Consider the following 72,089-nt stretch of genomic DNA (forward strand, 5'->3'; position numbering starts at 1 on the left):
TAAATTCTAATCTCCAAGATTCCTGTTCATCTTTTTATTGTTTCAGGGCAGACCATTGATAGGACAAATATAAAAGCAACAACTTTACACTATCAATCCCTGTGAATTTGCCCTACAGGTGCGCTGGTGGAACAATAATAATAACTAGATGTGGCAATTCTGAATGCTGAAGTTGAACTGAAATGCCGACAGAATGTAGTATGAATGGAAGAATAGATTGAATGTTGAAGAGTTTGAATTTCCAGGAAAACCGGAATTTGGTTTGGAACTTGGGAAAGTGTTAGTTTGAATGTCCAGGATGAGTGGAATGTGTTGAAGGTGGAATGGTTTGAATAGGTTGAAAAATGTGGGAATGGTGGAAGTTTGAAATATATAATTTTAATTGGGAAAAATGTCCCGGAAAACCTGGAATTCTGGAAATTTTTGGAATTTGTCAAAGGAAAGCCTGCGATTCCCAAATAGGCTGAACAGTTTGAAGTTGGAACGGTTTGAATCGGGTGAAAAATGTGGGAATGGTGGAAGTTTGAAAAAATGGCCAATTCATTTTGAATGGAGAAAATGTCCCTAAATACTGGGAGTTCTAGGAAATCCGGGAATTTTTTTAGAATTGTAAAAGGAGAGCACACGATTCCTAAACAGATAAAACAAACATATTTTGAAGTTGAAACGGTTTAAATTAGATGAAAAATGTGGGAGTTGTGGAATTTAGAAAAATGTCCCATTCATTTCAATGGGAGATTTCATTAAAAAATTGGGAATTCCGGGAAAAGAGGGGATTATTTTGTAGATGGTATGAAAAACTTGAATGTTCTGAATGAGTTGAAATGGTTGGTGTTGGAATTTTTCAAAATGGTCAAGAAATGTTGAAGTAGTAACATGTTGAATTGAGTATTATGAAATTCCTGGAATTTCGAGAAAACCGAGAATTTTTCCAGTTCAAAAAACAACTTTGTTTTTTGTCCTGATTAAGAGGAATGTTTGGACGGTGGAACGGTTGAAGTGTGGGAGGTGTAGTCGACAGAAAAAAGGGTGAAAATAGGGTTTGGAAAACTGGGAATTCTGCGAATTCCTGCAATTTTTTTGAAATTGGAAAATAAGAGTTTGAATGTCCAGGATATGTGGAATATGTTGAAGGTGGAATGGTATGAAATGGTTGAAAATAGCCAATTCATTTTGAGTGGGAAAAATGTCCTGGAAAACCGGGAAATCTGGGAAATCTGTGAATTTTTGGAATTTTTAGAATTTGTCAAGGGAAATCCCGCGATTCCCGAATAGGCTGAGCAGTTTTCGGCATCCTTCCGTCTCGGGAGACGATGGAGTAGATTCAAAAAGGGATTGTGTCGCACTGTGAGGTGGCTCCTGGCACCCGTTTCTTCCGCCAATCGGATGGGCTTAGAACCGGTATCTGCTGGAGTGACCTCTCCAGTGGACCTCTCCAGTGGATCTACACGGCCTGGGCATGGAACTATGGAGGGCAAGCTGTTGTCCAGGCAGCAAGCCCCGCCTCTCCGCATGGCTGGTGGATCCAAGGGAGCGACGAGTGTCGATACAACTTGGCACCAGCGACGCCGCAGGAGTTGCCAGAATGACGCTACAACGTCAAACCGCCTTCAGGACTGCGGCTCCTGATTTTCTGTCGGGGTTTACTCCCTTAGCCTTACCCTCGAGTGGGTTGACTGCAAGGCAGCGGTGGTTTTGAGATTGGAGATTTCCTTCTCCTAGATAGGCTGCCTTACCAGGTTTATGAGCCCCATCTACCCGAATGCAGCAGGTAGCACGGTGGTACATCTTACCCGTGGCGGTATAAGCCCGACCTGACTATAAAGCTCTAAGGTGTATGGCTGTGGAATTAGAGAACTAAAAGTACAATTAGTGTAGAAAACTATATATGTGAATGCCCAACTAGCAAGGGTGTGTCACCCGCTTCTAAATCTATCTGAAATGGGAGTTGACACATAAAGCTCTTTGCAGTGCACCAGATGCAAATAAAATAGGCGGGCGCCAGTTTATCAATCGGGTCCAAGTTGGAAACATCTGCATGGCTTGTTAAGTCTTCCCTAATCTCAAAGACATCTGCTTCTCCAACAGCCATAATTGTCTTCCTAAGGATAATGTCTTCCTATACTTTAAGTAAGCTTTCCTGCAGATGGCTTTCTGTTATTTGATGTGCTCTCTCTCAACGACTGTTGCATCTCACGCACTCGACACGGTTGATCTTTTGTTTGTTGCCATCGTGAAGTGTGCGCCGGAACATTATTTTCCAAGGAAGTAACCACCCGCAGAAATAATCGTCGGGTAATTTGCGATTCATTGGAACAACGATAGATAAGCCATTGACAGTGACAGTCAGGGTGGCAGACACACTGTACTGGAGTGAGCGCACTGAGGCCAACAGATGGTCATCATACCAATCCGGTCATGACAAACGGTCCCATGCTAGTCATGATAACCAGTCACCGGTTGAGCGTCTTCAGTTTTCAGTGATGCGGACACTGTGTGGATCCGTTATGGTGAAGAAGGAGCTGAGCCAGAAGGCAAAGCTCTCAATCTACCGGTCGATCTACGTTCCTATCCTCACATATGGTCATGAGCTTTGGGTTATGACTGAAAGGACAAGATCATGGCCCAAATGAGTTTCCTCCACCAGGTGGTGGGGCTCTTCCTTATATAGGAGCCAGATGAGGTGGTTCGGGCATCTGGTCGTGATCCCCTAGGAGGAGCTGGACCAAGTGGCTGGGGAGAGGGAAGTCTGGAATTCCCTTCTTAGGCTGCTGCCCTGGCGACCCGACCTCAGATAAACGGAAGAAGATGAATGGATGGATGGATGGATGGATGGATGGATGGATGGATGGATGGATGGATGGATGGACGGTTGAACGCGGCGGGAGATATGACAACTCAACATTTCGCTGGTTTGGGCTTTTTTAGAATGCACACTTCTGAATCAATCGTAACTTTAGTGCCATCAGAAAAGGAACATCTAGAAAGGCGGGGGTCAGACGTCACACCCAGTGGACGCAAGCTAAACCCGAAGTAGGTAATGATTTATGACCTCTGCGCCACATCCGGTAGCCATTTAATTTAAGGGATCCGCCATATTGTTTTGTAGTCCGGACTTACATCATAAATAACCAGTCACCGGTTGAGCGTCTTCAGTCTTCAGTAATGCGGACGCTGTATCGATCCGTTGTGGTGAAGAAGGAGCTGAGTCGGAAGGCAAAGCTCTCAATTTACCGGTCGATCTACGTTCCCATCCTCACATATGGTCATGAGCTTTGGGTTATGACTGAAAGGACAAAATCATGGCCCAAATGAGTTTCCTCCACCAGGTGGTGGGGCTCTTCCTTATATAGGAGCCAGATGAGGTGGTTCGGGCATCTGGTCAGGGTGCCACCCGGACGCCTCCCTATGGAGGTGTTTAGGGCACGTCCGACCGGTAGGAGGCCACGGGGAAGACCCAGGACACATTGGGAAGACTATGTCTCCCGGCTGGCCTGGGAACGCCTCTTGATCCCCTGGGAGGAGCTGGACCAAGTGGCTGGGGAGAGGGAAGTCTGGGCTTCCCTGCTTAGGCTGCTGCCCTGGCGACCCGACCTCAGATAAGCGGAAGAAGATGAATGGATGGATGGATGGATGGATGGATGGATGGATGGATGGATGGATGGATGGATGGATGGATGGACGGTTGAACGCGGCGGGAGATATGACAACTCAACATTTCGCTGGTTTGGGCTTTTTTAGAATGCACACTTCTGAATCAATCGGAACTTTAGTGCCATCAGAAAAGGAACATCTAGAAAGGCGGGGGTCAGACGTCACACCCAGTGGACGCAAGCTAAACCGGAAGTAGGTAATGATTTATGACCTCTGCGCCACATCCGGTAGCCATTTCATTTAAGGGATCCGCCATATTGTTTTGTAGTCCGGACTTACATCATAAATAACCAGTCACCGGTTGAGCGTCTTCAGTCTTCAGTAATGCGGACGCTGTATGGATCCGTTGTGGTGAAGAAGGAGCTGAGCTGGAAGGCAAAGCTCTCAATCTACCGGTCGATCTACGTTCCCATCCTCACCTATGGTCATGAGCTTTGGGTTATGACTGAAAGGACAAGATCACGGCCCAAATGAGTTTCCTCCGCCAGGTGGTGGGGCTCTTCCTTATATAGGAGCCAGATGCGGTGGTTCGGGCATCTGGTCAGCCTCCCCGCCGAACAATATGGCGGATTTCTTACCCCCTTTCTAGTTGGTTTCTTTATTACTACTGACACATCCTTGGTTGCAATAGTATATGACTGATTGCATCATACTGTGAGAGATGATGTAATGCAGATGGAAACATGTTTCCTGGTGGTAGGTGAATTTCCTTCATACATAGACGCTATTTATTTTATGATTCATCTAAATATTATACGCATTTAGCGTCTTTATAAGTCCTCCACAAAGCTTTCACGCACACTTATAAATACTTCCTATGCTCTAAGTTCAAACACTTCATGCACTCTATAACCAACATAATATTAACGTGACACTTCAATGGCTACTCCAATCTTAATGTAGTCAATTGTACTTTAAAATCAGCGAGTGAACTGGATCTGGATCTGTGTACTAGGGTTGTCTCGATACCGGACAACCGGTACCAAATTGTGTTTTGATACTTTTCTAAGTAAAGGGGACCACAAAAATGGGATTATTGGCTTTATTTTAACAACAAATGTTAGTGTACATGAAACATATGTTTATTATTGTCATTTAGTCCTTAAATAAAATAGTGAACATACTAGACAACTTGTCTTTTAGTAGTAAGTAAACAAACAAAGACTCCTAATTAGTCTGCTGGCGTATGCAGTAACATATTGTGTCATTTATACACCTATTATTTTGTACACATTATAAAGGACAAACTGTAAAAAATAATTATTAATCTACTTGTTCATTTACTGTTAATATCTGCTTATTTTCTCTTTTAACATGTTCTATCTACACTACTGTTAAAATGTAATAATCACTTATTCTTCTCTTCTTTGATACTTGACATTAGTTTTGGATGATACCACACATTTGGGTATGGATCCGATACCAAGTAGTTACAGGATCATACATTGGTCATATTCAAAGTCCTCATGTGTCCAGGGACGTATTTTGTGTGTTTAAAAACAAAATATGAATTTTTAAAGAAAAAAGATGTGCTGATAAAAAATATTTATGTAATCATAGTAGTATTGACTAGATACGCTCCTGTACTTGGTATCATTACAGTGGATGTCAGGTGTAGATCCACCCATGGCATTTGTTTACATTGTGACGGCGGTGAGCTATTGTATCCTCCTACGGTGTGTAGTGAAGCATGTTTAGCTATTCCTTGTCCCCCAGTGATAATGGTACGTGTACGAAACGTACTTTATTTGTCGCAGTGGAGACCAGGATTAGTGATTTACAAGTAGCTAAAACACTGTGGATGGATGTTAGCTGCTAACTAGCTAGCCATGTCTTAAAGCAGCTCTTCCTGAGGGTGTTTCAGTGTTATAACGTCACCTTTATCTTTACTTTTTTACACCAAAATGCGTCCATTCTCCCTTTTCTGTCTACACACTGTGTCTGCTTGTAAGTACTCTGTGTGTGTGCGCTGCCGAACATGCTCCTCTGCTCGTAAAACCAGCAATTTCACGACGTGACGACGCGCCGTCATGCCCGTAAAAACAAAATGATAACACTATATTGCGAACCGGTATTCTTCAGACAGAGTATAGTACCGTTTTTGATCCGTTAGTACCGCGATACTGTACTATCAATCAATCAATCAATGTTTATTTATATAGCCCTAAATCACAAGTGTCTCAAAGGGCTGTACAAGCCACAACGACATACTAGTACCGGTATACTGTATACAGAATGGTAGGGCATTTGAACCCAAATATACCTCTTCATGTTAAAAATGGTGGAGTTAATCCTCTCTAAGTTTAATAAATTGATGTCTAGTTGAAATCCTATTTATGTATTTCAGGAACTTAAAAGAAGAGTTCAAGTCAGTCTAAAAGCGCTTAGTCCTCATTAATTTGTGGCGTGCGTTTTCAAAGGTGGGATCTCCTGATTTCACTACGTGGCGAATGAAAGATGGCAGCAGTTGGAAAGTCTCTAAAGTCTAGCAGAGATGAACAATCAAGAACGTTTTGTTTGCTGCTGTCATTTCGGCGTCTTTGTTGTCTCCTCTTTGCACTTCTGGAGAGCAGGAAATGCTTTTTTTCTCACTGAGCTGGACCACTGAGGAAAGCAGACATAAACTGCTGTATTTCAACACGGCCCAGATGTTGATAAATGTGCTCTTCTTCTTTAATTAAAACTTCTGAATGTTGGTTTGTTTTTTCCCCTCTCTGTGGGCGGCACACTCGGTGTGATGAAAAGGTGTTTTTTTTGTTGTTGTTGTTTTTTGAGTCATGTGACGGCTTAAATGATCCATTTTTTTTTTTACTTGTGCAATAATATGTGTGCGGGAGCAGCATGTGATGAATAAGTCTTTTAAAATCAATATTAATACACTTTGGCCTGACCTACTAAAGGTGTATTAAAACTAGGGCTGTCAACCCATTCAAATATTCATCGTGATTAATTGCATTTTGTTCATAGTTAACTAAAAAATATCATCGCAATTAATCGCAGATAGATCATTTCTCATCTTTAAAAGTGTACCCTAGACGGATTATTTTTAAGTTTTAACCTCATGAATGGGTAATAACTTGCTTTAATGAAATGTGTTTTAAACATGATCCTCTTTTAAACAGGTCAACACGATTTAATGACAATAAAACAAATAATTGCCTGCTGGATTTTGGTGTCTTGCCAGTTTTCTTTATTTTGTAGGAGTACCGAATTTGCATTCCTGCTTTAGGAGCACTTGCATTCAGAGAAGGAGCTACACCACGTTTAGATACCAGTTTCACGCATTAATAACACAAAATCATGCTGCGATTGCCAAAGATGATTGGTAATGTAATCTGTGGTATTTCTACCTGAATAAATGCTCCTGATTTTCTGTACATTACATGTTGTACAAGTTAATGGTATTCATATATCTGCATGGTAATGTTTTAACCTTCTCTATTTGTTAATAAAATGTAATATTCAGCCTGCTAATTATGTTGTAATTGAGGACTCGACCAGAACATGTTATAAAAAATGGTATACCTAATTTCAACCGGCCAGATATCACGGAGTAACTAGGGATGATGTTCGAAACCGGTTCTCCCGGTTGTTCGATATGAAAAGAACCGTTCGATAAGAAAAGAACCGATTCCATGGACTCAAATCCCTTTTTGAGAACCGGTTCCCGTTATTAAGGCCACTATATTAAAGACAAAGAGTTGGTTCTTTATTCGAATCCCTGGGAACGAATCCCGTCCCACAAGAAATGCCCCGTGGGACATCACAAGAAATGAGGTAGCTCAGTCATTAGACTGAGCTACCTCATTTCCTGTGATGTCACACAAGCAGCAAAAATAATGGACTGGAAAAAACGCCTCAAGGCATGGCTATTCACCTATAGTGATCACAGAGACAGGTTGTTTTTGTGTTACTGTATATACAGTATTTGTTTTTCTGAAAAATCCCACTTAATATACTTTGGGTAACAACAGTCAATATTTATTTATTTTGTTTTTGTAGGGGGTAACAGTCAATATTTATTTATTTTATTTTTGTAGGGGGGTAACAGTCAATATTTATTTATTTATTTTATTTTATTTTTTTCTTATAAAATAAAAGTGAGCTTTTGTTAAACCAAATATTGTGTTTTTTTCCATATACAACAACCTATCTGGATTCGATAAGAGAATCGATAAGGAATCGGTTCGATAAGAGGATTCGATAATGGGCTCGAACTCGATAATTTCTTATCAAACATCATCCCTAGGAGTAACATTACAAAACATTGTTAAAGAAATCTTTGATTTTGTTAATGGAGTTAAACCGGATGCATAGCTTAGCGCTTTTATTTTGAAGCAGAAACATTTTGTGATTGGTTTGAGAAAGTATCTTGACAAGTTTTGATGTGGGATCGACCGTTTGCAATTTAAAAAAAAATTCTGTTGAGCTTTTATGCCATTTTACTAAGTCAGTCACAGTAATAATCTACATTTGATGTTATCGCTGCTCCTTAAATGTAATCGTTTCTGGTTGGCTAAAATATTGTATAAAGTCTTTTAGAACATGTTCTGGTCGAGTCCTCAATTACAAAATGTCTAGCAGGCGGAATATTACATTTTATTAATCAATAGAGAAGTTTAAAACATTGCCATGCCGCAATATGAAGACCATTAACTTGTACAACATGTAAGTATCAGAAGCATTTACTCGGGTAGAAATATGACAGATTACATTAACAAACATCTTTGAGAATCAAAGCATGATTGTAGCAATCCACATTTTGTGTTAATAATGCGTGAAACTGGTATCTAGACATAGAAATACATGTAGCTCCTCCTCTGAATGCAAGTGCTCCTAGAGCAGGAATACAAATTCTGTAATGCAACAAAATACACAATCTGGCAATATATATATATATATATATATATATATATATATATATATATATATATATATATATATATATATATATATATATATATATATATATATATATATATATATATATATATATATATATATATATATATATATATATATTTATATATTATTATTATTATTTAAAAAATGTTATATATATTTTTTTAATGTTTAAAAAAGCATAATATTTTTAAAAAAAAGTCATTCAAGAAAATTATAAAAAAAGAATTAATAAAAAAAAAAGAATAATTATATATATATATATATATATATATATATATATATATATATATATATATATATATATATATATATATATATATATACATATACATACATACATACATATATATATATATATATATATATATATATATATATATATATATATATATATATATATATACATACATACATACATATATATATATATATATATATATATATATATATATATATATATATACATACATACATACATATATATATATATATATATATATATATATATATATATATATATATATATATATATATATATATATATATATATATATATATATTATAATCGGGATTATTCGCATTTTGTTCATAGTTAACTCAAAATGAATCGCGATAAATGCAGGAAGATATAATTTTTCATCATTAATAAGTCTACCTGAGACAGATCATTTTCAAGTTTTAACACCATGACTGGACAAATAATTTTCTTGAATGACATTTTTTTAAAAATATTATGCTTTTTTAAACATAAAAAAAAAGAAGAATTAATAAAAAAATAATAATAATAATTATATATATATATATATATATATATATATATATATATATATATATATATATATATATATATATATATATATATATATATATATATATATATATTATTTTATTTTTTTTATTAATTCTTCTTTTTTTTAATGTTTAAAAAAGCATAATATATTTTTTTTTTAAATTATATATATACGGCCCTGCATACTGTACAGCACATGTTTATAGCTAAATGTGTATATATCATTTGTACACATTGGCCCCCCCCAGACACATTTTTTCTCTCAATGTGGCCCCCGAGTCAAAATATGTGCCCAGCTCTGTTATAGCGCAAAGATAGTTTAATATGTGTCACGACGTGGTTTTCGCAGCTTACTGCGAGGTTTGTTCTCCCAGTATGCAAACGGACTATTCCGGACAAGGCTTGCAGGTAGGAACATATTTAATTATCTTCTCTAAAAAAGGTACAAAAAAAACGGAAAACAAGGCTGATCGCACTTGGAGTTAAAGTAAAATACTAGCACAAGCTATGGCATAGCAAGAAACAAACATGAAACTGTGGCATGAAACAACTAACCAAACTATGGCATGGAGCAACTAGCATAACTATGGAATCAGACCTGAAACGAGCAATGACGCCAGGCCGACTGACTGGCAAAGGCGGTTTAAATAGTCTCTTGATTAGGGCTGCAACTAACAACTAATTTGATAATCGATTAATCTGTCGATTATTACTTCGATTAATCGATTAATAATCGGATAAAAGAGACAAACTACATTTCTATCCTTTCCAGTATTTTATTGAAAAAAACCAGCATACTGGCACCATACTTATTTTGATTATTGTTTCTCAGCTGTTTGTAAATGTTGAAGTTTATAAATAAAGGTTTATAAAAAAAAATAAAATTAAAATTAATAAATAAATAAATAAAAAAGGAGCCTCTGCGCATGCGCATAGCATAGATCCAACGAATCGATGACTAAATTAATCGCCAACTAGTTTTATAATCGATTTTAATCAATTGAATCGATTAGTTGTTGCAGCCCTACTCTTGATTAGATCAAGTTGCCACCATGGCAACCAAAACAAACAAGAGTGCACAAAAAACAGGAACTATGGAGTTAAACTAACAGAACATAACGAAAACACGGATCATGACAAAATGACTATTTTTGAACTCGATAACCTCAGCGTGAGTGCCATCATTTTTCTATTTACTATCTTATAATTCCTATATACGTGATGTATGAGTTGAACTACCTAAAACTGAACAATGACGCCTAATGAGGTGGCGTTATCTGCACAGCAAATAGACGCACGTATCCAGTTACAAGTCGTCACACGTCATCTCGGCGCCACACAGATAGGTGTGGCCATGAATTATTAATATGATGCTGGCGATAGCATTCACGCGCTAATTGCACGCCATCAGTGCCACGTTGAAGCTCGTCTCCATGTCCTCTTAATGTAATTACACATCCCTAATTGTCCTGTTATTAGCCCGCTTAATTATTCACAACAGCGAGGCTCTAATTGGCTCGGGGCCGCGGCATTGTTGTCATTGAATCTCTTTCTTCAAGGTATACTCGGGCTTTACACGGTTCATCGTGTAGTTTTGATACGTGTTCCAGATCACAGCATGTGTTGATAAAAGATGTGTAAATTAAAGAAATACATAAAAGGCCGTGTGAGGTTACTAGAATGACAGTAAAAACACTGTATTATTACCTGCTAAATATAATTAGCTGAAGTATAAGAGTCCCTTCCAAAGATAATAAGGCTGAGTTGAGACTGACACGGTCATGGAGGTAATCATCCACCAATAAGTTTAGTACGTGTAGTTTGCAGCCGTGTGGAAGTGCTCCACGTCATGCATACCAGATTTGGAGTGTCAGTGGGGGCATATTCTAGTTTTCTATGTCAAGTCCAATCCTTCACGTAAGTAGACGGAAAGTGTCCCTAAGAGGGAACACACAGGCGGGTCAACATGCTAGCAGCAAATGATACTCCTGAATAACACTTTAGCATTTCTGTCATATTAACACAGGGTTCTGTCTGCAGCTTTTCAGGCAAATGTGATACCTGATTGACTAAGGTTTGCATGTTTTAAAACAAGTGCAAACTTGATAATGCACGCACTATATATATATATATATATATATATATATATATATATATATATATATATATATATATATATATATATATATATATATATATATATATATATATATATATATATATATATATATATATACTACCATTCAAAAGTTTGGGGTCACATTAAAATGTCCTTATTTTTCAATAAAGATAACTTTAAACTAGTCTTAACTTGAAAGAAATACACTCTATACATTGCTAATGTGGTAAATGACTATTCTAGCTGCAAAGGTCTGGTTTTTGGTGCAATATCTACATAGGTGTATAGAGGCCCATTTCCAGCAACTATCACTCCAGTGTTCTAATGGTACAATGTGTTTGCTCATTGGCTCAGAAGGCTAATTGATGATTAGAAAACCCTTGTGCAATCATGTTCACACATCTGAAAACAGTTTAGCTTGTTACAGAAGCTACAAAACTGACCTTCCTTTGAGCAGATTGAGTTTCTGGAGCATCACATTTGTAGGGTCAATTAAACGCTCAAAATGTCCAGAAAAAGAGAACGTTCATCTGAAACGCGACAGTCTATTCTTGTTCTTAGAAATGAAGGCTATTCCACAAAATTGTTTGGGTGACCCAAACTTTTGAACGGTAGTGTATATAAAATTATATATATATATATATATATATATATATATATATATATATATATATATATATATATATATATATATATATATATATATATATATATATATATATATATATATATATATATATATATATATATATATATATATATATATATATATATATATTTTAAAATATACAAATGTTTTAAAATGTCAGCTCTGTCTAATACTACACCCAGTTCTAGTGCACACACTTGGGGATTTCCTTAAGCCACTTTTTCAGTTTTGTGCAGTCAGTTTCTTACTTCCTTCTGCAAAAAGAGGGTGTACTCTCACACCATTCTTATTATTTCCCCCAAAAATCTAAATCTCGTAAACAGTCTGGCCTTAGTCCAGTAACATTTTAGTTCCATACATATATATATATATATATATATATATATATATATATATATATATATATATATATATATATATATATATATATATATATATATATATATATATATATATATATATATATATATATATATATATATATATATATATATATATATATATATATATATATATGTGTGTGTGTGTGTATATAGCATAAGATTGGCAATAAAAGATAAAAAAAGAGTGTCAGACATGTTGTATCTTCTGCTAGACGCTACATTGCATTATATTACTTTACTTTGTTTTTACATGAAAAAAAAAACCTAATTTCTAAGGTCTGACTTTAGTCCAGTGACATTACTGTAACTGTGGAACGCTCTCCCTGACCACCTGAGGGCACTACAGACTGTGGATGCTTTTAAAAAAGGTTTAAAAACCCTTCTTTTTAAAAAAGCCTTTGTTTTAGATATATGCATACTAGTTTTAGCTATTTGGCTGTTCTAGTTTTTATTTTTATTTATTTTTTTATTATCTTTTTATTTAATTGTTTTTATTTTTTTAATACACTGTAGCACTTTGAGGTTGTTTACTCAATGTAAAGTGCTTTTTACAAATAAAATCTATTATTATTATTATTATTATTAGTACACCCAGTTCTAGTGCTCACACTTGGGATTTTCCTTAAGCCACTTTTTTAAGTTTTGTGCAGTCAGTTTCTTTCCTTCTGCAAAAGGAGGATGTACTCTCACACCCTTCTTATTATTTCCCCCAAAATCTAAATCTTGTTAACAGTCTGGCCTTAGTCCAGTGACATTTTAGTTCCATACATATATATATATATGTGTATGTGTGGGAAAAAATCACAAGACTATTTCATCTCTACAGGCCTGTTTCATGAGGGTTTCCTCAATCATCAGAGATCATCTCCTGATGATTGAGGAAACCCTCATGAAACAGTCCTGTAGAGATGAAATAGTCTTGTGATTTTTTTCCCACACATACATATTACGCTCTACCACGGTATCGAGCACTATTTTTATTTTTTTATTTTTAAAATTTTTATTTTTTATTTTTTTTGGTTTTTTTTTGATAATCCAATTAAGACATATATATATATATATATATATATATATATATATATATATATATATATATATATATATATATATATATATATATATATATATATATATATATATATATATATATATATATATATATATATATATATATATATATAGCATAAGATTGGCAATAAAAGAGTGTCAGACATGTTGTGTCTTCTGCTAGTTGTACATTACATTATATTACTTTACTTTGTTTTTACGTGAAAAAAAACCCCTAATTTCTAAGGTCTGACTTTAGTCCAGTTACATTACTGTAACAGTCTGTGGAACGCTCTCCCTGACCACCTGAGGGCACCACAGACTGTGGATGCTTTTTAAAAAGCCTTATTTTTAGATACATGCCTACTAGTTTTAGCTATTTGGCTGTTCTAGTTTTTTTTTTTTTTAATTTTTTTATTATCTTTTTATTTTGTTTGTTTATTTTTTTAATACACTGTAGCACTTTGAGGTTGTTCAGTCAATGTAAAGTGCTTTTTACAAATAAAATCTATTATTATTATTATTACTACACCCAGTTCTAGTGCTCGCACTTTGGATTTTCCTTCAGCCACTTGTTTCAGTTTTGCGCAGTCAGTTTCTTACTTCCTTCTGCAAAAGGAGGATGTACTCTCACACACCATTCGTATTATTTCTAGGTACCATTTTGGCTACTTTGATTTCTGCACAGCTGCTACTCCATCATCTCCCGGGAGCTCCTTTTGCCATTATTGTCATACATTATAGTCATCCCAGCTCTTCCACAGTCTTTCATTTCTTCTTCTTTCCGTCAGAAGTCAATGGTTTTTTTTTGTCTTCAAACGTCCTCATCTTCCTCTCTCTCGTTGCAACCCCCCAGTTAGTGTACCTTTTTATCCGCGGGCCGGCTAGCCATCTGCCTGTCCACCGTATCTCCCTACCTTTCCCCTGCACCGCACACCTGCTACAGCACATTAACGGCTTCTTATCTTTCACTCTCTCTCTCTTCCCGGCATTTGCATCATTCTCACTTTCTCTCAAACTCCTGGCCAACACCAAATCACCTCGCGTCCCTGGGAGGCATGTTTAATTAAGCGTAGGGCTATGTGTCAGAGAGGGAGAAGCGCTGCTATCTAGAGCAAGCAGACCAGGCCAGGCGGTGTATAGTCTCTACCCTTCCTGGTGCCGGCCCCCCTCCCCTTGGCCGTAATTACCCTGCTCATTAGCGGAGGGGAGACGTGGGGAGAAGGGGAGGAGAGCAAACGGGGGAGAACAGGTGAGAAGGTTGAGGATCATCTAAGGCTGGATGTGCATATAGAAGGTGTGTGGATGACTGGGGAGCTGTCAGCCCAGTCAGAGGCGTTCAGGTTCTGCGTAATGAGTCGACCAGGGAGCCAGGACATTTTCCCATTTGCAGACTGGAATGCGGCAAGGAAACACAAAACAAGTGAGATATTAATGAGTGTTCGCCAAACATTCGTAGCAGTCTGTATTATTTACATCGCTGACTGTTTGGAGGGAATAATATTTTGTGGTGGTTCTGGGGCAAGGGGTCGGCGACCCTCCTTATTGCCATTCCGTTCGCAGATTTGCTTTAGTGCAATTTTTTGGAAAAAGAGACTGTCTCTGTGTCCGTGAATGCGTCCAGGCTGGGTTCTGACGGGCGATTGGACGAGCCGCTGTGTGCCGGCATTGAAAGAAATGTCGATTTCTTAGGGAATACATCCCCCCAAAAAAGCTCAATCTTGTTAACAGTCTGGCCTTAGTGACATTTTAGTTCTGTACATATATATATATATATGTGTGCTTTGTGGACTTGGAGAAGGCATTTGACCGTGTCCCTGGGGAAGTCCTGTGGGGAGTGCTCAGAGAGTATGGGGTATCGGACTGTCTGATTATGGCGGTCCACTCCCTGTATGATCAGTGTCAGAGCTCGGTCCGCATTGCCGGCAGTAAGTCGGACACGTTTCCAGTGAGGGTTGGACTCCGCCAAGGCTGCCCTCTGTTCATAACTTTTATGGACAGAATTTCTAGGCGCAGTCAGGGCGTTGAGGGGATCCGGTTTGGTGGCTGCAGGATTAGGTCTCTGCTTTTTGCAGATGATGTGGTCCTGATGACTTCATCTGGCCAGGATCTTCAGCTCTCACTGGATCGGTTCGCAGCCGAGTGTGAAGCGACTGGGATGAGAATCAGCACCTCCAAGTCCGAGTCCATGGTTCTCGCCCGGAAAAGGGTGGAGTGCCATCTCCGGGTTGGGGAGGAGATCTTGCTCTGTCCATAACTTTTATGGACAGAATTTCTAGGCGCAGTCAGGGCGTTGAGGGGATCCGGTTTGGTGGCTGCAGGATTAGGTCTCTGCTTTTTGCAGATGATGTGGTCCTGATGACTTCATCTGGCCAGGATCTTCAGCTCTCACTGGATCGTTTCGCAGCCGAGTGTGAAGCGACTGGGATGAGAATCAGCACCTCCAAGTCCGAGTCCATGGTTCTCGCCCGGAAAAGGGTGGAATGCCATCTCCAGGTTGGGGAGGAGATCTTGCCCCAAGTGGTGGAGTTCAAGTACCCCGGAGTCTTGTTCACGAGTGAGGGAAGAGTGGATGGTGAGATCGACAGGCGGATCGGTGTGGCGTCTTCAGTAATGCGGACGCTGTATCGATCCGTTGTGGTGAAGAAGGAGCTGAGCCGGAAGGCAAAGTTCTCAATTTACCCGTCGATCTACGTTCCCATCCTCACCTATGGTCATGAGCTTTGGGTTATGACCGAAAGGACAAGATCACGGGTACAAGCGGCCGAAATGATTTTCCTCTGCCGGGTGGCGGGGCTCTCCCTTAGAGATAGGGTGAGAAGCTCTGTCATCCTGGAGGAGCTCAAAGTAAAGCCACTGCTCCTCCACATGGAGAGGAGCCAGATGAGGTGGTTCGGGCATCTGGTCAGTATGCTACCCGAACGCCTCCCTAGGGAGGTGTTTAGGGCACGTCCGACCGGTAGGAGGCCACGGGGAAGACCCAGGACACGTTGGGAAGACTATGTCTCCCGGCTGGCCTGGGAACGCCTCAGGATCCCCTGGGAAGAGCTGGACGAAGTGGCTGGGGAGAGGAAAGTCTGGGCTTCCCTGCTTAGGCTGCTGCCCCCGTGACCCGACCTCGGATAAGCGGAAGAAGATGGATGGATGGATTTGTATGTATATATATATACATATATACAGTATATGTATATGTGTGTATGTATGTATGTATGTATGTATATATATATGTATGTATATGTGTATGTATGTATATGTATATGTGTATGTATGTATGTATGTATGTATATGTGTATGTATGTGTGTATGTGTGTATGTATGTATATATGTATGTATATATTTACATACATATATTTACATATATATATATATATATATATATATATATATATACATATATATATATATATATATATATATATATATATATATATATATATATATATATATATATATATATATATATATACAGTATATATATACATACATACATACATACATATATATATATATATATATATATATATATATATATATATATATATATATATATATATATATATATATATATATATATATATATATATATATATATATGTATATATGTATGTTTATATATACAGTATATATACATGTATATATATATATATATATATGACAGTTTGGTTATGTTTGGGTTTTCCTCTGTGTTTGTGTTTAATTCCCTGTCAGCACTCTTATTTTGGTCCTATTTCCTGCATGTATCCCTGAGCGCTCGATTCCCTCACCTGTTCCTGATTGGCAGCCTGGCACACCTGGTTGCAGTTGCCCATCAGGCTACTATTTATGCCTGCCTCGCCCTCCAGTCAGGGCTCGATCATTGTATCCTGTTGGCGGTTTCCTGTCTCCTGGTTCCTGGTTCCTGTTTTCCCTGCATTTTGACATTAAAGTCATGTTGTCCTCTCTGCATCGTGGGGTTCAAAATCGACAGCAGTCTTTGACAATATCATCCCTGCGCTAACTCCACAAACCATACAAACGGAGGTAGAAACTGTTCAAGAGTGTTGAGTTACTTGTTATGAGGAAAATGAGAATGCCAAAGTGGAAGACATATAACTAGGGATGATGTTTGATAAGAAATTATCGAGTTTGAGCCCATTATCGAATCCTCTTATCGAACCGATTCCTTATCGATTCTCTTATCGAATCCAGATAGGTTGTTGTATATGGGAAAAAAACACAATATTTGGTTTAACAAAAGCTCACTTTTATTTTATAAGAAAAAAATTAAATAAATAAATAAATATTGACTGTTACCCCATTAAAAAAAAAATTAAAAAATATTGACTGTTGTTACCCAAAGTATATTAAGTGGGATTTTTCAGAAAAACAAATATATACAGTAACACAAAAACAACCTGTCTCTGTGATCACTATAGGTGTATAAATAATAATATAGTGTTAAATAAAATCAGTCCCTTGGGCACAAAACTGAAAATAATACAGCTCTCCAAAAAGTGCACTTCTGCTGCTATTCTAACATACTAACTACACACATAGGCAGACAGCTAACCAATCAATCAATCAATCAATTTATTTATATAGCCCTAAATCACAAGTGTCTCAAAGGGCTGTACAAGCCACAACGACATCCTCGGTACAGAGCCCACAAACAAACAATCCAAGACGTCTAATAAAGTTCCAAAGCAGATTAATCCATTTAGGCTCTTTATTGTTGTTGATCTTGCTTTGTCTTTTCCTATCTTTACTTTTGTCTTGCACTGGACTGTTTTTTTTATTGTTTTTTTTAACTGAAATACACACAATGACAAATGTATAAGCGATGTGATTCAATTAACATACTGAAATGTAATACACAATATGTAAATATTAGCTTCACACAAATATATTGTACTATCATCAAAAAAATACTTCTGAGTGTTGAAACTATTTCGATGGTGGAAATACACGACTGGCAGCCATTTTAAGTCCTTAAAACATCCATTGAAACAGTGCACAAAAATCATTTTTCAATAAACATCTTACTATTAAATTTAACCACTTTCCACCTTAATATTGAGTTACATAAACAAGTTAAACAGTTTACTTACAGACTTATCTTTTCCACGGCTTGTAAGAGCTACCACAACTTGTCTACTTCTCAATTGTCTCATGAACCGACGTCGCCAACCCGGAAGTGCCCAAACTAATGACGCGTAGTATTTTCATATCGCCACAAGGTGTCAGTAAGAGTCTACAATCAAATGGGCATACCATTGCCCATTTGGGATTCGTTCCCGGGGATTCGAATAAAGAACCAACTCTTTTTCTTTACTATAGTGGCCTCGATAACGGGAACCGGTTCTCAAAAAGGGATTCGAGTCCATGGAATCGGTTCTTTTCTTATCGAACAACCGGGAGAATCGGTTTCGAACATCATCCCTACATATAACGGCAGGTTTTACATTCCGTTTGGGTCGTGGGGGAGGAGCCACGGCCCAGCTTTACTGTGCGCCTCTTGCTGGGCCCGGTTTGCTTGCCTAACAGAATAGCTGTTGCGACATCCAGTGGACACATTTGGAACAGCAGTTTATTTCATTCAAAATTTGCAGCCCCTTCTTTTAGTTGGCGGACTTATCTGACGTACGTTTGACAGCCCTGGCTCATAAGTTGAGGTTCCACAGTATTAATTCTGCAAAGCTTATCATCAGCATGCTACCCTACTGATGTATAGTTTTCAGTCACGCCGGCAAACCTCCTGCTTCTGTAACTCCGCAATCTCTTATTAAGCATTTCTTGCATTGATCGTCCTCGAAAAAAAAATCTTTAGATGTTGCTGAGATTTACAATCCATATTCCAAGACAAATTGCTATTCAATACAGCACTTGCCATTATAAATTGAAACCTTTATGGAGTTTTTTAACAAAAATGACTTACTACAGCTAAAAAAAAGAAGATCAACTCATCATTATCATTTGTGGTTGATACGGCATCGCATCATGGGGCAGGAGGTGTGAGCCGCCCAGGGAAATGGTGTTCATTAAAGACAGAAATAGTAAGTAAAAGTAGTTTTACATCCTGTTGCCGTGACAATAACCTCACACCGGTTGAAACTGAAATTATACGAGACCGGCGAAATAATGTGGGGAGAGTTGTATTTGTAGGCAAATAAATTCGGCATGTATACGATGGCAATACAAATGTTTAGGGAGGAAAAAAAGTCAGCATAAAAATAGAAAATAATTATTGTGGATCATCGTTATTCACAAGAATGTAGAAAGAAAGAAAAAAAGTTTTTCAATAATAGGACAAAAACATTTTTAATTCAACAAGAATTGAGTTAAAATTGAAATGTACGACAGAAATTGTGTAATATTAGAATATGAAATCATTTAATGGCAATTGGGTTTTCGCTGGTAGTAAAATTTGGACCAAATGTTGTCATATTATGATTAAAACATACAGTAATTATAGGAGATGAAGTGTTGCTGTTATGAGAATATAAGAATTATAAGGAAAAAATCATAATGAATAGATACAATTTTAATATTACTGTGTAAATTTTGTATTAAGTAAATAAAATTTAAAAAAAAATAGAATGGTGATATTACAAAAACAGTGTACATATATTAACCGGACTAATATGATGATCAATGAGAGGTTGAAAAAAATGAATATTATTATTACAAGAAACGTATAATAACACATTATAAAAAAAAAAAGATAACAGAAATATTAAAGTTGTAGTATTACATCAAATAAACTTTTTTACATCAGTTGTATATCAATATTCCTTGGAAAAAGTCCAAATGAAATTTTAATATTGCAATCAAAATGTTATAATTTTAGGAAAATACAAAACTTAACATCAATAGTATAGTATGAAAAAATAACAAAAATGGTCATTTTTACAAGACAAAATGTCTAATATTGTTATGAGAGCAAAAAGTTTAACATAATGAGGAAAAAGTCAATGTTAAAAGTAATAACATTTTCCGAGAATAAAATAGTATTCCATAGTTAAAATTATCCATTTAATTAAATGAAAGAAATGTGATGTTTTAATTCATGAAAAAGGTTTTAAGTTTAGAGGAGTTAGGTGCCGTATTTTTCGGACTGTAAGGCGCACGTAAAATCCTTTCATTTTCTCAAAACTCGACAGTGCGCCTTATAACCCGGTGCGCCTAATGTACGGAATAATTCTGGTTGTGCTTACTGACCTCAAAGCTATTTTATTTGGTGCATGGTGAAAGTTTGACCAGTATATGGCAGTCACACATAAGAGATGCGTGTGGACTGCAATATGATGGCAGTCACACATAAGAGATACGTGTAGACTGCAATATGATGGCAGTAAACAAAACCAACATTTTAAATGTTCCATTGAAAATATAGAACATTACACACGACACTCAAAAATCCATCAAAATGTTTCAATAGGACTTTGGTAAGCTATGAAGCCACACCGCTTGATGGATTGTACTGTGCTTCAACATAGGAGTATTATTATGGTGTGTGTATAAGGTAAGACATATTATCTGCTGTTTTGTTTCGCAATATTATGCAAAAGCAACTTTTCTTACCTTCTGGTACCTGCTGATCTCTATTTGGGATCTGCATAAGTCTTAAAAATGTGCCCGCGTCCGCCTTTGTAGTCCGTGCCGACACCGTAGTGGATAAGCTTCTTCTTTGTCTTTATCTTCTTGTTATGTGACATTCATCCTCCACTGTTGCCATTTCTAATATAAAGTAGTGTAAAGTTCTTACTTATATCTGTCAGTAAACTCACCATGAAAGCACTAAAACATACCGGTGTAGTGACTTTACATTATTCACCCAAGGAACATTAGTTATTAGAGCGTTCCGGTCACGGGACACATTTCGGGCGTTGTTGTTGCACTAGTGAGCCACGGACGAGGAGATGCTGCTCCGTCATTGATTGAAGTAAAGTGTGAATGTCATTAAAAGAGTTAGCGCCATCTTTTGACACTTCTTCCACTCCCGTCCTTGCACGCTACACCGCTACAACAAAGATGACGGGGGGAGAAGACGCTGTCCAAGTGGAGGCACGTAAATAAGAGCGCCCACAGAACGGTGCATCCTGAAGAGACTGTCAGAAAGTGAGTTGAAGATGATGAGTAAAACATCATCTATGCAACATTTGGAGCAAATAACCAGCATTTATTGTTATGTAGACCAGTGGTCCCCAACCTTTTTGTAGCTGCGGACCGGTCAACGCTTGAAAATTTGTCCCACGGACCGGGGGGTATTTATTTATTTATTTATTTATTTATTTATTTATTTATTTATTTATTTATTTTTTATTTTTATTTTTTTTACATAAATAAATACAATCATGTGTGCTTACGGACTGTATCCCTGCAGGCTATATTGATCTATATTGATATAGAATGTATATATTATAAAAAAATAAAATAAAATAAAATAAAAAAATTTAAAAAAAAGGAAGAAAAAAAAGAAGAAAAAAAAAAGAATGTATATATTGTTTTTTATGTTGATTTCATAAAAAAAAAAAAAAAAAAAATTTTTTTTTTTTTTTTTTTTTTTTTTTTTAAATTCTTGTGCGGCCCGGTACCAATCGGACCACTGATGTAGACCACAAGGAAGTCTTTTACATTTAGAAAATAATCATAATATAACTCCTTTAATGCGCCTTTTGTACGAAAATAAACCTGAATAGACTTGCTCATTGGCAGTGCGCCCTATTGTCCAGAAATTACGGTAATATTTCGGTGATGTTGCCTGGCTAAGGATGTCTAAAAGGTGACATTTTGAGCGGCAGTAACACGGCATGACATCACCAGGCGGGATGTGTGAGCCATGCAGGGAAAATGGTGTTCATTAAAGACAGAAATAGTAAGTAAAAAAGCAGTTGTACACGCTGACGTGCTGCGAGCGACACAACACAAGGTGATCTTCAGAGACTGCATTTGTAGTTTTTCTGCGTAATGAGTTTGTCTTACTTGCAGAGCACACCACTGCGGTGGCAGCCGGGGATGATTCAGTGCTCATCCGCTCCCCCGTGAATAGACTGTTTAATCCTTCAGGTACTTGCTGTTTGTTGACACTTAAGCGTTGTTAATGAGTGCTTGCAGAGGAAGAGGCGGCTGCTGCTGCTGCACAGGAAAGTAGGAAGGCCTCCGTATGATGCCGTGTTATACGCTTGCTTGCCAAATGCACATGTAGTCCTGGTCGGTGTCAAGTGTGCTGATGCACACACCTCACAAGCCAGCTCAGGCAAGGGTCCAAGAGAGCAGTTTCACGTGGCGAGGGCTCGTTGGCCGCTTGGCCCCCCTGCAGGCAGTGTGGCTCGCCTTGTATCGCATCATTGGGTTTTTTCATTGGTCCAATTGGTCAACAGCTACACAAAACAGTGCATATCTTTAAAGGCCTACTGGAATGACATTTTTTTTTATTTAAACGGGGATAGCAGATCCATTCTATGTGTCATACTCGATCATTTCGCGATATTGCCGTATTTTTGCTGAAAGGATTTAGTAGAGAACGTCGACGATAAAGTTCCCAACTTTTGGTCGCTGATAAAAAAAAAAGCCTTGCCTGTACCGGAAGTAGCGTGACGTCGCAGGTTGAAAGGCTCCTCACATTTCCCCATTGTTTACACCAGCAGCGAGAGCGATTCGGACCGAGAAAGCGACGATTACCCCATTAATTTGAGCCAGGATGAAAGATTCGTGGATGAGGAACGTGAGAGTGAAGGACTAGAGTGCAGTGCAGGACGCATCTTTTTTCGCTCTGACCTTAACTTAGGTACAAGCTGGCTCATTGGATTTCACACTTTCTCATTTTTCTATTGTGGATCACGGATTTGTATTTTAAACCACCTCGGGTACTATATCCTCTTTAACCTATTTAAAACACGTCATCAAAATTCTAAAATTAATCATAATCAGGAAAAATTACTAATGATGTTCCATAAATTATTTTTTAAATTTTTTCAAAAAGATTCGAATTAGCTAGTTTTTCTCTCCTTTTTGCCAGTTGAATTTTAATTTTTAAAGAGTCGAAATTGAAGATAAACTGTTTCAAAATTTAATTGTCATTTTTTTTCGTGTTTTCTCCTCTTTTAAACCGTTCAATTAAGTGTAAATATCATTAATTATTAATAATAACATAGAGTTAAAGGTAAATTGAGCAAATTGGCTATTTCTGGCAATGTATTTAAGTGTGTATCAAACTGGTAGCCCTTCGCATTAATCAGTACCCAAAAAGTAGCTCTTGGTTTCAAAAAGGTTGGTGACCCCTGCTGTAGAGAACGCAAAATGGACATTCACAGTGACTTCCATCTCCACGACAATACATCGGTGAAGCACTTTAGCTACGGAGCTAACGTGATAGCATCGTGCTTAACTGCAGATAGAAACAAAAGAAATAAACCCCTGACTGGAAGGATAGACAGAAGATCAACAATACTATTAAACCATGGACATGTAACTACACGGTTAATGCTTTCCAGCCTGGCGAAGCCTAACAATGCTGTTGCTAACAACGCCATTGAAGCTACGGGACCTCACGGAGCTATGCTAAAAACAATAGCTATCCACCTACGCCAGCCAGCCCTCATCTGCTCATCAACACCCGTGCTCCCCTGCGTTCCAGAGATCGACGGAGCGACAAAGGACTTCACCCGATCATCGATGCGGTCGGCGGCTAGCGTCGGATAGCACGTCTGCTATCCAAGTCAAAGTCCTACTGGTTGTGTTGCTGCAGCGAACCGCTAATACACCGATCCCACCTACAGCTTTCTTCTCTGCAGTCTTCATTGTTCATTAAACAAATTGCAAAAGATTCACCAACACAGATGTCCAGAATACTGTGGAATTTTGCGATGAAAACAGAGCTTTTTTGTATTGGATTCAATGGTGTCCGAATACTTCCGGTTCAACCATTGACGTCACGCGCATACGTCATCATACATAGATGTTTTCAACCGGAAGTTTAGCGGGAAATTTAAAATTGCACTTTATAAGTTAACCCGTGTGTTGCAATTAGGGATGTCCGATAATGGCTTTTTGCCGATATCCGATATTCCGATATGGTCCAACTCTTTAATTACTGATACCGATATCAACCGATACCGATATCAACCGATATATACAGTCGTGGAATTAACACATTATTATGTCTAATTCGGACAACCAGGTATGGTGAAGATAAAGTACTTTTTAAAAAAAAATTATAAAATAAAATAAGATAAATAAATTAAAAACATTTTCTTGAATAAAAAAGAAAGTAAAACAATATAAAAACAGTTACATATAAACTAGTAATTAATGAAAATGAGTAACATTAACTGTTAAAGGTTAGTACTATTAGTGGACCAGCAGCACGCACAATCATGTGTGCTTACGGACTGTATCCCTTGCAGACTGTATTGATATATATTGATATATAATGTAGGAGCCAGAATATTGATAACAGAAAGAAACAACCCTTTTGTGTGAATGAGGAGGGAGGTTTTTTGGGTTGGTGCACTAATTGTAAGTGTATCTTGTGTTTTTTATGTTGATTTAATTAAAAAAAAAAAAAAAAAAAAAATTATACCGATAATTAAAAAAAACGATACCGATAATTTCCGATATTACATTTTAACGCATTTATTGGCATCCCTAGTTGCAATGTTAAGATTTCATCATTGATATATAAACTATCAGACTGCGTGGTCGGAAGTAGTGGCTTTCAGTAGTTTGTTAGCTCTATTGAATTAAATTGTCTGGAAAAAAATAGGCATTATAAAGGAAATATGGAGAAAACTACCGTATTTTACGGACCATAGGGCGCACCGGATTACAAGGCGCACTGCCGGTGAGCGGGTCTTGTCAGGTCTATTTTCATACAAAAGGGCGTACAGGATTATAAGGCGCATTAAAGGAGTCATATTATGATTTTTTTCTAAATGTAAAAGACTTGCTTGTGGTCTACATCAGTGGTCCCCAATCTTTTTTGCACCACGGACCAGTTTAATGTAGACATTATTTTCAGGGACCAGCTTTCCACTTGTGCCAGATAAATATAGCAAAAAAAAAAGTGCATGAAAAATACAACTCACTATATCGCTGAATTAATGGGAGCCCTGGGCTTGTTTCTTTGCAATCTGTCACATTTATATTGTATATGTTTATTGATGTGCATTGTATCATGTCACAAAGTTGTACCAAATATAACAAATGGCAACTTCCTGTCAGGAGTTTGTTTGTACATCTACAGCAGGGGTCACCAACCTTTTTGAAACCAAGAGCTACTTCTTGGGTACTGATTAATGCGAAGGGCTACCAGTTTGATACACACTTAAATAAATTGCCAGAAATAGCCAATTTGCTCAATTTACCTTTAACTCTATGTTATTATTAATAATTAATGATATTTACACTTAATTGAACGGTTTAAAAGAGGAGAAAACACGAAAAAAAAATGACAATTAAATTTTGAAACAGTTTATCTTCAATTTCGACTCTTTAAAATTTAAAATTCAACTGGCAAAAAGAAGAGAAAAACTAGCTAATTCGAATCTTTTTGAAATTATGGAACATCATTAGTAAGTTTTCCTGATTAAGATTAATTTTAGAATTTTGATGACATGTTTTAAATAGGTTAAAATCCAATCTACACTTTTTTAGAATATATAACAAATTGGACCAAGCTATATTTCTAACAAAGACAAATCATTATTTCTTCTAGATTTTCCAGAACAAAAATTTTAGAAGAAATTCAAAAGACTTTGAAATAAGATTTACATTTGATTCTACAGATTTTCTAGATTTGCCAGAATAATTGTTTTGAATTTTAATCATAATAAGTTTGAAGAAATATTTCACAAATATTCTTCGTCGAAAAAACAGAAGCTAAAATGAAGAATAAGTTAAAATGTATTTATTATTCTTTACAATAAAACATTTTTTTTACTTGAACATTGATTTAAATTGCCAGGAAAGAAGAGGAAGGAATTCAAAAGGTAAAAAGGTATATGTGTTTAAAAATCCTAAAATCATTTTTAAGGTTGTATTTTTTTCTCTAAAATTGTCTTTCTGAAAGTTATAAGAAGCAAAGTAAAAAAAATAATGAATTTATTTAAACAAGTGAAGACCAAGTCTTTAAAATATTTTCTTGGATTTTCAAATTATTTTTGAGTTTTGTCTCTCTTAGAATTAAAAATGTCGGGCAAAGCGAGACCAGCTTGCTAGTAAATAAATACAATGTATAAAATAGAGGCAGCTCACTGGTAAGTGCTGCTATTTGAGCTATTTTTAGAAAAGGCCAGCGGGCTACTCATCTGGTCCTTACGGGCTACCTGGTGCCCGCGGGCACCGCGTTGGTGACCCCTGGTCCAGTGGGACAGGCGAAAGTTAAGTCGGAGAAAAAGCAGTCGTTTATAAATTATTTTAGGTTTTCCTGCAGCCCGGTAGGAAATGCGTCACGGACCGGTACCGGTCCCTGGACCGGTGGTTGGGGACCACTGGTCTACATAACATAATGGTGGTTCTTTGCTCAAAATGTTGCATAGATGATGTTTAACACATCATCTTCAAGTCGCTTTCTGACAGTCTCTTCAGGATGGTCTTATTTACGTGCCTCCACTTGGACAGCGTCTTCTCCCCCGTCATCTTTGTTGTAGCGGTGTAGCGTGCAAGGACGGGAGTGGAAGAAGTGTCAAAAGATGGCGCTAACTGTTTTAATGACAGTCAGACTTTACTTCAATCAATAACGGAGCAGCATCTCCTCATCCGTGGCTCACTAGTGCAACAACAACGCCCGAAATGTGTCCCGTGACCGGAACTCTCTAATAACTCAAGTTCCTTGGGTGAATAATGTAAAGTCACTACACCGGTATGTTTTAGTGCTTTCATGGTGAGTTTACTGACAGATATAAGTAAGAACTTTACACTACTTTATATTAGAAATGGCAACAGTGGAGGATGAATGTAACATAACAAGAAGATAGAGACAAAGAAGAAGCTTATCCACTACGGCAGGGGTCACCAACGCGGTGCCCGCGGGCACCAGGTAGCCCGTAAGGACCAGATGAGTAGCCCGCTGGCCTGTTCTAAAAATAGCTCAAATAGCAGCACTTACCAGTGAGCTGCCTCTATTTTTTAAATTGTATTTATTTACTAGCAAGCTGGTCTCGCTTTGCCCGACATTTTTAATTCTAAGAGAGACAAAAATCAAATAGAATTTGAAAATCCAAGAAAATATTTTAAAGACTTGGTCTTCACTTGTTTAAATAAATTCATTATTTTTTTTACTTTGCTTCTTATACCTTTCAGAAAGACAATTTTAGAGAAAAAATACAACCTTAAAAATGATTTTAGGATTTTTAAACACATATACCTTTTTACCTTTTAAATTCCTTCCTCTTCTTTCCTGACAATTTAAATCAATGTTCAAGTAAATTTATTGTTTTTATTGTAAAGAATAATACATACATTTTAATTCAATTCTTCATTTTAGCTTCTGTTATTTCAACGAAGAATATTTGTGAAATATTCTTCAAACTTATGATTAAAATTCAAAAAAATTATTCAGGCAAATCTAGAAAATCTGTAGAATCAAATTTGAATCTTATTTCAAAGTCTTTTGAATTTCTTTTAAAATTTTTGTTCTGGAAAATCTAGAAGAAATAAATGATTTGTCTTTGTTAGAAATATAGCTTGGTCCAATTTGTTATATATTCTAACAAAGTGTAAATTGGATTTTAACCTATTTAAAATATGTCATCAAAATTCTAAAATTAAAATTACTAATGATGTTCCATAAATTCTTCTTTTAATTTTTTCAAAAAGATTCAAATTAGCTAGTTTTTCTATTCTTTTTTTCGGTTGATTTTTGAATTTTAAAGAGTCGAAATTGAAGATAAACTATGTTTCAAAATGTAATTGTAATTTTTTTCGTGTTTTCTCCTCTTTTAAACCGTTCAATTAAGTGTGAATATCATTAATTATTAATAATAACATAGAGTTAAAGGTAAATTGAGCAAATTGGCTATTTCTGGCAATTTATTTAAGTGTGTATCAAACTGGTAGCCCTTCGCATTAATCAGTACCCAAGAAGTAGCTCTTGGTTTCAAAAAGGTTGGTGACCCCTGCACTACGGTGTCTGCACGGACTACAAAGGCGGATGCGCGCACATTTTCAGGACTTATGCAGATCCCAAATACACATCAGCAGGTACCAGAAGGTAAGAAAAATTGATTTTGCATAATATTGCGTAAACAAAACGCCAGACAATATGTCTGCTAATAAGTGCCATTTTGAGGTCCTTATACACGCATCATCATAATATTCGTATGTTTAATGCGCCGACAATCCATCAAGCGGTGTGGCTTCATAGCTTACCAAAGTCGTACTAAAAATATTTTGACCGATTTTTGAGTGCCGTGTGTAATGTTCTATATTCTCAATGGAACATTTAAAGTTTTGGTGTCGTTTACTGCCATCGTATTGCAGTCTACACATATCTCTTATGTGTGACTGCCATCTACTGGTCACACTTATCATTACACCATGCAACAAATACAATAGCTTCGAGGTCAGTAAGCACAACCAGAATTATTCCGTACATTAGGCGCACCGGGTTATAAGGCGCACTGTCGATTTTTGAGGAAATGAAAGGATTTTAAGTGCGCCTTATAGTCCGAAAAATACGGTACATGCATTTTTTTTTTTTTTAGACGGTCCCGTAAAAAAACGTCCGACCAGAACCTTCTAATAACTAAAGTTCTGTCATCTGTGGTCTGGATTATGTTTTTGTTAGTTTTTTTTTGTTAGTTTTGGACTCTTTTAGTTCCTGTTTGCGCTCCCTTGTTTGTTTAGTTACCATGGCGACTTATTAGTTTCACCTGCCTCTGGTGTTCGGGACATGCACCTGCTCTAATCAAGAAGACCATTATTTAAGCCTGTCTTTGCCAGTCAGTCGTCCTGGCGTCATTGCTTAGTTCAGGGGTCACCAACCTTTTTGAAACCAAGAGCTACTTCTTGGGTACTGATTAATACGAAGGGCTACCAGTTTGATACACACTTAAATAAATTGCCAGAAATAGCCAATTTGCTCAATTTACCTTTAACTCTATGTTATTATTAATAATTAATGATATTCACACTTAATTGAACGGTTTAAAAGAGGAGAAAACACGAAAAAAATTACAATTACATTTTGAAACATAGTTTATCTTCAATTTCGACTCTTTAAAATTCAAAAATCAACCGAAAAAAAGAATAGAAAAACTAGCTAATTTGAATCTTTTTGAAAAAATTAAAAAAAATAATTTATCATCATCATATATCATCATTAGTAATTTTTCCTGATTAAGATTAATTTTAGAATTTTGATGACATGTTTTAAATAGGTTAAAATCCAATCTGCACTTTGTTAGAATATATAACAAATTGGACCAAGCTATATTTCTAACAAAGACAAATCATTATTTCGTCTAGATTTCCCAGAACAAAATTTTTAAAAGAAATTAAAAAGACTTTGAAATAAGATTTAAATTTGATTCTACAGATTTTCTAGATTTGCCAGAATATTTTTTTTTTATTTTAATCATAATAAGTTTGAAGAAATATTTCACAAATATTCTTCGTCGAAAAAACAGAAGCTAAAATGAAGAATTAAATCAAAATGTATTTATTATTCTTTACAATAAAAAAATAAATTTACTTGAACATTGATTTAAATTGTCAGGAAAGAAGAGGAAGGAATTCAAAAGGTAAAAAGGTATATGTGTTTAAAAATCCTAAAATCATTTTTAAGGTTGTATTTTTTCTCTAAAATTGTCTTTCTGAAAGTTATAAGAAGCAAAGTAAAAAAATGTATGCATTTATTTAAACAAGTGAAGACCAAGTCTTTAAAATATTTTCTTGGATTTTCAAATTCTATTTGAGTTTTGTCTCTCTTAGAATTAAAAATGTCGAGCAAAACGAGACCAGCTTTCTAGTAAATAAATAAAATTTAAAAAATAGAGGCAGCTCACTGGTAAGTGCTGCTATTTGAGCTATTTTTAGAACAGGCCAGCGGGCTACTCATCTGGTCCTTACGGGCTACCTGGTGCCCGCGGGCACCGCGTTGGTGACCCCTGGCTTAGTTCATGCTGCTCGTTCCATGTCTGATTCCACAGTTATGCTAGTTGCTCCATGCCATAGTTTGGTTTGTTGTTTTCATGTCTATAGTTTCATGTTTCATGTCCTAAGTTTTTTGCCTTAGCTTCCGCGTGCGATAGGCACGCTTGCCTTCGGGTTGTTTTCTGTTTTTTTGTACCTCGTTGAGTGTTAGTTGAATAATTAAATATGTTCCTACCTTCACGCCTTGTCCGGAATAGTCCGATTGCTTCCCGGGAGAACAAACCTCGCAGTAAGCTGCGACCCCCCCGTCATGACAAGTTCCTTGGGTGAATAATGTAAACTCACTACACCAGTTTGTTTTAGTGCTTTCATGGTGAGTTTACTGACAGATATAAGTAAGAACTTGACAGTACTTTATATTAGAAATGGCAACAGCGGAGGATGAATGTCCCATAACAGAAAAGATAGAAAAAATAGAAGAAACTTACCAACTACGGCTTTGGCACAGACTACAGTGGCGGACGAGCGCAAATGTTCAGGACTTACGCAGATCTCTGACAAAAACTGACATTAAGTAACATAGTCAAACCTGCTAGAAGCTAACCAGATCAGTCAAGGCGGTCATGAAAGAAACGGCTTTCAGAACCTTCTCTACTACTTCCAATAATGGCACCGTCAATGGTAATGACATTCTTCTTTTATCAACTGAATATGCTGATGACTCAACTCTTAGCATGTGTTGAGTCTCCTGTAGACGTTCGCTGCCAATAAACATACGTAGGTGGAATGAAATAGTCTGAAAGACACAGTATGTGTTGATGGGTGGGAGAAAAATTGGACATTTTGAGTTCATGTAATGCCTGACGTCGTTTAAATGTCTACATCAGTAGACTACAATACAACTAAATTGTTCCAGGGTCACTTTTTCAAAAATCTAAGGGCTTATTTTGTATTATTCGGAGAACCGGCGTCATCCCCAGTAGACATTTGATTTTGCTCGATTTATTTGCCCTACTGTTTTCAAGGACTTTCTGCAAAAAATGTGAGTCTCTCTAAAGTTTTTTGACCCGAACTAGAAAATGGATGGATGGTACTTTTTCGTCACTTATTGTTTGTCTTTGGTACTGTAGTGGATTGTCCGAAGCTTAAACAGGCAACAAAAGTAGTTTAGTACAACAAATGTATTTACCCATTATCAGAAGTGCAGGTTGAATTGAGTTGGCCGTGCAGACAGACCACATGTCACTCCGGAGCCAACAAGACACACACAAGCCAAAATCACTCTCGAGTTCCGGTCTTCTGCCATTTTTTATATGTCTTTTGTGCGTCATCGTTCCTTATCGAGTGCGTCAATGTCTTTCATCTTTTCCCTATCTGTTCCATAACAACTCGAATCCTTTAGACAGTCAACACATTCTGTAGACAGGTTGGCACGACTTAACATTCACTTTTGTCCCACTGGCACAGAATAGGAAAGAAATCAAATGAGCGTACATTCCCATTAGACATGCAATGTAGGTCAAAGGTCAGAAATTCTACTACAGTACACTAATGTGTATATTTTAGGCCATTGGTTCTTTGTTTTATTTTTGCCAAAATATATATGTATCTATTTTTATATTGCTGTTTTATCTTTGGTATGAACATTATTACGTAAACTTAAAGTTATTGGGGGGTTTTTTTGGTTCTTTGTTGTTGCTATTTTTGTATTACAACATGTTATTATTTGATCATGTTGTACTTTGTAATCTTTTGTTTTGTGATTGTGTGATGTTTTTTGCCCGGACCCCAGGAAGAATAGTCTCCACTGCGCTGTAGACTAATGGGGATTCTTAATAAACTAAACTAAACTAAACTAAACTAAACTAAACTCACCAGTTGAATAGTCCACATGATGAAAAAGAGAGGACCTAAAATAGAACCATGAGGAACACCACTAGTATAACTAAAGAAGTTGAACAAATCACTACGGACGGCATCAGAAGTAAACAAACTACACTGTAAAAAAAAAAAAAAATCACAGTAAAAATTGTGAAATAGCAACAATAAAACGTAGTTAAATCAAAAATAGTTGATCACGGTGGTAAATACAGTGGATTCCTGCAAATCAAAAAACAGTAGATGGTTATAATACGTAGAAAACACATCTATGTAACTTTACTGGGAAATAAATAAATAAAAAGTACAATACTCTAATGTCACAAGCATGCAAATCCTCTAAATTTTACAGTATTATTCAGTCTAAATTAAATATTTTGGAGATTGTTCATTTAAATGTACAGCATATGTTAATTGTTTCAGGGGTTTGTGCTACAGGATTAGACTGGTTAACTTTTGGCTAACAACATGTTTTCTTGCATTTTTGTGGCAAGTGGTTTCAGACATTGACTTTAGACTACACTAGACTTCCTTTTTATTGTCATTCAAATTTGAACTTTACAGTACAGATAAGAACAAAATTTTGTTACATCAGCTCATGCTAGTGCAGAATAAAAAAAAGCAATAAGGTGCATATTGTTGCGATGACCAGCTCTTCCTCCCAGGGATTTTAAGTTGCTGGTCACTCCCAAGTTCTTTTTATGGCACATAAGCTGGAGTTTAAATTGATCACCAGGCAGTAGTTGGTATTTTGTGGTTTATTCTCAAAGCTTTGACAATAATGAGACCAGCTTTGCATAACCCACCCAGATGCGTGGCTCTACCCGGTCTGCCTCTGCTCCCCCCCCTCCCCCGTCCCCCCGTTCTCTCCTACCTCGTTGTTTTGTCTACCCTTTGCATTCCAAAGCTTCAAGGCCTACACACAGTCAAACTTTTACTTTGCAGACTGAATTGGAAAAACACTAGCTGTTTTGTAGTATGACTATGGAAGTAAAGAAGTAACACTTAAATATTGTTATATGTAAAAAATCTGCTTCCGTCAATTTATATATAAATAAATAGGTTACTGTACAGATAAATATACTGCACTTTTTCATATGCATCCACGTTTATGGATATATGTTATATTGTCTTTTTTATTCCAGCGAGTTAATCCATTTTGGGGGCAGTTGAGGGGTTATGTCTATGTGTTTAATTGCAAACTGCATCTAAATGTGTGTTTAAGTGTGTTGGAACTGGTGGCAGGCAGCTTTTTAACATGTACGGAGCATTTAAGGATCATTTTTAATAACTCACTTGAAGGAACATGTTGCGGAAGGCCATGTTGTGAGTTGCCCAGTGAAAGGTTGTACAAACACTTTCAAGGTAAAATCCTCATGTCCTGTAAACACAGGCATTTTGCAGACACTAGTATTATTGACAAGGCAGCACTGTGGAGCAGTGGTTAACGTTTGTGCCTCACAGTGAGAAGGTTCTGGGTTCGATTCCCGGGTTAAGGGTCTTTCTGTGTGGCGTTTGATTGTTCTCCCTGTGAATGTATACCTATGTGTATATATCTATTTGTATGCATAGATAGATGGATATACCGGCCCCCAGACACATTTTTTCTCTAAATTTGGCCCCCCGAGTCAAAATAATTGCCCAAGCCTGTGCTACACCCTGCACAGAACACATCTAGACAACAACTATTCACATCTAGGATCTGCACTCAACCAAACATGGTTTTGGACTGTGCGAGGAAACCGGAGTGAACCCTAAACATGACTATGTAAAAAAAAACATCATTCCAGTTGCACTTATTAGAGCAATTAATGATACGAAACTTAAGGCAAATAAGTCATTAATTTCCTCTAAACACCAGGTAATGATTTATTTCCGTGGTAATGAATGATCACCCTGACCACTGACATTAATGGCCACTGACTACCGCAGTTTGGATGAGAAATTGCAGAAAATGTGTCTCGCTACAGGAAGGAGTATTCCCAGCTCTTTGGTTTTATCGAGCGGTGGGAAGAACATAAATCTCCCGCACCATTTACTTAAAGCAGAACAACTGAGATAGACAGTTTTTGAGGCATCGCTGGGAAAAAAGTAGTGTAAAAGTATATGGCAGAGTTGTAATATCATCACGTATGTTATATATATATATATATATATATATATATATACAGTTTATAAATCACAGCCCACAGCTGTATTATGTACTACACTTAATCGGATTAAAGCTGTCCTGGTATCACACAGCTATTAACCTCACATCTATGTTCCCCCCAATAACGCAGACTTCAGCAAAGACAAGGCATTGATGCACTATTTCCAATTATTGTGATTTTAATGAGAATTTGTGCCCATAAGATCCTCTCATTTGTAATCTGAGAGAGTTGGCCAGCACTCAATCGGACTCGGTAACCCGTCTGAGTAGATAAGTTTGATTTAACGTCTCAGACAAAAGCACTTCTGCTGGAGTGTTGTCCAGGATTTAAATAGTGAGAAAACCCTTTCAGGTGTACCAAGATTCATCCATCCATTTTTATACCCTTTGTCATTTGGCTGGAACCTAGCCCAGCTGACTTGGGGGCGAGAGGCCTGGGCGGTTTACCAGAAGGAATGCAACGGTTCTACGGAATTGTCGACAGGAATCGACGATAAAATTGGTTCTGGACAAATTCATTAGTCGATAAAAGCAGTGAAGTTGTCAGGTTGTGTAAATGGTAAATAAAAACAGAATACAACCAATCCTTTTCAACTTATATTCAATTGAATAGACTGCAAAGACAAGATATTTCATGTTCGAACTGGTAAACGTTGTTATTTTTTGCAAATAATAACTCATTTGGAATTTGATGCCTGCAACGTGTTTAAAAAAAAAGCTGGCACAAGTGGCCAAAAAGACTGAGAAAGTTGAGGAATGCTCGTTAAACACTCGCCCACTAGGCTAATTGGGAACAGGTGGGTGCCATGATTGGGTAGAAATGCTCAGTCGTTCACAAACAAGGACGGGGCGAGGGTCACCACTTTGTCAACAAATGCCTGAGCAAATTGTTTTAAGAACAACATTTCTCAACCAGCTATTGCAAGGAATTTAGGGATTTCACCATCTACGGTTCAGAGAATCTGGAGAAATCACTGCACGTAAACGTGTGTAAAGGACATCACCGCATGGGCTCAGGAACACTTGAGAAAACCACTGTCAGTAACTACAGTTGGTCGCTACATCTGTAAGTGCAAGTTAAAACTCTACTATACAAAGCCAAAGCCATTTATCAACAACGCCCAGTGGTAACTCAGTGCCAACTTTTTTGCAATGTGTTGCTGCCATTAAATTCTAAGTTAATGATTATTTGCGGTTCGAACATTAAATATCTTGTCTTTGCAGTCTATTCAATTGAATATAGGTTGAAAAGGCTTCGCAAATCATTGTATTCTCTTTTTATTTACCATTTACACAACGTGACAACTTCACTGCTTTTGGGTTTTGTAGTTTGGAAGAGAAAAATGGCAGTGGCCCCTGCCAAAACACTGAGGGTGAAAACATGGAGAGTATGGGAACATCTCACCCTAAACATGTCAAAGTGGAACATTTCAAGCCAACCGGAGATGAATTGTGTCTTTTCTGACTCATAAATGTTGTTACAAATGTGTGTACTCGTGTTAAACAATGCCAAAGTTTATTTTCGATTCCAAGACATATATTTAAACAGTGTACATTTTCAAAAGAGAAAATATGATACTTTTTTTTCCCAACGCTTTGAACACCGCGGCTTATAAAACAGCTCATTTATGCATTTTTCGTCAATAACGGCCATCGTGTTTTGTATTCAACAAACCGTTTTCATACAATACCGACATAGGCACTGAAAAATGTGAGTTATCGTTTGTGCTATGGCGCTAAATTTGGAACGAGTTTGCTCTCTGCAGGTGCTGCGGGTTGAAAACCAACTTCCCCTTTCCGTGCCTTGAACATAGCGTTTCTGTTCGAAATTATTATTTATTCATCACTCCGAGCAACGTTTGTAAGTTTTACAATATAACTAAAACAATTCATGCTTACTAAACCGTCCCATGTGTGATGTCTGCAGGAGTGTTTTCATGCATATTTGTACGTGCTATCGTAATGTAATCAAGTTAGCGTCGTTAGCATTAGCGAATGTGCTAACACGACTACAAGTGTCTGTGTTAGTATTACTAACTTACAATGGCATTATTTCTGTCCAAATGTCACCGGGGATTTACTAAGTCTGTTTAGCTGATTGGAGAGCTAGCTTTCGCAGCTAGCGGGTCCATGACCATGACTTTTGTTTTGTTTGATTGTTCGTTTTACTGCCGTGTTACAGGCACCGTAAGGTATGTAAATAAACTGTCATGATCTGTGCTCTGGATCATGTTTTTTGTTATTTTCTGTTTGTTTAAGACTCCAAATAGTTCCTGTTTTTGTGCATCCTTGTTTGTTTTAGTTTCCATGGCGACTAATTAGTTTCACCTGCCTCATGTGTTGGGGACACGCACCTGCTCTAATCAGAGACTATTATTTAAGCCTGTCTTTGCCAGTTAGTCATCCTGGCGTCATTGCTTGTGTCATGCGATTGTTTGCTTCATGCCTTGCCAAGTAAGTTTTGTTTGTTCATGCCACAGTTAGCGAGTTTTTGCCCTGTCCATAGTCCATGCTAAGTGTTAGCTTTAAGTGTTTCCTGCGCTAAGTTGTGCCTTCGCCTTGTGCACCTTTTTGTTTGTACCTATTTGAGAGTCAAGATTAAATCATGTTCCTACCTTCAAGTCCTGTCCGGAATAGTCCGTTTGCATCCTGGGAGAACAAACCTCGCAGTAAGCTGCGCAAACCCCCCAGTCTCCCATATAAACCAGGGGTCACCAACCTTTTTGAAACCAAGAGCTACTTCTTGGGTACTGATTAATGCGAAGGGCTACCAGTTTGATACACACTTAAATAAATTGCCAGAAATAGCCAATTTGCTCAATTTACCTTTAACTCTATGTTATTATTAATAATTAATGATATTTACACTTAATTGAATGGTTTAAAAGAGGAGAAAACACAAAAAAATGACAATTACATTTTGAAACATAGTCTATCTTCAATTTCGACTCTTTAAAATTCAAAATTCAACCGAAAAAAAGAAGAGAAAAACAAGCTAATTCGAATCTTTTTGAAAAAATTATTTATGGAACATCATTAGTAATTTTTCCTGATTAAGATTCATTTTAGAATTTTGATGACATGTTTTAAATAGGTTAAAATCCAATCTGCACTTTGTTACAATATATAACAAATTGGACCAAGCTATATTTCTAACAAAGACAAATCATTATTTCTTCGAGATTTTCCCGAACAAAATTTTTTCAAAGAAATTCAAAAGACTTTGAAATAAGATTTAAATTTGATTCTACAGATTTTCTAGATTTGCCAGAATAATTTTTTTTGAATTTTAATTATAATAAGTTTGAAGAAATATTTCACAATTATTCTTCGTCGAAAAAACAGAAGCTAAAATGAAGAATTAAATTAAAATGTATTTATTATTCTTTACAATAAAAAATAAATTTACTTGAACATTGGTTTAAATTGTCAGGAAAGAAGAGGAAGGAATTTAAAAGGTCAAAAGGTATATGTGTTTAAAAATCCTAAAATCATTTTTAAGGTTGTATTTTGTCTCTAAAATTGTCTTTCTGAAAGTTATGAGAAGCAAAGTAAAAAAATAATGAATTTATTTAAACAAGTGAAGACCAAGTCTTTAAAATATTTTCTTGGATTTTCAAATTCTATTTGAGTTTTGTCTCTCTTAGAATTAAAAATGTCGAGCAAAGCGAGACCAGCTTGCTAGTAAATAAATACATTTTTAAAAAAATAGAGGCAGCTCACTGGTAAGTGCTGCTATTTTTAGAACAGGCCAGCAGGCTACTCATCTGGTCCTTACGGGCTACCTGGTGCCCGCGGGCACCACGTTGGTGACCCCTGATATAAACATTCACAAATTATTTTGGGAACGTATATATCTCTGGTTCATAGTCCAGAAAATATTACTTTCTTATAAAAATGTGTTGGGTGCAACTTAAATACCAGTCTACCAGTACCAGTACCAAAATGTATTTCGATACTTTGCTATGCTTTTCAAAATAAAGGGGACCTCAAAAAATGTCATTATTGGCTTTTATTTTAACAAAACATCTTAGGGTACATGAAACATATGTTTATTATTGCAATTTAGTCCTTAAATAAAATGTTGAACATACTAGACAACTTGTCTTTTAGTAGTAAGTAAACAAACAAAGACTCCTAATTAGTCTGCTGACGTATGCAGTAACATATTGTGTCATCTATACACCTATTATTTTGTGCACATTATAAAGGACAAGCTGTAGAAATTGATTATTAATCCACTTGTTCATTTACTGTTAATATCTGCTTATTTTCTGTTTCAACATGTTCTATCTACACTTCTGTTCAAATGTAATCATCACTTATTCTTCTCTTCTTTGATACTTTACATTAGTTTTGGATGATACCACACATTTAGGTATCGAGCCGATACCAAGTAGTTGCAGGATCATACAATAAAATATAATACCTACTAAACCAATAATAATATGGTTAAAAAATACTGATGTAAAGGGTAGGTGTCGCCCTGTTTTCTGTTTTAACATGTTCTATCTACACTTCTGTTCAAATGTAATAATCACTTATTCTTCTCTTCTTTGATACTTTACATTGGTTTTGGATGATACCACACATTTAGGTATCGATCCGATACCAAATAGTTAATGGATCATACATTGGTCATACTTTAAGTCCTCATGTGTCCAGATATAGTGTCAGAAAGGTGGTGGTCTTTTGGCTCACAACCTGTTCCGATCCCAGGCCGGGAACTAAAGATGACACGCCTGTCCTGGCTGGGTTCCAAATAAATGTGACACAGCCCACCAAAGGCAGCGGGGGGGTCAGTCGGTGCCACAGGGGGTGCATTAGTGCCCAGACGTGCCTCCTCGGGGCAGTGGCAGGCTTTCACCACATGGACCACCTCCACTTGATTAGATTGGACTCTCTGGTTCCTAACTGCATTTGCCCAGTGCTGCATGTTTAAGAATAGAACCGCCCTGCTTTCCAGGCCCTCATTTCCCAGCCACTCCTGCTCGGGGATAAACAAAGTTGACTTGACAGCAAGAAGCTGGAAAATGGAAAATGCTCCTTCTTTCCTCGTCGATTTCCTCTTTGTTATTCACACTTTCTTGATGTCTTAAAAGTGCTTCGGTCCGTTTCCTTCAATCTGTCAATCCCTCGGAAAACAAAAACAGAAAACATGTTTCTGTGTCTTTGTGCACTGTAAAAAGTGAAATCTAAGCAGGATGAAATATCTCAAATAAGGGTGATATTTGCTTATGTTCTGTCTGATAAGATCATTCTTCTCACTAAGCAGATTTTATTTGTTTTAAGTGTTTTGGTCCTAAATGATCTCAGCAAGATATTACAGCTTGTTGCTGAGATTTGATGACCTATATTGAGTAAAACATGCTTGAAACTAGAATATCAACTGTTGCAAAGCTGTGTCATCAACACTCACAAGTATAAAACTACTTGTTTAAAGTCATCATTTCTTATTTTAAGCATGAAAAAAAAAATCATGACTTTGACACCATTTTTTTGTTGTTTCATGTTTATTTCGAATATGTACACAAAACAAAAACAAACAAATTTTGCAAAAAACAACAACAACAAAAAAGCCATTCAAGAATGAATAACAAAAACAATAATAATAATAATAATAATAATAGTAATAATAAAAAGCAAAAAGAAACAAGAAATGAAAATAAACATGAATGTAAAGATATCCGAAAAGGAGTGAGGAGAAGTAAAATTGTGTCTCCCAATTAAAACGGATGGACTTTGCTGTTTTATTTTCAATGAAACAATAGAAAATACGTACTCATATAGTAGTACAGTTGGCACAGTACAGTAAACTGACAGTTAATATTTAAACATTTAACATGTGACATCTCTAACAATTTTGAACAGAAATAGTTCATGCACATTCAGATGAATTCTTCAAAATTACAATTAAAAAATGTTTGGCCGGGTGCCGGGCTGTATATATATATATATATATATATATATATATATATATATATATATATATATATATATATATATATATATATATATATATATATATATATATATATATATATTTTTTTTTTTTTTTTTTTTTTTTAAATTTTTTTTTTAAATGAATTAATTAATTTAATTATTTTTATTTATTTTTATTTATTTTTTTTATTTTATATATTTTTTTCCTCACACACTAATTGACTGAAAGAGCACAAACTTGGCGTGATGATGTCATGTTATCGATGGAAAAATGCATTTTTAGACCATATGATTTGCCTAGGAGACCCCGAGAGTAACAAGCGCTGGCCTTGTTGCCTTTCCATTAAGAACAATAAATTAGTTTTTAGTATAAGTTTGCTGGTTTCAAGAAATGTAATGCCGAGCGAATATCATTATGTCAAGATAATGGCACTAGCATTTACTTCATTTAAGAATATTTTTCAATATATTGAGCAAAAAGGTCTCTTTTTTTTTTCTACTAAGAAAAGTGCACTTGTTATTAGTGAGAATATACTTATTTTAAGCTATTTTTGGGTTCATTGAGGTTAGCTAATTTTACTTGTTTTGGAAAGTCTTGACAAGACACATTTTCTTGTTCCATTGGCAGATAATTTTGCTAATTAAAAAAAAAATACCCCTATTTTTTGTTTTGTTTTTTTCTTGTTTTTGAACACTGACTTTTTGCAGTGTGGGAGGGGGAAATGAAGGCCTGTGGAATGGGACTCGTATTTCACCCTGTCCATAATTGATGGAGGGAGCAGGTTTGGGAAGGGACATTGCACTAACATGGGGATGCTGGTCATGAACATCCCCTGTGAGGCCAGTGCAGAGGGGACAAATCCATGCTGACACACCTTTGTGTTTGCAACACAACACACCCGCTGCCTTCTTTACATCTTTAGACATTTGCAGCTCAGCTCCCCTCAAGAATCACCCGTATTATTCTGAATATTGATGTATGTTTCTACTTTCAAGCATGTTGGCGGATACTTAGCTTACAAACAGTCGTTCGGTCTCTCTATTTGACCTATTATGTGAAGTCTTCCTTTCAATCAATGCACTATTTCTCAAATAGTTTGTCTCTAAATAAGCATCCTACAGCCCATGGAAACGCCTTAATCGTCACGTCGCGACATTGCTGGTTTTACCAGCAGAGGAGCGTGTTCGGCAGTGCATACACACAGAGTACTTACAAGCAGACACAGTGTGTAGACAGAAAAGGGAGAATGGACGCATGCTGGCGTAAAAAGTGAAGCGGCTAACATCCATCCGCAGACTGCAGTGTTTTAGCTACTTCTAAATCACTAATCCTGGCCTCCATGGCGACAAATAAAGTATGTTTCTTACAAGTATCATTATCACTGGAGGACAAGGAATAGCTAAACATGCTTCACTACACACCGTAGGAGGATACAATAGCTCACCTGCGTCACAATGTAAACAAATGCCATGGGTGGATCTACACCTGACATCCACTGTAATGATACCAAGTACAGGAGTGTATCTAGTCGATACTACTATGATAACATCGATATTTTTTAGCATCACAAAATCTTTTTTCCTTTAAAAAAAATTCACATCATGTTTATAAACTCAATAAATATGTCCCTGGACACACAAGAACTTTGAACATGACCAATGTTTGATCCTGTAACTACTTGGTATCTGATCGATACCTAAATGTGTGGTATCATCCAAAACTAATGTAAAGTATCAATAAGAATAAGTGATTATTACATTTTAACAGAACATGTTAAAAACAGAAAATAAGCAGATATTAACAGTAAATTAACAAGTAGATGAATAATCCATTTTTACAGTTTGTCCTTCATAATGTGTACAAAATAATAGGTGTATAAATGACACAATATGTTAATGCATACGTCAGCAGACTAATTAGGAGTCTTTGTTTGTTTACTTACTACTAAAAGACAAGTTGTCTAGTATGTTCACTATTTTATTTAAGGACTAAATGACAATAATAAACATACGTTTCATGTACACTAAGATTTTTAGTTTTTTGTGAGTTTACTGACAGATATAAGTAAGAACTTTACACTACTTTATATTAGAAATGGCAACAGTGGAGGATGAATGTCACATAAGAAGATAGAGACTATGGGGTGGTTCCAAAGGAATTGGATCGGACATGGCTTGAAGGTAAATACATGATTTAGTTTAACACTAACAAAAGGTGTAAACAAAAAGCGCGCACAAGGCGGAGACACAAACTTGACTAAGAAAGCAAAAACTAACACTTGGGCAAAACTATGGACATGAAACAAAAACTTGCTAACTGTTACATGAATAAACAAAAACTTACTTGGAAAGCATGGAACTATGGCATGGATATCAGAGGTATCATCAAGTAACATGGGTAACAGAGGTAATGGAGGTAATGTCGCCAGGCCGACTGCCTGGCAACTACAAGCTTAAATTAAAGCTGCAAGCAGCGATGGACGGGACTGACTTTGACGGCACATAAAATCCAAACCGTAGCAGTAATTAAAACTCTTTGGTCAACTTTTAATCAGAAGGGTTCAATCTCTCTCCTGTGCTAGTTTGAAGCCGACACAACAAACGCGCTCAGAGAAGATCATGTTTGAAAAAGGTGACCGGTTTTTACAAAACTTTTGTTTTGAAGGGGGGGAATTGCCAAACTTCCTGTTGATTTTTGCTGGGGGTTGTCAATATATGAAATGTAGGTCTAAGTGAGACCTACATAGAGGTTTTTGTTTCATGTCTCTAAGACATTCCTACTGGAGTTACAGGCAGTTTTGTCTGAGTTTTCTTCCTAGGAGCACTTGTGTCTGTGTTTTCTTCCTAGTGGAGGCTAGAGCGCAATTTAGGAGTTTTGGGGTTGGGTTTTTTATTAGATCGCAATTTTTGCCAGTCCTGATGTGAGTGTCCAGTTTGGTGAGTTTTGAAGCATGTTAAGGGGGTCAAATTACAGCTCAAAGAGGCAAAGGTGACTATTTTTACTAAACTTTTGTTTTGAAGGGGGAATTGACAACTTCATGTTGATTTTGCTGAAAGATGTCAATGTATGAAATCTAGGGTCTAAGTCAGACCTACATAGAGGTTTTTGTTTCATGTCCCGGAAGTTACAGGCAGTTTTGTCTGTGTTTTCTTCCTAGGGGGCGCTAGAGCGCAATTTTGAATTATAAGGTTTGGTTTTTTTGATTAGATCGCAATTTTTGCCAGTCCTGACGTGTGTGTCAATTTGGTGAGTTTTGAAGCATGTTAAGGGGGTCAAATTACAGCTCAAAGAGGCAAAGGTGACTATTTTACTAAACTTTTGTTTTGAAGGGGGAATTGACAGCTTCCTGTTGATTTTTGCTGAAAGATGTCAATGTATGAAATCTAGGTCTAAGTTAGACCTACATAGAGGTTTTTGTTCATGTCCGGAAGTTACAGGCAGTTTTGTCTGTGTTTTCTTCCTAGGGGGCGCTAGAGCGCAATTTTGAATTATAAGGTTTGGTTTTTTGAGATTAGATCGCAATTTTTGCCAGTCCTGATGTGAGTGTCCAGTTTGGTGAGTTTTGAAGCATGTTAAGGGGGTCAAATTACAGCTCAAAGAGGCAAAAGGTGACTATTTTTACTAAACTTTTGTTTTGAAGGGGGGAAATTGACAACTTCCTGTTGATTTTTGCTGAAAGATGTCAATGTATGAAATCTAGGTCTTAGTCAGACCTACATAGAGGTTTTTGTTTCATGTCCGGAAGTTACAGGCAGTTTTGTCTGGTGTTTTCTTCCTAGGGGGCGCTAGAGCGCAATTTTGAATTATAAGGTGTTTGGTTTTTTGATTAGATCGCAATTTTTGCCAGTCCTGATGTGAGTGTCCAGTTTGGTGAGTTTTGAAGCATGTTAAGGGGGTCAAATTACAGCTCAAAGAGGCAAAGGTGACTATTTTTACTAAAACTTTTGTTTTGAAGGGGGAATTGACAACTTCCTGTTGATTTTTGCTGAAAGATGTCAATGTATGAAATCTAGGTCTAAGTCAGACCTACATAGAGGTTTTTGTTTCATGTCCGAAGTTACAGGCAGTTTTGTCTGTGTTTTCTTCCTAGGGGGCGCTAGAGCGCAATTTTGAATTATAAGGTTTGGTTTTTTGATTAGATCGCAATTTTTGCCAGTCCTGATGTGAGTGTCCAGTTTTGGTGAGTTTTGAAGCATGTTAAGGGGGTCAAATTACAGCTCAAAGAGGCAAAGGTGACTATTTTTACTAAACTTTTGTTTTGAAGGGGGAATTGACAACTTCATGTTGATTTTTGCTGAAAGATGTCAATGTATGAAATCTAGGTCTAAGTCAGACCTACATAGAGGTTTTTGTTTCATGTCCGGAAGTTACAGGCAGTTTTGTCTGTGTTTTCTTCCTAGGGGGCGCTAGAGCGCAATTTTGAAATTATAAGGTTTGGTTTTTTGATTAGATCGCAATTTTTGCCAGTCCTGACGTGTGTGTCAAATTTGGTGAGTTTTGAAGCATGTTAAGGGGGTCAAATTACAGCTCAAAGAGGCAAAGGTGACTATTTTTACTAAACTTTTGTTTTGAAGGGGGAATTGACAGCTTCCTGTTGATTTTTGCTGAAAGATGTCAATGTATGAAATCTAGGTCTAAGTTAGACCTACATAGAGGTTTTTGTTTCATGTCCGGAAGTTACAGGCAGTTTTGTCTGTGTTTTCTTCCTAGGGGGCGCTAGAGCGCAATTTTGAATTATAAGGTTTGGTTTTTTGATTAGATCGCAATTTTTGCCAGTCCTGATGTGAGTGTCCAGTTTGGTGAGTTTTGAAGCATGTTAAGGGGGTCAAATTACAGCTCAAAGAGGCAAAGGTGACTATTTTTACTAAACTTTTTGTTTTGAAGGGGGAATTGACAACTTCCTGTTGATTTTTGCTGAAAGATGTCAATGTATGAAATCTAGGTCTTAGTCAGACCTACATAGAGGTTTTTGTTTCATGTCGGAAGTTACAGGCAGTTTTGTCTGTGTTTTCTTCCTAGGGGGGCGCTAGAGCGCAATTTGAATTATAAGGTTTGGTTTTTTGATTAGATCGCAATTTTTGCCAGTCCTGATGTGAGTGTCCAGTTTGGTGAGTTTTGAAGCATGTTAAGGGGGTCAAATTACAGCTCAAAGAGGCAAAGGTGACTATTTTTACTAAACTTTGTTTTGAAGGGGGAATTGACAACTTCCTGTTGATTTTGCTGAAAGATGTCAATGTATGAAATCTAGGTCTAAGTCAGACCTACATAGAGGTTTTGTTTCATGTCCGGAAGTTACAGGCAGTTTTGTCTGTGGTTTTCTTCCTAGGGGGCGCTAGAGCGCAATTTTGAATTATAAGGTTTGGTTTTTTGATTAGATCGCAATTTTTGCCAGTCCATGATGAGAGTGTCCAGTTTGGTGAGTTTTGAATGCATGTTAAGGGGGTCAAATTACAGCTCAAAGAGGCAAAGGTGACTATTTTTACTAAACTTTTTGTTTTGAAGGGGGAATTGACAACTTCCTGTTGATTTTTGCTTGAAAGATGTCAATGTATGAAATCTAGGTCTAAGTCAGACCTACATAGACGGTTTTTGTTTCATGTCCGGAAGTTACAGGCAGTTTTGTCTGTGTTTTCTTCCTAGGGGGCGCTAGAGCGCAATTTTGAATTATAAGGTTTGGTTTTTTGATTAGATCGCAATTTTTGCCAGTCCTGACGTGTGTGTCAAATTTGGTGAGTTTTGAAGCATGTTAAGGGGGTCAAATTACAGCTCAAAGAGGCAAAGGTGACTATTTTTACTAAACTTTGTTTTGAAGGGGAATTGACAGCTTCCTGTGATTTTTGCTGAAAGATGTCAATGTATGAAATCTAGTCTAAGTTAGACCTACATAGAGGTTTTTGTTTCATGTCCGAAGTTACAGGCAGTTTTGTCTGTGTTTTCTTCCTAGGGGCGCTAGAGCGCAATTTTGAATTATAAGGTTTGGTTTTTTGATTAGATCGCAATTTTTGCCAGTCCTGATGTGAGTGTCCAGTTTGGTGAGTTTTGAAGCATGTTAAGGGGGTCAAATTACAGCTCAAAGAGGCAAAGGTGACTATTTTTACTAAACTTTTGTTTTGAAGGGGGAATTGACAACTTCATGTTGATTTTTGCTGAAAGATGTCAATGTATGAAATCTAGGTCTTAGTCAGACCTACATAGAGGTTTTTGTTTCATGTCCGGGAAGTTACAGGCAGTTTTGTCTGTGTTTTCTTCCTAGGGGGCGCTAGAGCGCAATTTTGAGTTATAAGGTTTGGTTTTTGATTAAATCGCAATTTTTGCCAGTCCTGATGTGAGTGTCCAGTTGGTGAGTTTTGAAGCATGTTAAGGGGGTCAAATTACAGCTCAAAGAGGCAAAGGTGACTATTTTTACTAAACTTTTGGTTTTGAAGGGGGAATTGACAACTTCCTGTTGATTTTTGCTGAAAGATGTCAATGTATGAAATCTAGGTCTAAGTCAGACCTACATAGAGGTTTTTTGTTTCATGTCCGGAAGTTACAGGCAGTTTTGTCTGTGTTTTCTTCCTAGGGGGCGCTAGAGCGCAATTTTGAATTATAAGGTTTGGTTTTTTGATTAGATCGCAATTTTTGCCAGTCCTGATGTGAGTGTCCAGTTGGTGAGTTTTGAAGCATGTTAAGGGGGTCAAATTACAGCTCAAAGAGGCAAAGGTGACTATTTTACTAAACTTTTGTTTTGAAGGGGGAATTGACAACTTCATGTTGATTTTTGCTGAAATATGTCAATGTATGAAATCTAGGTCTAAGTCAGACCTACATAGAGTTTTGTTTGATGTCCAGGAAGTTACAGGCAGTTTTGTCTGTGTTTTCTTCCTAGGGGCGCTAGAGCGCAATTTTGAGTTATAAGGTTTGGTTTTTGATTAAATCGCAATTTTTGCCAGTCCTGATGTGAGTGTCCAGTTTGGTGAGTTTTGAAGCATGTTAAGGGGGTCACATTACAGCTCAAAGAGGCAAAGGTGACTATTTTACTAAACTTTTGTTTGAAGGGGGAATAGACAACTTCCTGTTGATTTTTGCTGAAAGATGTCAATGTATGAAATCTAGGTCTTAGTCAGACCTACATAGAGGTTTTTGTTTCATGTCCGGAAGTTACAGGCAGTTTTGTCTGTGTTTCTTCCTAGGGGGCGCTAGAGCGCAATTTTGAATTATAAGGTTTGGTTTTTTGATTAGATCGCAATTTTTGCCAGTCCTGATGTGAGTGTCCAGTTTGGTGAGTTTTGAAGCATGTTAAGGGGGTCAAATTACAGCTCAAAGAGGCAAAGGTGACTATTTTACTAAACTTTTGTTTGAAGGGGGAATTGACAACTTCCTGTGATTTTTGCTGAAAGATGTCAATGTATGAAATCTAGGTCTAAGTCAGACCTACATAGAGGTTTTGTTTCATGTCCGGAAGTTACAGGCAGTTTTGTCTGTGTTTTCTTCCTAGGGGGCGCTAGAGCGCAATTTTGAATTATAAGGTTTGGTTTTGATTAATCGCAATTTTTGCCAGTCCTGATGTGAGTGTCCAGTTTGGTGAGTTTGAAGCATGTTAAGGGGGTCAAATTACAGCTCAAAGAGGCAAAGGTGACTATTTTTACTAAACTTTTGTTTTGAAGGGGGAATTGACAACTTCCTGTTGATTTTTGCCGGAATATGTCAATAAATGAAATCTAGGTCTAAGTCCAGACCTACATAGAGGTTTTTGTTTGATGTCCGGAAGTTACAGGCAGTTTTGTCTGTGTTTTCTTCCTAGGGGGCGCTAGAGCGCAATTTTGAGTTATAAGGTTTGGTTTTTTGATTAAATCGCAATTTTTGCCAGTCCTGATGTGAGTGTCCAGTTTGGTGAGTTTTGAAGCATGTTAAGGGGGTCAAATTACAGCTCAAAGAGGCAAAGGTGACTATTTTTACTAAACTTTTGTTTTGAAGGGGGAATAGACAACTTCCTGTTGATTTTTGCTGAAAGATGTCAATGTATGAAATCTAGGTCTTAGTCAGACCTACATAGAGGTTTTTGTTTCATGTCCGGAAGTTACAGGCAGTTTTGTCTGTGTTTTCTTCCTAGGGGGCGCTAGAGCGCAATTTGAATTATAAGGTTTGGTTTTTTGATTAGATCGCAATTTTTGCCAGTCCTGATGTGAGTGTCCAGTTTGGTGAGTTTTGAAGCATGTTAAGGGGGTCAAATTACAGCTCAAAGAGGCAAAGGTGACTATTTTTACTAAAACTTTTGTTTTGAAGGGGGAATTGACAACTTCCTGTTGATTTTTGCTGAAAGATGTCAATGTATGAAATCTAGGTCTAAGTCAGACCTACATAGAGGTTTTTGTTTCATGTCCGGAAGTTACAGGCAGTTTTGTCTGTGTTTTCTTCCTAGGGGGCGCTAGAGCGCAATTTTGAATTATAAGGTTTGGTTTTTTGATTAAATCGCAATTTTTGCCAGTCCTGATGTGAGTGTCCAGTTTGGTGAGTTTTGAAGCATGTTAAGGGGGTCAAATTACAGCTCAAAGAGGCAAAGGTGACTATTTTTACTAAACTTTTGTTTTGAAGGGGGAATTGACAACTTCCTGTTGATTTTTGCTGAAAGATGTCAATGTATGAAATCTAGGTCTAAGTCAGACCTACATAGAGGTTTTTGTTTCATGTCCGGAAGTTACAGGCAGTTTTGTCTGTGTTTTTCTTCCTAGGGGGCGCTAGAGCGCAATTTTGAGTTATAAGGTTTGGTTTTTTGATTAAATCGCAATTTTTGCCAGTCCTGATGTGAGTGTCCAGTTTGGTGAGTTTGAAGCATGTCAAGGGGGTCAAATTACAGCTCAAAGAGGCAAAGGTGACTATTTTTACTAAACTTTTGTTTTGAAGGGGGAATTGACAACTTCATGTTGATTTTTGCTGAAAGATGTCAATGTTATGAAATCTAGGTCTAAGTCAGACCTACATAGAGTTTTTGTTTCATGTCCGGAGTTACAGGCAGTTTTGTCTGTGTTTTTCTTCCTAGGGGGCGCTAGAGCGCAATTTTGAGTTATAAGGTTTGGTTTTTGATTAGATCGCAATTTTTGCCAGTCCTGATGTGAGTGTCCAGTTTGGTGAGTTTTGAAGCATGTTAAGGGGGTCAAATTACAGCTCAAAGAGGCAAAGGTGACTATTTTTACTAAACTTTTGTTTTGAAGGGGGAATTGACAACTTCCTGTTGATTTTTGCTGAAAGATGTCAATGTATGAAATCTAGGTCTAAGTCAGACCTACATAGAGGTTTTTGTTTCATGTCCGGAAGTTACAGGCAGTTTTGTCTGTGTTTTCTTCCTAGGGGGCGCTAGAGCGCAATTTTGAATTATAAGGTTTGGTTTTTTGATTAGATCGCAATTTTTGCCAGTCCTGATGTGAGTGTCCAGTTTGGTGAGTTTTGAAGCATGTTAAGGGGGTCAAATTACAGCTCAAAGAGGCAAAGGTGACTATTTTTACTAAACTTTTGTTTTGAAGGGGGAATTGACAACTTCCTGTTGATTTTTGCTGAAAGATGTCAATGTATGAAATCTAGGTCTAAGTCAGACCTACATAGAGGTTTTTGTTTCATGTCCGGAAGTTACAGGCAGTTTTGTCTGTGTTTTCTTCCTAGGGGGCGCTAGAGCGCAATTTTGAATTATAAGGTTTGGTTTTTTGATTAGATCGCAATTTTTGCCAGTCCTGATGTGAGTGTCCAGTTTGGTGAGTTTTGAAGCATGTTAAGGGGGTCAAATTACAGCTCAAAGAGGCAAAGGTGACTATTTTTACTAAACTTTTGTTTTGAAGGGGGAATTGACAACTTCCTGTTGATTTTTGCCGGAATATGTCAATAAATGAAATCTAGGTCTAAGTCAGACCTACATAGAGGTTTTTGTTTCATGTCCGGAAGTTACAGGCAGTTTTGTCTGTGTTTTCTTCCTAGGGGGCGCTAGAGCGCAATTTTGAATTATAAGGTTTGGTTTTTTGATTAAATCGCAATTTTTGCCAGTCCTGATGTGAGTGTCCAGTTTGGTGAGTTTTGAAGCATGTCAAGGGGGTCAAATTACAGCTCAAAGAGGCAAAGGTGACTATTTTTACTAAACTTTTGTTTTGAAGGGGGAATTGACAACTTCATGTTGATTTTTGCTGAAAGATGTCAATGTATGAAATCTAGGTCTAAGTCAGACCTACATAGAGGTTTTTGTTTCATGTCCGGAAGTTACAGGCAGTTTTGTCTGTGTTTTCTTCCTAGGGGGCGCTAGAGCGCAATTTTGAGTTATAAGGTTTGGTTTTTTGATTAGATCGCAATTTTTGCCAGTCCTGATGTGAGTGTCCAGTTTGGTGAGTTTTGAAGCATGTTAAGGGGGTCAAATTACAGCTCAAAGAGGCAAAGGTGACTATTTTTACTAAACTTTTGTTTTGAAGGGGGAATAGACAACTTCCTGTTGATTTTTGCTGAAAGATGTCAATGTATGAAATCTAGGTCTTAGTCAGACCTACATAGAGGTTTTTGTTTCATGTCCGGAAGTTACAGGCAGTTTTGTCTGTGTTTTCTTCCTAGGGGCGCTAGAGCGCAATTTTGAATTATAAGGTTTGGTTTTTTGATTAAATCGCAATTTTTGCCAGTCCTGATGTGAGTGTCCAGTTTGGTGAGTTTTGAAGCATGTTAAGGGGGTCAAATTACAGCTCAAAGAGGCAAAGGTGACTATTTTTACTAAACTTTTGTTTTGAAGGGGGAATTGACAACTTCCTGTTGATTTTTGCTGAAAGATGTCAATGTATGAAATCTAGGTCTAAGTCAGACCTACATAGAGGTTTTTGTTTCATGTCCGGAAGTTACAGGCAGTTTTGTCTGTGTTTTTCTTCCTAGGGGGCGCTAGAGCGCAATTTTGAGTTATAAGGTTTGGTTTTTTGATTAAATCGCAATTTTTGCCAGTCCTGATGTGAGTGTCCAGTTTGGTGAGTTTTGAAGCATGTTAAGGGGGTCAAATTACAGCTCAAAGAGGCAAAGGTGACTATTTTTACTAAACTTTTGTTTTGAAGGGGGAATTGACAACTTCCTGTTGAGTTTTGCTGAAAGATGTCAATGTATGAAATCTAGGTCTTAGTCAGACCTACATAGAGGTTTTTGTTTCATTTCCGGAAGTTACAGGCAGTTTTGTCTGTGTTTTCTTCCTAGGCGGCGCTAGAGCGCAATTTTGAATTATAAGGTTTGGTTTTTTGATTAAATCGCAATTTTTGCCAGTCCTGATGTGAGTGTCCAGTTTGGTGAGTTTTGAAGCATGTTAAGGGGGTCAAATTACAGCTCAAAGAGGCAAAGGTGACTATTTTTACTAAACTTTTGTTTTGAAGGGGGAATTGACAACTTCATGTTGATTTTTGCTGAAAGATGTCAATGTATGAAATCTAGGTCTAAGTCAGACCTACATAGAGGTTTTTGTTTCATGTCCGGAAGTTACAGGCAGTTTTGTCTGTGTTTTCTTCCTAGGGGGCGCTAGAGCGCAATTTTGAGTTATAAGGTTTGGTTTTTTGATTAGATCGCAATTTTTGCCAGTCCTGATGTGAGTGTCCAGTTTGGTGAGTTTTGAAGCATGTTAAGGGGGTCAAATTACAGCTCAAAAAGGCAAAGGTGACTATTTTTACTAAACTTTTGTTTTGAAGGGGGAATTGACAACTTCATGTTGATTTTTGCTGAAAGATGTCAATGTATGAAATCTAGGTCTAAGTCAGACCTACATAGAGGTTTTTGTTTCATGTCCGGAAGTTACAGGCAGTTTTGTCTGTGTTTTCTTCCTAGGGGGCGCTAGAGCGCAATTTTGAGTTATAAGGTTTGTTTTTTTTGATTAAATCGCAATTTTTGCCAGTCCTGATGTGAGTGTCCAGTTTGGTGAGTTTTGAAGCATGTTAAGGGGGTCAAATTACAGCTCAAAGAGGCAAAGGTGACTATTTTTACTAAACTTTTGTTTTGAAGGGGGAATTGACAACTTCATGTTGATTTTTGCTGAAAGATGTCAATGTATGAAATCTAGGTCTAAGTCAGACCTACATAGAGGTTTTTGTTTCATGTCCGGAAGTTACAGGCAGTTTTGTCTGTGTTTTCTTCCTAGGGGGCGCTAGAGCGCAATTTTGAGTTATAAGGTTTGGTTTTTTGATTAGATCGCAATTTTTGCCAGTCCTGATGTGAGTGTCCAGTTTGGTGAGTTTTGAAGCATGTTAAGGGGGTCAAATTACAGCTCAAAAAGGCAAAGGTGACTATTTTTACTAAACTTTTGTTTTGAAGGGGGAATTGACAACTTCATGTTGATTTTTGCTGAAAGATGTCAATGTATGAAATCTAGGTCTAAGTCAGACCTACATAGAGGTTTTTGTTTCATGTCCGGAAGTTACAGGCAGTTTTGTCTGTGTTTTCTTCCTAGGGGGCGCTAGAGCGCAATTTTGAGTTATAAGGTTTGGTTTTTTTGATTAAATCGCAATTTTTGCCAGTCCTGATGTGAGTGTCCAGTTTGGTGAGTTTTGAAGCATGTTAAGGGGGTCAAATTACAGCTCAAAAAGGCAAAGGTGACTATTTTTACTAAACTTTTGTTTTGAAGGGGGAATTGACAACTTCATGTTGATTTTTGCTGAAAGATGTCAATGTATGAAATCTAGGTCTAAGTCAGACCTACATAGAGGTTTTTGTTTCATGTCCGGAAGTTACAGGCAGTTTTGTCTGTGTTTTCTTCCTAGGGGGCGCTAGAGCGCAATTTTGAGTTATAAGGTTTGGTTTTTTTGATTAAATCGCAATTTTTGCCAGTCCTGATGTGAGTGTCCAGTTTGGTGAGTTTTGAAGCATGTTAGGGGGGTCAAATTACAGCTCAAAGAGGCGGCGGAATAATAATAATAATAATAAAGAATAAAACGTTACAATAACAATAGGGTCCTCTGTCCCAAAGGGACATTGCGGTCCCTAATAATGTGTCATGGTTAGTGTCAGGTGCGTGAGTCCAAATGTGAAACAGGTGAAACTAATGGTCGTCATGGTGACAAAGCAAGGGAGCGAAAACAGGAACTAAAAGGAGTCCAAAAACCTAACAGAACATAGCCAAACAAAAACATGATCAAAAGACATGACACATTTAAAGTGTTGGTGTTGTTTACTGCCATCGTATTTGCAGTCTGCACGTATCTCTTATGTATGACTGCCATCTACTGGTCACACTTATCATTACACCATGTACCAAATAAAATAGCTTCGAGGTCAGTAAGCAAAACCAGAATTATTCCGTCAGAAGTTAAATTTAAGTTAAGTTAAAGTGCCAATGATTGTCACGCACACACTAGGTGTGGTGAAATTTGTCCTCTGCATTTGACCCATCCCCTTGATCACCCCCTGAGTGGTGAGGGGAGCAGTGGGCAGCAGCGTAGCCGCGCCCGGGAATCATTTTTGGTGATTTAACCCCCAATTCCAACCCTTGATGCTGAGTGCCAAGCAGGGAGGTAATGGCTCCCATTTTTATAGTCTTTGGTATGACCCGGCCGGGATTTGAACTCACAACCTACCGATCTCAGGGCGGACACTCTAACCGAGAGGCGCACTGTCGATATTTGAGGAAATGAAAGGATTTTAAGTGCGCCTTATAGTCCGAAAAAAAACGTTTTTGACTGAATCCATGCAATAATGCCGATTGTTTGTCACAGTGCATGGAACATAGTCACTCTCCAAGGTCCAACTTGACGTACAAGCTGTCTGCTAATCACAAATTACAGCCGGGCCCTGATCCACTTCCCTCCCCAGCCAAGTGGGGGAGGGACCAAGGAGAAGAACACGCCAAGTGGCCACCACTCCCCACTACCGGGCTGCGTATAAATCCACATCCTCACAGATAGGTCAAGGTTTTGATTCGGTCGTGACCCGAGTTCGTAAATCTGAATGATGTAGGGTCCTTGGTTAAAAGGCTGCCGGATCCACGGCAAGATGGGACACCCTCCCCTCCCCTCCCCTCCCCTCGCTTTCTCGCCTCCGCGTCCCCTCTCCAAGTTCCCGCCGCAGCCTCAGGCTGGGAGCGAGCGAGCGAGAGAGAGGGCGAGGGGGGTGAAACAGGCAATCAATAAATCAATATGTTTTGCGCCGCTAAGCTAGGGTAAGCTCACTCTTCCAAAGCCGCACGTACGCTCTTAGCATTCCAGCAAAATGTTCCCAACACACACGCTAGAAAGGAAAGAAAGCCCAGGACAGAATGTCCCTCGCCGAAAGACATTCTGTTGTTTTAGGCACTTTGTTTTCTCTCTCATTCTATTTCCTGTTTTAGATCATTAAGCCATTGATTTTGTTTCAGCGGGTAAGTGGCGGCGGGAAGCCCCCCTGGGAGCCGGCTGAAAAACCTCAACAGAGTGGCCCCGGCAGGAGTTTCTCTCCTCGCGACAGGCTGGTCTCAAGAGCCACCGGGTCCTCTTAAGTCCGCCGTGGAAGAAGCTATCGCCGGAAATCAGTCATTTACCCACCTGGCCAGACTTTAGAGAGGCCAAATGACTGATTTGTAAATATGGTCTCCTGCTGGCCACACTATGGACTGGACTCTCACTATTATGTTAGATCCACTATGGACTGGACTCTCACTATTATGTTAGAGCCACTATGGACTGGACTCTCACTATTATGTTAGATCCACTATGGACTGGACTCTCACTATTATGTTAGATCCACTATGGACTGGACTCTCACTATTATGTTAGATCCACTATGGACTGGACTCTCACTATTATGTTAGAGCCACTATGGACTGGACTCTCACTATTATGTTAGATCCACTATGGACTGGACTCTCACTATTATGTTAGATCCACTATGGACTGGACTCTCACTATTATGTTAGATCCACTATGGACTGGACTCTCACTATTATGTTAAATCCACTATGGACTGGACTCTCACTATTATGTTAGAGCCACTATGGACTGGACTCTCACTATTATGTTAGATCCACTATGGACTGGACTCTCACTATTATGTTAGATCCACTATGGACTGGACTCTCACTATTATGTTAAATCCACTATGGACTGGACTCTCACTATTATGTTAGAGCCACTATGGACTGGACTCTCACTATTATGTTAGATCCACTATGGACTGGACTCTCACTATTATGTTAGATCCACTATGGACTGGACTCTCACTATTATGTTAGATCCACTATGGACTGGACTCTCACACTATGATGTTAGATCCACTATGGACTGGACTCTCACTATTATGTTAGATCTACTATGGACTAGGCTCTCACTATTATGTTAGATCCACTATGGACTGGACTCTCACACTATTATGTTGGATCCACTATGGACTGGACTCTCACTATTATGTTAGATCTACTATGGACTGGACTCTCACTATTATGTTAGATCCACTATGGACTGGACTCTCACTATTATGTTAGATCTACTATGGCCGTGGAAGAAGCTATCGCCGGAAATCAGTCATTTGCCCACCTGGCCAGACTCTAGAGAGGCCAAATGACTGATTTGTAAATATATTAGCATATTAGCTAATGGCTTGATTACATTACAATAGCGCGTACAAATATGCATGAAAACACTCCTACACACTATTCAGTCAGAGGCTGGACTCCAGGGAGGGGGTCCAGACTGAGGCCAAAGAAGAAAAAAAACTCATATCCATAGCACACATAAACATGTTACATAGAATCAACAAAACTTGCAACAGAGGGGAGGGGGTCTATGGAGAACCGGCTGCAGCTGTTTAAGCACTACTCAGCCGTCCATCGCCCCTAAGGGCAATCAAGCAATAATGAAGGCGTGGGGGGGGGGGGCAAATGACTGATTTGTAAATATATTATCATATTAGCTAATGCTAATAGGTGCCATAGCGCGTACAAATATGCATGAAAACACTCCTACAGACTATTCAGTCAAAGGCTGGACTCCAGGGAGGGGGTCCAGGCTGAGGCCAAGGAAGAAAAAAAACTCTTATCCATAGCACACATAAACATAGAATCAACAAAACTTGCAACAGAGGGGAGGGAGTGGGAGCTACAGAGGGCCGGCTGCAGCTGTTTAAGCGCTACTCAGCCGTCCATCGCTCCTAAGGGCAATCAAGCAATAGATACTGATAAAGTTGAGGAATGCTCATCAAAGACTTATTTGGAACATCCCACAGGTGAACAGGCTAATTGGGAACAGGTGGGTGCCATGATTGGGTATAAAAGTAGATTCCAGGAAATGCTCAGTCATTCACAAACAAGGATGGGGCGAGGGTCACCACTTTGTCAACAAATGCCTGAGCAAATTGTTGAACAGTTTAAGAAAAACCTTTCTCAAGCAGCTATTGCAAGGAATTTAGGGATTTCACCATCTACGCTCCGTAATATCATCAAAGGGTTCAGAGAATGTGGAGAAATCACTGCACGTAACATCAACAAGCGACATCAGTGTGTAAAGGATATCACCACATGGGCTCAGGAACACTTCAGAAACCCACTGTCACTAAATACAGTTGGTCGCTACATCTGTAAGTGCAAGTTAAAACTCTCCTACGCAAGGCAAAAACCGTTTTATCAACAACACCCAGAAACGCCGTGGGCTTCGCTGGGCCCGAGCTCATCTAAGATGGACTGATACAAAGTGGAAAAGTGTTCTGTGGTCTGACGAGTCCACATTTCAAATTGTTTTTGGAAACTGTGGACGTCAAAGAGGAAAAGAACCATCCGGATTGTTCTAGGCGCAAAGTGTAAAAGCCAGCATGTGTGATGGTATGGGGGTGTATTAGTGGCCAAGACATGGGTAACTTACCCATCTGTGAAGGCGCCATTAATGCTGAAAGGTACATACAGCTTTTGGAGCGACATATGTTGTTATCATGGACGCCCCTGCTTATTTCAGCAAGACAATGCCAAGCCACGTGTTACATCAACGTGGCTTCATAGTAAAAGAGTGCGGGTACTAGACTGGCCTGCCTGTAGTCCAGACCTGTCTCCCATTGAAAATGTGTGAAGCCTAAAATAGCACAAGGGAGACCCCCGGACTGTTGAACAACTTAAGCTGTACATCAAGCAAGAATGGGAAAGAATTCCACCTGAGAAGCTTCAAAAATGTGTCTCCTCAGTTCCCAAACCTTTACTGAGTGTTGTTAAAAGGAAAGGCCATGTAACACAGTGGTGAACATGCCCTTTCCCAACTACTTTGGCACGTGTTGCAGCCATGAAATTCTAAGTTAATTATTATTTAAAAAAAAAAAATACATTTTATGAGTTTGAACATCAAATATGTAGCATATTCAACTGAATATGGGTTGAAAAGGATTTGCAAATCATTGTATTCCGTTTATATTTACATCTAACACCATTTCCCAACTCATATGGAAACAGGGTTTGTACAATCTATTATTATTATCATGAAATATAAATGATATATATGAATGAGGTAGATCCCCTCCACTTGGTGAATTGAAAAGTAGCTCGCCTGCAGAAAAAGTGTGTTTTTTTTGTTTTTTTTCTCTCCTCGCCGTCTTAACACACGGAGGGACATTTTTTAAATTGTTCAGTTCGATGGTTTTTGGGTTCTGTGGGGCGTTGGGAGTGGGGCGGGGGGAGATATGGCGAGATACAGTAGCATCTCTCGCCGGCCAATTGCGGGCTGGCCAGCAGCCAGCAGGATATTACGGCCAGATATATCGTAACACAGATGGATGCACTCAGCCTAAAGAGGCTGACATATTGGCGAGCGCTGTCATAAGAATGACATAATACCTATCCTGACAGGTAATGAAAATAAAGGCAGCACCCCTGCTGAGTTGCCTAAGCGCTGTGATGGCGGCGTCACAACCTGAAACATCCTGCGTGCGCTACCACGTTGGCATTTTCCAAGAGAAAGCCAAACCATGTTTAGCTCACAAAAGGTCTTGCCGATAGTTAACATGAGTGAGCTAAAGTCCCTTATATTGTTGCACTTATTGCTATTTTTAATCAGATTAACATTGAATTTGAATCGCCATCAATTTCAGACTATACGCTTTGAACCCTGCGGCTTATAAAACGGTGCGGCTAATTTAAGGATTTTTCTTTACTTATGGTCATCGTTTTTTGTGTTTTCATTAAACACATGCAGAGACACTTTTACTTTTACAATATAACTAAAACAATTCATACATTTTTTTAAACTTTTGGTTCAAGGCATTAAAACAGGAAAAGTAAAACCTTCGATAGCATCTTTACTCGTATGGATTTTTCATGTATCACTCCAAGCAACATTTGTAAGTTTTACAATATAACTAAAACAATTCTGGTTTTTTTTTTGTTTGTTTTTTTAACAATTCAACTATGTGCTTTTTGACGACATTTAATCAATGTTGGGTTGTGACGTGGATTTGACCATTGAATTGTGGTCATTTCCCAACCAACAATGTGGATCCAATGTTAAACACCAACGTTGTCTCAATTTACAAATACAACTATTTTACAACGCTGTTTCAAAGTCCGTTTTAAAGGACGTGTGCTACCATTTTGGCATTTTCGAAGAGAAAGACAAACCATGTTTAGCTCACAAAAGGTCTTGCCGATAGTTAACATGAGTGAGCTAAAGTCCATTATATTGTTGCACTCATTGCTATTTTTAATCAGATTAACATTGAATTTGAATCGCCATCAATTTCAGACTATACGCTTTGAACCCTGCGGCTTATAAAACGGTGCGGCTAATTTAAGGATTTTTCTTTACTTATGGTCATCGTTTTTTGTGTTTTCATTAAACACATGCAGAGACACTTTTACTTTTACAATATAACTAAAACAATTCATACATTTTTTTAAACTTTTGGTTCAAGGCATTAAAACAGGAAAAGTAAAACCTTCGATAGCATCTTTACTCGTAAGGATTTTTCATGTATCACTCCAAGCAACATTTGTAAGTTTTACAATATAACTAAAACAATTCTGTTTTTGTTTTTTGGGGTTTTTTAACAATTCAACTATGTGCTTTTTGACGACATCTAATCAATGTTGGGTTGTGACGTTGATTTGACCATTGAATTGTGGTCATTTCCCAACCAACAATGTGGATCCAATGTTAAACACCAACGTTGTCTCAGTTTACAAATACAACTATTTTACAACGCTGTTTCAAAGTCCGTTTTAAAGGACGTGTGCTACCATTTTGGCATTTTCCAAGAGAAAGCCAAACCATGTTTAGCTCACAAAAGGTCTTGCCGATAGTTAACATGAGTGAGCTAAAGTCCCTTATATTGTTGCACTTATTGCTATTTTTAATCAGATTAACATTGAATTTGAATCGCCATCAATTTCAGACTATACGCTTTGAACCCTGCGGCTTGTAAAACGGTGCGGCTAATTTAAGGATTTTTCTTTACTTATGGTCATCGTTTTTTGTGTCTTCATTAAACACATGCAGAGACACTTTTACTTTTACAATATAACTAAAACAATTCATACATTTTTTTAAACTTTTGGCTCAAGGCATTAAAACAGGAAAAGTAAAACCATCGATAGCATCTTTACTCGTATGGATTTTTCATGTATCACTCCAAGCAACATTTGTAAGTTTTACAATATAACTAAAACAATTCTGTTTTTGTTTTTTGGTTTTTTTTAACCATTCAACTATGTGCTTTTTGACGACATTTAATCAATGTTGGGTTGTGACGTTGATTGGACCATTGAATTGTGGTCATTTCCCAACCAACAATGTGGATCCAATGTTAAACACCAACGTTGTCTCAGTTTACAAATACAACTATTTTACAACGCTGTTTCAAAGTCCGTTTTAAAGGACGTGTGCTACCATTTTGGCATTTTCGAAGAGAAAGACAAACCATGTTTAGCTCACAAAAGGTCTTGCCGATAGTTAACATGAGTGAGCTAAAGTCCCTTATATTGTTGCACTTATTGCTATTTTTAATCAGATTAACATTGAATTTGAATCGCCATCAATTTCAGACTATACGCTTTGAACCCTGCGGCTAATAAAACGGTGCGGCTAATTTAAGGATTTTTCTTTACTTATGGTCATCGTTTTTTGTGTTTTCATTAAACACATGCAGAGACACTTTTACTTTTACAATATAACTAAAACAATTCATACATTTTTTTAAACTTTTGGCTCAAGGCATTAAAACAGGAAAAGTAAAACCTTCGATAGCATCTTTACTCGTTTGGATTTTTCATGTATCACTCCAAGCAACATTTGTAAGTTTTACAATATAACTAAAACAATTCTGTTTTTGTTTTTTGGGTTTTTTTAACAATTCAACTATGTGCTTTTTGATGACATTTAATCAATGTTGGGTTGTGACGTTGATTGGACCATTGAATTGTGGTCATTTCCCAACCAACAATGTGGATCCAATGTTAAACACCAACGTTGTCTCAGTTTACAAATACAACTATTTTACAACGCTGTTTCAAAGTCCGTTTTAAAGGACGTGTGCTACCATTTTGGCATTTTCCAAGAGAAAGACAAACCATGTTTAGCTCACAAAAGGTCTTGCCGATAGTTAACATGAGTGAGCTAAAGTCCCTTATATTGTTGCACTTATTGCTATTTTTAATCAGATTAACATTGAATTTGAATCGCCATCAATTTCAGACTATACGCTTTGAACCCTGCGGCTTGTAAAACGGTGCGGCTAATTTAAGGATTTTTCTTTACTTATGGTCATCGTTTTTTGTGTTTTCATTAAACACATGCAGAGACACTTTTACTTTTACAATATAACTAAAACAATTCATAATTTTTTTTAAACTTTTGGTTCAAGGCATTAAAACAGGAAAAGTAAAACCATCGATAGCATTTTTACTCGTATGGATTTTTCATGTATCACTCCAAGCAACATTTGTAAGTTTTACAATATAACTAAAACAATTCTGTTTTTGTTTTTTGGGTTTTTTTAACCATTCAACTATGTGCTTTTTGACGACATTTAATCAATGTTGGGTTGTGACGTGGATTTGACCATTGAATTGTGGTCATTTCCCAACCAACAATGTGGATCCAATGTTAAACACCAACGTTGTCTCAGTTTACAAATACAACTATTTTACAACGCTGTTTCAAAGTCCGTTTTAAAGGACGTGTGCTACCATTTTGGCATTTTCGAAGAGAAAGACAAACCATGTTTAGCTCACAAAAGGTCTTGCCGATAGTTAACATGAGTGAGCTAAAGTCCCTTATATTGTTGCACTCATTGCTATTTTTAATCAGATTAACATTGAATCTGAATCGCCATCAATTTCAGACTATACGCTTTGAACCCTGCGGCTTGTAAAACGGTGCGGCTAATTTAAGGATTTTTCTTTACTTATGGTCATCGTTTTTTGTGTTTTCATTAAACACATGCAGAGACACTTACTTTTACAATATAACTAAAACAATTCATACATTTTTTAAAACTTTTGGTTCAAGGCATTAAAACAGGAAAAGTAAAACCATCGATAGCATCTTTACTCGTATGGATTTTTCATGTATCACTCCAAGCAACATTTTTAAGTTTTACAATATAACTAAAACAATTCTGTTTTTGTTTTTTGGGGTTTTTTTAACAATTCAACTATGTGCTTTTTGACGACATTTAATCAATGTTGGGTTGTGACGTTGATTGGACCATTGAATTGTGGTCATTTCCCAACCAACAATGTGGATCCAATGTTAAACACCAACGTTGTCTCAATTTACAAATACAACTATTTTACAACGCTGTTTCAAAGTCCGTTTTAAAGGACGTGTGCTACCATTTTGGCATTTTCCAAGAGAAAGACAAACCATGTTTAGCTCACAAAAGGTCTTGCCGATAGTTAACATGAGTGAGCTAAAGTCCCTTATATTGTTGCACTTATTGCTATTTTTAATCAGATTAACATTGAATTTGAATCGCCATCAATTTCAGACTATACGCTTTGAACCCTGCGGCTTGTAAAACGGTGCGGCTAATTTAAGGATTTTTCTTTACTTATGGTCATCGTTTTTTGTGTCTTCCTTAAACACATGCAGAGACACTTTTACTTTTACAATATAACTAAAACAATTCATACATTTTTTTAAACTTTTGGCTCAAGGCATTAAAACAGGAAAAGTAAAACCTTCGATAGCATCTTTACTCGTATGGATTTTTCATGTATCACTCCAAGCAACATTTGTAAGTTTTACAATATAACTAAAACAATTCTGTTTTTGTTTTTTGGGGTTTTTTAACAATTCAACTATGTGCTTTTTGACGACATCTAATCAATGTTGGGTTGTGACGTTGATTGGACCATTGAATTGTGGTCATTTCCCAACCAACAATGTGGATCCAATGTTAAACACCAACGTTGTCTCAGTTTACAAATACAACTATTTTACAACGCTGTTTCAAAGTCCGTTTTAAAGGACGTGTGCTACCATTTTGGCATTTTCGAAGAGAAAGACAAACCATGTTTAGCTCACAAAAGGTCTTGCCGATAGTTAACATGAGTGAGCTAAAGTCCCTTATATTGTTGCACTTATTGCTATTTTTAATCAGATTAACATTGAATTTGAATCGCCATCAATTTCAGACTATACGCTTTGAACCCTGCGGCTTATAAAACGGTGCGGCTAATTTAAGGATTTTTCTTTACTTATGGTCATCGTTTTTTGTGTCTTCATTAAACACATGCAGAGACACTTTTACTTTTACAATATAACTAAAACAATTAATACATTTTTTTTTAACTTTTGGTTCAAGGCATTAAAACAGGAAAAGTAAAACCTTCGATAGCATCTTTACTCGTATAGATTTTTCATTTATCACTCCAAGCAACATTTGTAAGTTTTACAATATAACTAAAACAATTCTGTTTTTGTTTTTTGGGTTTTTTTAACCATTCAACTATGTGCTTTTTGACGACATTTAATCAATGTTGGGTTGTGACGTGGATTTGACCATTGAATTGTGGTCATTTCCCAACCAACAATGTGGATCCAATGTTAAACACCAACGTTGTCTCAATTTACAAATACAACTATTTTACAACGCTGTTTCAAAGTCCGTTTTAAAGGACGTGTGCTACCATTTTGGCATTTTCCAAGAGAAAGCCAAACCATGTTTAGCTCACAAAAGGTCTTGCCGATAGTTAACATGAGTGAGCTAAAGTCCCTTATATTGTTGCACTTATTGCTATATTTAATCAGATTAACATTGAATTTGAATCGCCATCAATTTCAGACTATACGCTTTGAACCCCGCGGCTTATAAAACGGTGCGGCTAATTTAAGGATTTTTCTTTACTTATGGTCATCGTTTTTTGTGTTTTCATTAAACACATGCAGAGACATTTTTACTTTTACAATATAACTAAAACAATTCATACATTTTTTTAAACTTTTGGTTCAAGGCATTAAAACAGGAAAAGTAAAACCTTCGATAGCATCTTTACTCGTATGGATTTTTCATGTATCACTCCAAGCAACATTTGTAAGTTTTACAATATAACTAAAACAATTCTGTTTTTGTTTTTTTTTGTTTTTTTTAACAATTCGACTATGTGCTTTTTGACGACATTTAATCAATGTCGGGTTGTGACGTTGATTGGACCATTGAATTGTGGTCATTTCCCAACCAACAATGTGGATCCAATGTTAAACACCAACGTTGTCTCAATTTACAAATACAACTATTTTACAACGCTGTTTCAAAGTCCGTTTTAAAGGACGTGTGCTACCATTTTGGCATTTTCGAAGAGAAAACCAAACCATGTTTAGCTCATGAGTTAACTAAAGTCCCTTATAGTGTTGCACTTATCGCTATTTTTAATCATATTAATCACACTTTTATATTTGAATTGCCATACATTTCAGATGATACGCTTTGAACCCTGCGGTTTATAAAACGGTGCGGCTAATTTAAGGATTTTTCTTCACTTATGGCCATAATGTTTTGTGTTTTCATTAAACACACGCAGAGACTTTGTTACTTTTTTGCAATATAACTAAAACAATTCATACTTTCTTTTTTTTCTTTTTTTCCAATTCAACGACATGCTTTTGACGACGTTTAATCAATGTTGGCTTCTGACGTTGATTTGACCATTGAAACTTGGTCATTTCCCCAACCGACAACGTGGATCCAACGTTAAACACCAACGTCAATTTACAAATACAACTATTTTGCAGCGTTGTTTCAAAGTCAGTTTTAAAGGACATGTATTGTCAGGTTCAAACACTGATGACATCTATTAAACAGACAAAGAAGCAAGGAATTAAACAGAGACAGAATTCAATTCTGTCACAAAGTGTTGGTGACGAACCCCAAGATGCAGAGATGGCAGGCTTTGTGCAGGAAAACATGATTTAATGTCCATAATAAGAAAAAAAACACAAACCAGAAACCAGGAACAGCCAAACTGGAAACAGGAACCAGCAAACAGAAAAACTGTAAACAGCTAATGGCTAACAGGATATAGCTAACAGGAAAACAAGGAGCTAGGAGACAGCAAACTGCAAAAAGGTATCAGGAACCAGCAAACAGGAACAGCTTACCGCAAACAGCGACAATGACAATACTCCAGCCCTGACTGGAGGGCAGAGCAGGTTTAAATAGCAGCCGGCTGATTGACACCAGGTGTGGCCAGGTGCCAATCAGCCGCAGCTGAGGGGAAACAGCGCTCAGGGAGAAAATCAGGAAAAAAACAAAATAAGAGCGCTGACAGGAAATAAAGACAAACAGAGGAAAAACCAAAACATAACTAAACTGTCAGTGACAAACCTGACAAATTCGGCTCAATTGAGGAGAAACGTCTGGGCTGTACTCTTGTACGGTCTTCCACCACGCTCTGACGAAAGATTGTACGCCTCTTTCCCTGATTACATGGCAACAGCTGATTCCAAAGGAAGGGGGTCGTAAACAGCCGCTGCCTTTGGTCACAAAACAGTTCAAAGTAAAGGTGCCTGGACGGGAGTCAGGTCCTGCTTCCTCTCCGCTTTGTAGATCTCGGGTCACGACAAAATATTCCAGTGGATTACAATACATCAAAGAAACCGACACCTTCATGTCGCTTCCCATCCTACACAGTGGAGTTTTACCAGCCTTTTGATTGGTAAGATCAAAGACAGCTTTTGTCCTCTCGCCGGGAACTCATTGAAACACAAAGTTTTGTGATAACTTAGATACAATTATTCTGACATGTATCAACGTTGTATCAATGTCTTCTGACATTGACCTGATCACTGGCCGTAAAATTCAGGTAACCACCCGCGGTTAAGGTGACGGTGCAATGTCCGGTCCAAATAAATTGCGTGGTTAATCTGTGTACAAACCCCGTTTCCATATGAGTTGGGAAATTGTGTTAGATGTAAATATAAACGGAATACAATGATTTGCAAATCATTGTATTCCGTGTGTAGTTAGTATGTGTAGTTAGTATGTTCCAATAGCAGCAGAAGTGCACTTTTTGGAGAGCTGTATTATTTTCAGTTTTGTGCCCAAGGGACTGATTTTATTTAACATTATATTATTATTTATACACCTATAGTGATCACAGAGACAGGTTGTTTTTGTGTTACTGTATATAATTGTTTTTCTGAAAAATCACACTTAATATACTTTGGGTAACAACGTCAACATTTATTTTTTTTATTTTTTTAGGTGGGTAACAGTCAACATTTATTTATTTATTTCATTTTTTTCTTATAAAATAAAAGTGAGCTTTTGTTAAACCAAATATTGTGTTTTTATATAATATCACGTTTTTAAATATAAACGGAATACAATGATTTGCAAATCATTGTATTCCGCGTGTAGTTAGTATGTGTAGTTAGTATGTTCCAATAGCAGCAGAAGTGCACTTTTTGGAGAGCTGTATTATTTTCAGTTTTGTGCCCAAGGGACTGATTTTATTTAACACTATATTATTATTTATACACCTATAGTGATCACAGAGACAGGTTGTTTTTGTGTTACTGTATATAATTGTTTTTCTGAAAAATCACACTTAATATACTTTGGGTAACAACCGTCAACATTTATTTATTTAATTTTTTTAGGTGGGTAACAGTCAATATTTATTTATTTATTACATTTTTTTCTTATAAAATAAAAGTGAGCTTTTGTTAAACCAAATATTGTGTTTTTATATAATATTGTGTTTTTATATATAAACGGAATACAATGATTTGCAAAAATCATTGTATTCCGCGTGTAGTTAGTATGTGTAGTTTGTATGTTCCAATAGCAGCAGAAGTGCACTTTTTGGAGAGCTGTATTATTTTCCGTTTTGTGCCCAAGGGACTGATTTTATTTAACACTATATTATTATTTATACACCTATAGTGATCACAGAGACAGGTTGTTTTTGTGTTACTGTATATAATTGTTTTTCTGAAAAATCACACTTAATATACTTTGGGTAACAACAGTCAACATTTATTTATTTTATTTTTTTAGGTGGGTAACAGTCAATATTTATTTATTTCATTTTTTCTTATAAAATAAAAGTGAGCTTTTGTTAAACCAAATATTGTGTTTTTATATAATATTGTGTTTTTAAATATAAACGGAATACAATGATTTGCAAAAATCATTGTATTCCGCGTGTAGTTAGTATGTGTAGTTAGTATGTTCCAATAGCAGCAGAAGTGCACTTTTTGGAGAGCTGTATTATTTTCAGTTTTGTGCCCAAGGCACTCAAGCGCCAGAGAGAAGTCTCTGTTTTAAACTCTGTGATATTGTTGGTCACAAATCATTTGTATTATTATTTATGGTCTCTCCTCCAACAAACCCTGTGGATTGACAGCCCGCTTCTCATTAAACAAATTGAACTCCTGTGGCACCTTTTAATAAAGCTACCTTTTCATTGAAATGCGCCTCTGTGATCCGCGGCCAATCGATGGGCTGGGAGAAAGCAAGAATACATATCTGGCCTGACACCTTCTCCCTGGAGAGAAGCCAGCAATCATTCAAAACGCGCGGAACGTTCTGATGGTTGCTTGCTCTTTTTACTCCTTCCACAACACAGCCAGGAGTGTTTGGACTCTTGAAGCAGTGAAAAGTACGGTCACTTTTGATTTATACAACCTTTATACACTTAAGTATTTGGCCAGCCATCCAAATGATGACAATCAGGTGTCCTAATCACTAATCACAGGTGTATACAATCAAGCACTTCGGCATGGAGACTGTTTCTACAAACATCTGTGAAAGAGTCTGGGTATGGAGGTTGCCAGGAGAACGCTACGTTTCGGACTGTGTTGTTGGTTGGAAATTATGGTGTGGGGTTGTTTTTCAGGAGTTGGCCCCTTAGTTCCAGTGAAAGGAACTTTGAATGCTCCAACATACCAAAACAATTATGACAATACCATGCTCCCAACCTCGTGGGAACCGTTTCCTCTTCCAACATGACTGTGCACCAGAGCACAAAGCAAGGGCCATAAAGACAAGGATGATAGAGTCTAGTGTGGATGGACTTGACTGGCCTGCGCAGAGTCCTGACCTGAACCCTGGGGGAGGGGGGGGACACCGGTCCGGTGGCCATGGATGAAGTGCTGGCTGTCCAGAGTCGGGAACCGGGGTGGACCGCTCACCTGTGCATCGGTTGGGGACATCTCTGCACTGCTGACCCGTCTCCGCTCGGGATGGTCTCCTGCTGGCCCCACTATGGACTGGACTCTCACTATTATGTTAGATCCACTATGGACTGGACTCTCACTATTATGTTAGATCCACTATGGACTGGACTCTCACTATTATGTTAGATCCACTATGGACTGGACTCTCCCTATTATGTTAGATCCACTATGGACTGGACTCTCACTATTATGTTAGATCTACTATGGACTGGACTCTCACTATTATGTTAGATCCACTATGGACTGGACTCTCACAATTATGTTAGATCCACTATGGACTGGACTCTCACTATTATGTTAGATCCACTATGGACTGGACTCTCACTATTATGTTAGATCCACTATGGACTGGACTCTCACTATGATGTTAGATCCACTATGGACTGGACTCTCACTATGATGTTAGATCCACTATGGACTGGACTCTCACTATTATGTTAGATCCACTATGGACTGGACTCTCACTATTATGTTAGATCCACTATGGACTGGACTCTCACTATTATGTTAGATCTACTATGGACTGGACTCTCACTAATATGTTAGATCCACTATGGACTGGACTCTCACTATTATGTTAGATCCACTATGGACTGGACTCTCACTATTATGTTAGATCCACTATGGACTGGACTCTCACTATTATGTTAGATCCACTATGGACTGGACTCTCACTATTATGTTAGATCCACTATGGACTGGACTCTCACTGTTATGTTAGATCTACTATGGACTGGACTCTCACTAATATGTTAGATCCCCTATGGACTGGACTCGCACTATTATGTTAGATCCACTATGGACTAGACTCTCACTATTATGTTAGATCTACTATGGACTGGACTCTCACTATTATGTTAGATCCACTATGGACTGGACTCTCACTATTATGTTAGATCCACTATGGACTGGACTCTCACTATTATGTTAGATCCACTATGGACTGGACTCTCACAATATTATGTCAGACTCACTCGACGTCCATTGTATCCGGTCTCCCCTAGAGGGGGGGTTACCCACATATGGGGTCCTCTCCAAGGTTTCTCATAGTCATTCACTTTGACGTCCCATTGGGGTTGTGAGTTTTTCCTTGCCCTTATGTGGGCTCTGTACCGCGGATGTCGTTGTGGCTTGTGCAGCCCTTTGAGACACTTGTGATTTAGGGCTATATAAATAAACATTGATTGATTGATTGATTGAACCCGATAGAACGCCTTTGGGATGAATTAGACTGAGAACCAGGCCTTCTCCACCTGTGACCTCACCAATGCGCTTTTGGAAGAATGGTGGAAAATTGCTCTAAACACCTTGTGGACAGCCCTTCCCAGAAGAGTTGAAGCTGTAATAGCTGCAAAAGATGGGTAGGTTGTGAGTTCAAACCCCGGCCGAGTCATACCGAGGACTATAAAAATGGGAGCCATTACCTCCCTGCTTGGCACTCAGCATCAAGGCTTGGAATTGGGGGTTAAATCACCAAAAATGATTCCCGGGCGCAGCCACTGCTGCTGCTCACTGCTCCCCTCACCTCCCAGGGGGTGGAACATATATATATATATATATATATATATATATATATATATATATATATATATATATATATATATATATATATATGATCATGTAATTCGTTACTATGCTTTTATTGTAAATAAATACAATAAATGAATAAATAAATACAATAAATAAATAAATGAATAAATATTTACAATAAATGCCAATAATGCCGATAAATAATGCCAATAAATAATAAAACATAAACACTAAATAATAATAAATAAATAAATAAATAAATAATAATAAATATTAATATTAATAATAATAATATTATTAATAATAATTAATTAATTAATTTCGCTAATAATATTATTAATAATAATATAATAATAATAATAATAATAAAAATTATATTAATAATATTAATAAATAAACAATAAATAATAATAAATTAATTAATTAATAATAATAATAATGCCAACAAATGCAGATGAAAAATTTGGTACTTTAACTTTAAAAGGTCGTATTGAACCCTATGGGTTAGGAATGGGATGGCACTTCAAGTTCATATGTGAGTCGAGGCAGGTGGCCAAATACTTTTGGCAATATAGTGCAGGTACCTTGAAATGTACTGTAAATACACTCGCCAAGGTTCTGCACCCTGAACACTCCACTTGTACCGCCCGGGGAACATGTGTGCACCTTTCGACCCTGGGAAAAGCACACAGTTACCTTGAAGTGCATTAATCAACCCCGCGGGGAACATTAGCGTTCCTCCGGGGACCAAAAAAAAACGGACTCCTGCTGTAACCCGTCAGACGGTGCGTTTAGTGCAGCGTCACCGTGATTGTGGCCAAATGCATTTCCAAGGTGGTGTTGGCATGTCGGAGAGCTCCTCGGGTGCATTTGCATTCATGTGTTCAACTGGAAGACTTCTGGAAGAAATCCAAGCTCATGCGAGTCTTTCCAGCCATTCTGTAAACGGGTGGTGTTGCGCAAGACGGGCGTGCCCACCCCGGTCCGGTCCGGTGCGTCAAAGCATGGCCGACTAAAAATAACACCAAGGTTGAACAACCTTTGGAGAAGACAGAGAAAAAAAAACATCTGCAAGGAGGAATGGGGAATTATGCTAACCCAGTGGTTCTTTACCTTGTTGGACGTACCGAACCCCACCAGTTTCATACGCACATTCACCCAACCCTTCAAAATGTTGGGGTTTTTCAAATTCAAGACAAAGTTATATGTTTTTGGTAACACTTTAGAATGGGGAACATATTCTAAGTAACAAAGACTTAATTTAGTGCATAAACTCACAACAAATGACACACCTGCAAATCAGTCTGACTTCTGCTGTTGTCGTATCCGTAATACGCCGATAGGGAGAAGTTTTTATTTACACGACCAGTCGGGTGTGTCTTGAACCCCCGAGCCTGACCCACCGAACCCCTAGGGTTCCATCGATGGACTAGGCTCTCACTATTATGTTAGATCCACTATGGACTGGACTCTCACTATTATGTTTGATCCACTATGGACTGGACTCTCACTATTATGTTAGATCCACTATGGACTGGACTCTCACACTATTATGTTAGATCCACTATGGACTGGACTCTCACTATTATGTTAGATCCACTATGGACTGGACTCTCACTATTATGTTAGATCCACTATGGACTGGACTCTCACTATTATGTTAGATCCACTATGGACTGGACTCTCACTATTATGTTAGATCCACTATGGACTGGACTCTCACTATTATGTTAGATCCACTATGGACTGGACTCTCACTATTATATTAGATCCACTATGGACTGGACTCTCACTATTATGTTAGATCCACTATGGACTGGACTCTCACTATTATGTTAGATCCACTATGGACTGGACTCTCACTGGACTCTCACACTATTATGTTAGCTCCACTATGGACTGGACTCTCACTATTATGTTAGATCCACTATGGACTGGACTCTCACTATTATGTTAGATCCACTATGGACTGGACTGTCACTATTATGTTAGATCCACTATGGACTGGACTCTCACTATTATGTTAGATCCACTATGGACTGGACTCTCACTGGACTCTCACACTATTATGTTAGCTCCACTATGGACTGGACTCTCACTATTATGTTAGATCCACTATGGACTGGACTCTCACACTATTATGTTAGATCCACTATGGACTGGACTCTCACTATTATGTTAGATCTACTATGGCCTGACTCTCACTATTATGTTAGATCCACTATGGACTGGACTCTCACTATTATGTTAGATCCACTATGGACTGGACTCTCACTATTATGTTAGATCCACTATGGACTGGACTCTCACTATTATGTTAGATCCACTATGGACTGGACTCTCACTATTATGTTAGATCCACTATGGACTAGGCT

Source organism: Entelurus aequoreus, linkage group LG01 (assembly GCF_033978785.1).
Source record: "Entelurus aequoreus isolate RoL-2023_Sb linkage group LG01, RoL_Eaeq_v1.1, whole genome shotgun sequence".
Lineage (NCBI taxonomy): Eukaryota > Metazoa > Chordata > Actinopteri > Syngnathiformes > Syngnathidae > Entelurus > Entelurus aequoreus.